This window comes from Orussus abietinus, unplaced genomic scaffold (genome assembly GCF_000612105.2).
Source record: "Orussus abietinus isolate OABI.00-Male unplaced genomic scaffold, Oabi_2.0 scaffold19, whole genome shotgun sequence".
NCBI classification, from domain to species: Eukaryota; Metazoa; Arthropoda; class Insecta; order Hymenoptera; family Orussidae; genus Orussus; species Orussus abietinus.
This window is the reverse complement of record NW_019395981.1, coordinates 330,664-400,034: the sequence shown is the minus strand read 5'-3', so window position 1 is coordinate 400,034 and position 69,371 is coordinate 330,664. Positions and strand designations below refer to the sequence as shown.

Below are 69,371 nucleotides of genomic sequence, written 5' to 3'. Positions count from 1 at the left end.
AGAGCACGCGAAGCGATTGATTTGTTTCGATGCATTTTGATCATTCTTTCGATTCGCGGGCCCCCAGTGCGGAACGAAAAATCCACCTCCGCAAAATTCCGCACAAGCGTTTGATGCGTAAGATATGGTGGAATTTCACGTTTAAGCGGATTAGGAGAGAACTTCTGGGGAAAGTTCTAAGGCAAAGTGGGGGAGTTGCAGAGCTTGACGGAATTATTTCGCAAATGAACAAAACCCTTCTACGCCGCGCGAGAAGGGCGCGAAATCATATTTCGCGCGCGCGCGCACGCCCAGAATCCCTTGGTAGCCCGAAAAGGGTGAGCTAACGCGATTGCAACTTGATTAGCCTACATGTCACATTGCACTCTAGCTGTTAAAAGCTGTTATCACTTGTCAAATGAGCCGCTCGATTGAATTACGCGTCGCGGTAAGCATACCTCGAAAAGTCCCGGCTTTTAGCGGGCATTAATTAAGCCTACGCTAGACGGAAAGCCAACTGGGCCAAAAGCTGAAATCATCCGCTGACCCGCCATTTTAATTGCACTTCGAGCCCGAAATAGTGACCGCTGACTGAGGTTCCGTAATTGAAATTATCCCCTAATAACCAGCCACCACATACAACACCTAGGTGTCTCCTAAAATAAAATCACTTTCCCTTTCTAATATTAACCGACCATTAATTAACGCGAAAGCTTATAAAATTCACAATCTGAATCTCCTCCATGATTGCGATGCTCGTTCACCTGAAAGGGTTGAAGGGGCAAAACGAATAAGGGAAGGTTGGCACCCCAGGAGGAGGTCTTGAGGGGGATTAGACTAATTGGGCGGGTGACTAAATTCGGTAATTGATCAGAGATGAATCTCTGAGAGGATCCGATATTCGCGACATAATTCGGGAAGTCAATACACATTCAGAAAATAAAATTCATTCAATCAAATCCCTTCGAATGGTACCAAAAATATACACTTTTAATTCGAAAAATAATTATTTGGCTCAAATAAGTTGTCGATTTTATTTGAGTCATATAATTATTCTTGGAATTAACAATATATTTCTTAGGCACTATTCAAAGAAATATTTTTCCCGTTCAATTAACTGTTTTTTTTTTTTAACATCGATCATCGTCCTATTCCACGCACGTTGCTGAGTTTTCCTCGGGGATGAGCTGTGTCTTCAAGTTGCTGACTTTACGTCCTCGTCCCCCACTTCCACGTCGCGACTACGTCCTATCGCTTAGCAAGCGCTTCCAGGTTTTTCTCTTATTTTCCGCTGACATCGGCAATTGGTGTCAACCGATCGGCTGTCTATAGTCTGCGCGAATATTTATGCGTCGGCGTCTAATTGTTTTCGCGAGCGCGAGTCGTGAACTCGCGACACGAGCGCGCAACAGATTGCCTCGGATTCGGGTCGACAATGCGCGAATCGAATCGTCCTTCGTTAAAGATTACATGGGTGTATGTGCCGAGGAATACCCCGAGTCATGCACTCCACGACCAACGCGTCGTAAAAGACATAATTCCGATAAACCATCAACCCTCGAGCTCCGCTTTGCATCCTGACGCTTCCTGCGACCCACTACGGTGCCCTACTTAATAAACCACCACGGCACTCTGCGAATGCCACCAGGATAATTTAATTGCACTCCTGTGCAATTAAATCCCTAAACTAGACGATTACCTAAGAAAAATTAATAATTAGTAAATAACCCGTCAACGAAAAAAAAACAAAAAGAAATCGGTACATGGCCAAGCGCGTTGAAAGTGGAACTTCTAAGTGACAGAGGATCTTGGGATATCGTTCATTATTTCACGGTGAAAGGTGTATACATACCTCCTACGTTTGGTCGAGAATCGCCTGCCCGTGCTCGGGAACTTCGCCCTTACGGGTGAGCCTTAAGTCGGGAACCGCAACCAGCGTATCGAGTTTCTATCAGGCCGCGAAAATGGACGAACCGTCACCGATGGAGTTACAAGTAATCCGCACCTGATACGGGATTATCAAATCCGCGTGGGGTCGCCCGCCCGCCTAGTCTAATTCTCGTAATTAAAGCCGTGATGTAGGTCAGGACGTCTAGTGGCGCAAAGGAGATGTGTGCGGATAGAGCTCCAATACAGGGCAGAGTCTCGCTCGTGTACAGGCATCGGCCTACACGCGGAAACCGTCGAGATGGCTCTCGAGAGTTCATTACATGCGCCAACTAACCAACTACCTCTTAGCCCTCCTGCTCACTTGAGTTGCTACCGGTCCTCCGTACTCGCGAAAAATTATACGATTTGCATTACAGGGGAAGAAAATACGGAAAGACTCCGGCTCGACGATTAACTCGTTAGCTGGAAACAGTCGATCGGCGAGGAAACTACCTCGGAGTGCTCGTTTAGCGAGTTCGAGCTCGACTTCTTTATCGGAGACCCGGTAATTGATCCTTACGTTAGTCATCCTCATTGGGATGATTTAATTAAGGGCCGAGTCGGGATTCAGCGGACTAAGAGCACCGAGGTGTATTTGGCGCGAGACGCTGCCGAGGTCCCCGTTAATTCGTTCAATTGGATTTAAAGGCGCTAAGTGTTTGAAAGTATCCAGCTCGTCGGGGGTTTTTGTGGAACAGTTTCCGATATTAAAGGTCCCGTCGCGCTTGCCGTTTCCAATTCGAATTCGAGCCCTGATAACTGCCGAATATATTCATGCGCCCGTTAATAATAAATCCTTAGTAACGGCTGGACGCATTAGGGTACATTACCTACGAATGAATATTTATGCAACAACGAGCGCTCTAGCGCGTTTCGCGATGTGTACGTACCCTCGTTCGAGTTGATGAGGCGGAATGGTCCTGGCAGCATCCGCGATAGGTCGTCGTTCCTCGTTACCGCAATGAGTTATGACCGCGCAAGATGTTCGAATCTACATTGTCGGGGTGCATATATCGAGGGCCGCGATTCGCGGTACCAGTAATCAAAATTCTCCTTAATTTAACTCCTTAAATAAGTCGAGGGAGATTCGCGGGTCAAAATCCGAGCCGAAGATGAAAATCTCGAACCAGACCCACAATACCACTCAATTTCCCATTTTTCGACTCGACGGATTATTTCTGACATTTTTTTACCTGTTTACCTTTATCCTCTTACATGTACCGCGAGTCCAACTCTTGCCAGTAATTTTTTTCTCTCACCTGGGCCGGTGCTAAAATATGAAATTCATACGGCAAGGGGTTAATATCCCAGGACTCGTGCGCGAGTGTTACATAATAATCTTCGCCCGACTAACAAATCCTCCCGAAGTCCCGTTAAGGTAAATACAGAGATAACGAGAATAAACATGACGGGTCTTGACGGAAGCTCCTTGGCGGTAAACCGAAAGTGAAATACCGCCGGCGGTTTTTCAGAAAGCGGCGTTACTGCCGAGGGGGTTTACGAGGGAACTACCCCGTATGTGCTGGGGTATATAGGCGGCCGAAGTAAAGAGCTTTTACTGCTGTTACTGCGAAATACGGCATCCGCGGTGTTACGCGTCAGCCGTCTCCGGTGCGGCCAACAATGGGTCTTATTGTTGGGATCGAGTTCACAGGACGTCCGTAATGAGTCCCTCCGGAGGCTCGAGCGAGTGTCCCGTCGGTCCTGAATGCCCTCCCGTTTCCCTGTTTTTCGACGATCGTCGTAAACGCATTAAACCGCGGCTAATGTCCTGGATGTCGGGCCCGCGAGAAAATTGAATAATCCGCGCCGAGGATTTCGCCCGTCTCGACTGACGAAGCCTCAATTATTCACCGAAGTGGAGTTTCACTTTGCGGGGGCTCCGCAAAACGCGGCGACGTTTTGTCGAGAGGCGTCGACTGCGTTAACCGGGAAAAAAATTCGGCAGGCGGTTCGTCCCGACGGCGCCTTAATTATTCCTCGAAGTGAAACGGCACTTCGGTACTTTATATGACTCGGTATCGGGTCCAGAAATGCCGGCGCAAAAAGTCTAACGCTCCACCGACTCGTTCCCCGAACAGACGCCGCACCTCGGCGAGAGCCAGTTGATCAATCCCAGAAATTCGAGGAAAGGGGGACTTTTTTCATTTTATCTCCCGCGATTAAAACCCGCCCCGAGGATAAATATAGCTGGCGAAGTGCAACAATGGCCCGTTGATTCCGCCGAAGGATTCAATTTATCGATCTCGGATTCTCTCGGCCGAAACCTCTCGGTCCGTCATGGCGGACGCTTATCTATTGTTTTTGGGTATAATGGACCCGGACCGAGCGAATCGCCGCGCCGGAGGGACAAACGTCGATCCGTCAATGAGCTAAGTCTGCGGATCGATTGCGAGGACTGATTGGGAGGGATCGGGTTATCGGAACTTTCCACTTTTGCCCGAATCGAGAGCCGGCTCCCCCGCGAATCCTCCCGGGATAGATTGATCGTGTCTCGCCACAAAAGTGGACATATTTCCGATATTTCGAAAGTAAGTGAAGTCCCGGGGAGACAAGACGAGCAAGTTCCGAAGTGGTACCGAAAGTGCTGCGCCGCTCGCGAGAGATTTATGCGAAATCGATAGCGAGCCCCGCGCGACACCTAGATAACCATTGTCGCTCTCTGCGGATTTTTCCGGGGCCCCTTAATCCGCGATTACGTCGAAATGGAAATATTTCTCTTTCAAATTGAAAAACTTGAAGATTCCGAGGGGCTGGCCGAACTTTCGGGCACTCGAGATCCGCGAGACTCGAGGAAGTCATTTTTCTTCGGCAGCGTTAATACTTTAAGAATCTTATAAAAAGATATTCTAGATAGGGAAATGCTCCCACGAGCTGTCTGAAAATTCAAGTTTGTCGACGAACAATCGACAGGCATGTAGTCGGTTATGTTGTACCGAAGTAGAAGAAGTGCACGGCTCAAAGCCGACATCGATGTCCAAGGAACTCGAGACATCGGGTACTTCAAGATGGACCGAACGAGATGCTGCTAACCACTCGAAGTTCAACTGGTTAATTTCCAAGGGGAAGCAAATCGGCTGCGCTTAATTGTATAATTGGGTGATTACGTGAACGAGCCGTATAATGGCCCTTTGTCTCGGCGCGTACACACGGAGGATAAATTTCAAGTACTCCATTGCTCTTCGATATTAAAGGACGATCTTTTTCCTGTCCAGGACGACACGCAATTTTTCCTCTCGATTTTCAGGGGTTTAATGTTTTCCTCCTCTTTCCATCGAGTTTAAAATGTCGGTCGCGAGGTCCGGCTCGCCTCTACCCCATCTCGCGAATGATTACCTCCGGAATTTCATGAGAGAAATATAATGAATTTCGAGCATTCCATCCCCATTCGACATCAAAGGACAATTTTTGTCACTTTCAGGATGATACCTTTCCGCCCGATTTTCTGGGCTTGAATTTTTTCCTCCTTCCCCTATCTAGTCTAATGTCGGTCGCGAGGTCCGACTCTCCCCGACCTCATCTCGCGGATTATTACCCTTGGAATTTTTCGGGGGAGGTTTACGATTCAATTTTTCGGGATTTCAGGTTTTCACGGAAATCCGGCGATTTCGGGCCGTTATATAGAATGGCTCGCTATTTCCTCCGGGACGTGAGGGTCCCCGTTGAATGCCAACAATGGGGTCGTTCCTCCAAGTTTCCGCGACGTTTTCGAAGCGGGGACGACACTCGAAAATTTCGACCGGCGGCATAATCTTTTATCAAGGGTCACGAATTCTTCCCTACGAGGAGGAATCGCGGGCCGGATCCTCTTAGAAGCCTTAATCCCAAAAGCCCCTCCGAGTGCGGCACTTCGCCTTTGCCTGGAGTTTTGTACAGGGGGTGGATTTGCGAAATCGAATCGACCTCGCGCCTGCAATTAGTCCTCGGAGTAAATTGAGCAGCTGGCCAAATTTTACGCCAGCTGGGCCGCTGCTCGCTCTCCGGGGCGGATTATAATAAATTTACTTCCTTTAATCGAGTCTCACGGGCGCCGTTAGGTATATCGCGCCGGGACGATTTACGTGCCGCTCTTCAATCCCGGGATATGGATCCCAGAAGTGGGATTTAGGCCAAACCGGGGACAATTTCGGCTGAGCATTTATCTTTTGACCCTCTGCCGAAAAATATTCCAGTAAAAAAATTTCCTACCGCAATCAATCCCAGCAATAGGATTTAATCGCTTATATGCAGTTACCTTCGTTACAGGTTGTAAGAAAAAAATTATCCAACTCGTCGTCTACATCAAGTAAAACTCTACCTACTCTAGTAGATGTAAAATTCCCAAATTGTGATCGTGATAAATATCGAGTCTTTGCAATAAAACTCCCAATAAATGTGAAAACTATCTTTCACCTAAACCGTCTCGAATCGACCTTTTGGTCCATCGCGCACTTTTGTCGTCGACGGTTCCTGACTCGATAAACGAATAAATCGGACTGGCCCCTCTCAGACGATTCTTAGATTACCCGCGTGCCTTACGATCGTTTAAGTCGATCCTGACCGTGGAGCGTAATGGGCAAAACGTCGGTTGTTGAACGCTTAAGAGACGCTTAACGGTTGTTACCGTCAATTTGCGTTACGCGGAGAGGAATGAAAGTAACCTCGCGTCCGCTCCAGCGAAAAGTAACGGCGACCCGTTAATGCCTCCTCCGAGGGGAATAAAGAGGGACGAGAGCGCGCGAATGGAAAAGGGTACGCGGAAAACGGCGATTCGTGAAAATCGAGAGTCGGAGTGGAGAGCGACGCATTTCGGGGCTCGACGCTCCTTCGAGGGGCTGGGGCAGAAATGGCCCTTTACCGAATGCACGCATCTGTCGAGGGGCGCGGGTTCCGTGGGGTGCCTCGGCAATTACCCCACGCCTGAATTGACCGGGAAAAGTTTCGTGTAAACCTCAAACGCTCATTCCGCTCCTATTGAGCGTGCAAGCGCAACTCGCGGCCGCGCAACGCGTCGACAGTTTTCCAACCCCCCGCGAGGGGTGCAGCCCCCTGCATCCCCAGTGCACCCCGAGCGCATTCTGAAGCGCACGCTGCACTCTATTCCCGGATACTTCCGCACTTCTGTTGCACGACCACTTTCGACGAAACAGTCGATGGATGATCGCAAGTGTGCCGGTGGCTTCGCGGACGCACCCCTTTGGCGGGGTCGGATAAAAAATGTCTCCGACAGCTGGCGAGGGATGGGGCAGCCCCTCTAGGGACGTTTTATCGGCTCCCAATTCGGATCGATCGGCGCGAAACGAGATGATCGTAGGTTAATAGGAATTCGGGCAGCCATTCGACGAAGTCGGAAGTACAACGCAGACCGGAACTGTGGATGAGCCGCAAAGACTGCTCAATAATTCCGGCGTTGCGCCCGCGGCGGGCTAATCCCTCGTCGGCGGGTAATTAGCAATTGCGCCGGTCGTTGGGCGATGAAAATGGAAACACTCGTCGGCGCCGATTACCCCCTTTAATCCCCGGTATCCGTTTAATCCGTCCGGTCACCTCGCCGGGGCGTAAAAAGTCCCGGCGATGGCGGGAAAATTTCGCGGAGAAATGGCGGCGCGCCCGACGTTTTCCCCCTTCTCTTCCTCGGTGCTTCTCGCGGCTAACCCGTTCAGCTTCGTAATTATCCGACTTGCGGCTGCGTTAATGAAAATGGCGCCAGATACCCCTCTCGATTAGTCGTCGCGGAGTAATTTCTGCGTATTTAATCCACCCGAAGCGTCGCGCAATTGCGCCGTACAGTAATAAATATTCATGTCGGGGCCGGCGAGAGAGAGGGCGCGAGGGCGCCGGCCGGCTGGACGAGCGAGAGGTCCGAAGCGGCGCCGCGTCGCGTTACACCTCGGTTGTTTGCGGCCACAATTCCCCGCGAAATCGGGAAACGTAAGTCCGATAATATTCGCGATCGGATTATTAGCCGTGAGGATTATTCCCGGCGCGTCCGGAGATGCGAACGAGCCCCACGTCGAAGCCCTTGATAATAATTAATTTCACGTCGCTGACATACGGCGGTCGCGATGACGCCATTTTGAATTACCATACGTAAGCTCCATTGTGGCCGCGCGGGGAGCCTGTAACCTGTCCGGACCATACACGCGCCGTACTTAATTGATCGGACAAATAGTCCGTAAACACTGATTATAGCCGCGGACTATGGCTATTAATTAGCCTAACGCGATTAATCGCTTCTCCAGGATTTATCTAAGTTCGGCTAATTTCCTCGGAATTAACGGCCAAATTTCTCCGCCGACTTCGACTCGCAATTATACCTGGAAATTCAGGACGCAGGTCTAACTAAATCGTCCTTGATAAGTTTGTCACAATTGTTAAATATCTCCGGAAGAACTATGGAAGGAAATGATGTCCGATGTTTGCTGGTGTTTTTTTTTCTTTTTAGTTTTAAGGATTCGAAATACGCCGTCGTTTCGCCAATAACCAAGGACGAACTCGGTTTCGGACGGAGCTGGAAACTCCGTAACTACGTAATCCATCCCATCTACCTGTTCCCCGTAATTGACCGTACGAAGTCGATAGACACCGATTATCCAGTGACTCTGGCTATTTGCCTAATACGATTAATCACCGAGAGGAATTCACCTAAATTATACTAATTCCCTGGGAACTAACTTCGGACCCTTGAACAGAACCTCCCTTGACCCGGAATAATTTGTGGAACTGCGAACTCCACGAGAAATCGTGGAACTATGTCAAATGTAAAATTACCGCGAACGAGTCTTTCCCGTTCCCGAAATTTCAATCCGAGATTGGGGTCTTGGTGGAAGCCGATCGTTATTGTCGAGCTTTGCGCATCTTAGTACATGGCGACGCATTTCAGTGTATGGTGACCCGTCTCCCTTTGTTTCGGATTAATTCCCAGGCTGATGTATGGCAACGGGACGCAAAACATATCGGTAAATGTCGCCTCGGATGAGCGGCTCGGATCCAAAAACGTTGGGAAGACCTGATTACACCGATCCATTACTTAGGGGTGGATTTCTGAAGAACAACGCACTCGGTCGAGACGTGATCGAGCGGCTCATGAGAAACGAACGCTTTCTCATTTGTTGTACCTCACGGGAATGTTATTCCCGTGGGAAAGGACCATCTGCGGAACACGCGTCAATTTGGGAATAAATCATTCCACGCAGCTCCCCTAATCCCGAAAATACGACATTCGTGGCGGAGCTTAAGCTGAGCTTAATTCTTCGTTCGGGAGGTCGTATGTTAAGTAACCGACGTTGATTAAATCTTGTCGGCGAAGGCTTGAAAATAAGTCTCCCTTTCTGGCATTATCAAGGGAAAAAGTATGCGAAAGTTGTAGGAAATTCGATTTATTCTAACCGGGTCTCTCGAGATCGACGTAAAGTCTCATTTAATTCCCCAGCGATTATTTATGGCCGGGGTGAGAGCTGAAAGGGCGTCTCGCCACGTGCTTTGATTTTTATTTCCGTCCTTCCAGTCGACGAGACAGCGAAATCTATGGAGAGACGTGGAAAAACGGAAAGCATGGGTAGGTACGTGCACCCGTGTCTGGTATCTTTCTTTGAAAACTCGAAATTCTATGCGGACAAAAACGGAGCTCTGCAACGCCAGACGGAACGTTGTTCTCGGTCGCCATTGTTAATCGAACGTACGGGATCGACCACGTGCGATATTTTTTCCCGACGCGAATTTCCACCCCCGAGACCTCGGGGGAATGAATGCCGATAGATTGTTGAATCAGCTGCAAACTAATGGAATTTATCGACAAATCAGAATGCGCATTGAGTATGCATTATGTACGCGTACGTGGGTACGCTCAGCGGCGAGATAAATAAATAAAAAAAAAAGAAGGATAAAATTGACAACCGATAATATATTCCATTTCGTATAATCAACGACTTAATTCGCTCTTAATTAATATACAACCTGAATTCCTAATGCGTTACGTGACAATTTCAGCTTTTGTCAACGTGGCGATATATCACGAGAGGTTTATTAGAGTTTAGTGGCATTGTATTAGAGGCGAATGAAATCCGGCCTGGATATTAGATTGGACGAGTGTGTGAATTGTGCCCAGTTTCCGGAAGTCGCAAAACCAATTTCCGTTTCGCAAATGTACCCAGAGTAGGTGCCTCGAAATTTCGGTTGAAGAACACAGTTCACATTGCCACGTCAACAGTAGACTGTTGTAATTTGATATTTTCATTACGTGCAATATATTAATATATAAAATAATCAAATATAAATATTTACACCGCTTGAATGTTGGTTTTATTCACGGGTCATGTCATCGTTCTTTGTAGTTGGGATAAATAAAAGTGCACGACAATGCCAGAGCTTGCTCGAAAAAGCTCGAGCGAAATTCAGAACGAGCGGCTCGCATTTCGGAAACAATCTGTCGACTCGGAATAGGGAATTCCAAATTAAAATATCTTTTAGACATGAAAGAATAAAGGGGGAAGTGGAATAAAGCAACGAAAAAATAAGAATCATGGGGGTCTGTTCGAGGAATGTGGACATTCCGAGAATTCCATTCTACGCTTGGAAAGGATGGGGCTTTTTCTCGTTCATCGGGGTTCTCTTTCTGGCCGGAATGTATGGTTATACGTACTACAATGTAAGTATCCAGTGTTTATTAAAAAAAAAAAAATGTTCCCAATAGTCTTACCTATCCACTTTCATTTAGAGTGAACATTCTTGCCCTGCGATACATAATCATAAGGACGCGTTTTTCACTCTCTTTATTTTCCATAGAAAAACCCCTAACTTTATAAATCCTTGGGAGTAACGACGACCCTTGGAAGAGATAAGCACTTATGCAGATTATAAGAGAACCTCGAAGCTGCCCACGAAAAGCACATCAACCCCCGTTAGGCACTTAAATTAATTTTACTTCCCCCGCATGATTTTTGACGGACCCCGAAATTACGTAATTCATGGCACAATGTACTCACCTAATCACATAAAATTATAATACATTTCTTTACAATCTACGAAACCGGTAAAAAAAATTTTTCGTTTGCGACTTTTCCCTGAATTTCTGCTTAGGAAGATAAAGAACTTCCTTCGACTTAAGAATGCAGCCTTCCTCCTGGCAGCTCTAATACATGCATGTCCGCAAATAGATGTATGCACTCCGACTTGCAGTGGGATGTAGGAGCAACGTAGGAAAATCTAGTCCATGTGGGAAGTTTCTCAGCGGGCGACATGCAGACGGCGTTATTATCACGCGTCAGAGCTTTCGTATTCGTACGATTTACTGTTCCATGTCCTGTGTGGACGGAAACAAACACCTACGCTGTAAGCTAGCTGCACAGTACAGAGAGAAGATGCGCTACATCCGCCGAAAGTTAATTATTCCACGTCGCTATCGTCACCGGCCGAAGGAAACGGAGACGGATAAGGGAGGAAATATGGAGAGAGCAGAAAAGGGGAAAAGACGGATAAATTTAGGATAGAGTGAAAAACTGGTGAAGGTAAAAAATTATCATTACTTTTATTTAACCTCACTTACGGTGTTATCAAAGTACAGGAATTAGGTTTACATCGGATTCCGACTTAGTCGACGACGAGATAATCACTTCGATGGACGAGTACGGAGATATCTCCTGCGCTCGTTTAAAATCAGGCTTAACTTTGCGAAACTGCAGAACTCGGCCAGTAAAAATAGATCGTAGCCTTTTATGAAACGGCCCTTTTAATATGGCGTTGGTAGAAAGTTACTGGCTCAATTTCATTAACGCTTCTTCCCGGGATCGCACCTCGCGTTTTATCACAAATGGAAAGGACGCGCTTATGTGGTCTGCACTTCTGAGAAAAAGATAAATAAATATAGTACGGATTTGTAGGTGTCCAATACTTAACCCAGGCAGTGAATTATCACTATCACTTTTATTGCTGACATTGTGGTTTGATACGGCCTATCGCAAGGTGCGTTAAATCGAGATATAAATGGCGCGAAGTAACAATCGCTTTATACTTGGAATATTGGTCGGAAGTATTTCGTTACTTGGGTCGCCTTTCTTGGAAAGCCAGGTAATAAGAGGTCCTACCGTCTAGGTCATTTATGATAATGGGACGAAAGAGTCTTAAGCAGAAATAATAGGTTCCAGCGGAAGTCGAGCGTCCATTAAGAAAAACCTCCTTAATACGTCGTTGAGGCGTCCATTTTCCGAATCACTGGCCCGAGCTATTTTGCATTTCAGCCAGGTAGAATGAACGTTATATGTCAAAGGCAAGAGAAATGATATTCGTTATAAACTAGTCGTTGTCTTCGACTTCCGCCTTAACCACCTACCTAGTAATGACTCGGTACATTCACGTTGATTGCACGTTCATTCACCGGAGAGTTCTAGGGGCAATACTTAAATGCTCTTCAATTTTTCATACTTTATAATTATTCCACGATCGAACACCCAACAGCTATAAATGTTCTCGACGAGTAAAAGTAACGGAATACGACTAAGTGAATTTTTCGATAATTCTTATTTGTGTGGAATTTTGTAAACAAAACGTGCGAGATCGTTACCGCATGACGCCGTCTTCCAAACTCCGATTAAGCTAAAAACTGAAATTATAAACGCGCTATTTAAAATTTCAAACGACGCCATGTGCGCGCGCTTTCCAAACTCGAGCGCCGCCATCTGTCGGTGTTACAGTGGACTCTTAAACAGGACATTCCTCTCGGCCGAACGGTTAGCTTCTCTCCGGTGCCGTCGACCAATGAAAAGCCTTCTAGTCTCCTTTCCGACGTGACGTCATACCTGCCACGTTGGCAGGAGTTCGTCTCGATCCCGGGTCCGCCGTCGAGTGCGGTTCAGAGAATTATTCGGCCCGCGGATCCGTGTTATTTCCAAACGACTTTCTCTCTCCGTTCCTGCCGGTGAGCAGAGTCTCCGAGAGAAATGAATAACCCGTCGGCGAGAGAGCTGAAACCAGTAGAAATGGCGGAGCGGTGAGCAAGTCCAGCCGCGGAGGTGCCGTTAGGAGGTTAGGATCCGAGCCAAGCGCGCAGGGGAGGGGCTAAGCTGCCACGGAAGCGAGCCCGGCCGTCACTGAGCAGTCAGTCGCGAGCAGTTCCTTGAGCTTCCTCGTGAGTCCCTTTAAGTCATTCACTGGCGGTCCGATTTATTTATGGTGTGACGCGAGGTGTTATGTACTATTATCGTTAATTATACTAATAGGTACGTTTCGGATCTAGGTGGCCGTATTTGAACGTTGACTTTTCGGAGACTGCGCGGGTGGTTTTCTGAAGCTGTATCTGTGCAGTGTGAAGCAGTGAGGCAGGGTGTCGTCCGAGTGCAGCGACCACGAGTGTCGCGGTTCTCGGCATGTCGACGACGCCGGATATGAGCCTCATGGAACTCCTCTTTGACCGAGAGGATGCTCTCCTCAAGGATGAGGTCAAAGACGAAGCCTTCATGGCCCACAGCTGCAGAGACGATGCGATCGCTGTGAGTTCCTTTCGAGATCTTGCACCGAAATGCTGTGGATGTTACGTTTAGGTTTACATTGATACGTTATGATGGGAGTTGTTTAATGCCTATGATGTTTACTTTGTAATTTAAGATAGGAATTTGTTGGTGCCCTGAGCAGTGTACCGCGAAGAGGGGGGCACGTCGTGTTTATTATTAATTTCTGGATAATTTCTATTATTTACTACAAAATTACTGAACATTATTCTGACTAAGGCAATTAAAGTCTATATACTGATCTCGTTCAAAGTCCGCTCACAGCTCTAAGGATTCTCACAGAAACTTTCTCTTTGATGCCTTTCACTCTGATATGTTTTTGTTTCTCCTGTATTTAAGTGGGTTTATTTTATGGGTTTAATGTTATACCCTGCAGGATGCACTTTCACATATTTTTAATATTTATACATCATTCATCCTTATGTGAATCCAAATTAGGTGAGTTATTGTACACATGGGCACATTTTACAAACAAATATGATTCTTTTAACGATGAAGAATCCACCTTTGTTTTCTGATGTAATCCTCAGTTATGACCAGATCGTATAATGCGAATCGTTTCATAATTGCATCGCAAGCATCAAATATTAAGCAAGGCGCTACACCTTATTTAATAAATTTCAAGCATAGTAGAATTTTTTAAATTGAGGACTTTGCATAACAAAGGTTGAAGCTTGATCACGTGTTAACGTGTAACCAAACATAATCATTAATGTCAGCTAATGTAGATATTTTGAAGATAACATGCGTACATTCATCTCCCTTTTTTTTTTATCTCAACCGGATTTGAACTATCCCAGTCTTGCTAAGTTTTTATTTTAATACAGTGCTATCAGAACTCCAGCCTACGTCAGCATACCAAATTTTTCACGACCCAGTTTTGCAATACTTGGACACCACCCTGACGATAACAAAATTCATATCAATTTGGTGGTCTCAAGATATGTTAACCTCAGAAGAGACGAATATTTAGAAAGTTCAAGGCTGCACCGAAGGAGCTTTCTGCGATTTTTGTTGCCATCCATCTTGGCAATCAGATTTCTGTCCCAGTTATTCCACGTAAATTCTGAATCGGGCACTGCGCGTGTCAGTTATGTTTAATGTAAACAGGGCCTCCATTACACGTTTAAGATACTTATTATCGCGGCAAAACAAGTGATTCATGGAAATACCGCGTTGCCTTCCCATCGGACATTTTCCTGGTGCGCGGATTTAGGATATCCCGAAAACTCGCCGGAAATTTTCTTCTCTTTGTGACCTAATTCAATTAAATGAACTCTTGGCTGGTTACGATTTATTATTAAAAAATTAATTGAAATCATGTCGCGTGTTTGACCACCGTTAAACTTATACTATACGCGATGCGTTCCGGAATCTTTCTTGCCTGGCCTAGAGCGCTTGTAAGAAGGAACCCGTTACTTTACGGGACTTCGAACAGAGTAGTTCGGACATCCCGTGTCTTCATTCCAGTGAGATCAATTTTAACACGCTGATTAAAATCCCACATGCTTTTTCAACCAGCAGGATTGCCGGATAAAAAATACTATCAGGCTGAAAATAAATCGCGTCGTCCTTTTTATCTTATTCTTTTTACTTATTCCTGAAAACGAATGGCTAAGTGTTGGGCTGTATTTCGAATCACGTGTTTTTTCTTCTTTTTTTTTTCCTCCGAAATCGCGGTCACGTAGTAAAGTCGTGTAAGTGCCGGAACATGAAGGCAGCTAATAACTGTAGTTTCTGTCCGAGGGAAATAATAAAAAGCCCGTTGGTTTTGCGATACGAGCCGCGACCTTCGGCGGACCAGCTCGTTGTATAGTTTCGCATTAACATCTGAGTATCCCCGTTTTTCCGACTCCCCGATACGAATCCGAAGATCAAAGACCACAGATAGAAGCAAGAGCACCAAAAGAAGTTAACTCATTGTCCTTTTATTTGCATTTTTATAGCGCGTCGTCGAGAACGTAGCAATTTGTCGTTGATATCTGAACACGTGCAATCAATGGCTGTTTTGCATCGAATCGTGTATCTGAACTGTTGCACCGTTGTAAGGATATATATTTTTTTTTCTTAGGACATTTCGAATGTTTTTATCACGGGTGTTCCGTCAGGTAACTAGACCTCGTTGTCTTCCCTCGAAACGGGGGTACGCCGATATCCTCTTACGTAACGATATCAGGCACTCTCGCTTAACCGCGTAGAGGAGCAGATAAAAGAGCACTCCGGCCGAGAGACAAAATGGATATTTCCATGAAATTTCGTGTTTCTGGCCAGGTTATTAGAATTTAGCTCGCACCTGTGTTCATACACGTCGTAATCAGACGTGCAGATATCTGCACGCGAGGGTCACCACGTGTGTAGACAAGTGATGGGCAAGAGCATTATCGTTTCCCTATCGCTCCCGGCACAGTCGTATCGGTACGACACCGGCTAAGGCACTTAGGAAATCACGTCAACAAATTATTCTTACGAGACTTCTGACATGGACGATGATACCGGTAGTGTGGAAAATAGAGAATAAATAAAGCCATTGGGATTGACTTTTTGTCCGTTTTGTCTCACGACTTCGAGTTATAATTTTCGGAGCCATAGTTGCAGGTCGGTAGAAGGTTCAGTCCAGAAGCCTCGAGGACTGGAACTTCTGGTCCTTCCTTAATTGGCCGTAATATGAATTATCGGTATTATTCTTCTCCAGGGACTGGGGAACTCATTCGAGTCCACCTGCCGGGAACCGATTAAGAAGTTTTTCCCGACCCTCCGAACTATTAGCATCCATTGACAAAGAAGCGGTCCAAGCGAATCGCGGAGTCGCGCGATCTTGTACCTGGCAAAAGGAAAAGCTAAAAAGTACCATGGAATTTCTCTTCCCAGACGGAGGAGTGGCCGACGAATCCGGACGACTTCCTCGACTCGATCTTCAAGCTGGACAACCAGTTCAACCTGATCGAGCAGGACCTGGAGGCGACGCCTTCCTCGTCCTCGGACAGCGGACTCTCCAGCGCCCTCAGCCTCTCCTGCGAGCAACAATTGAGCCCATTGTTGCCCATCGAGGAGGACCAGATGGAGCTAAGCAATTCGGAGCTGAGTAGTCCTCAGGATTTCGTGGACTTTGATTCCTTGAGCAGTCCTCACCAGTCCCTGGCCAGCGTGGATAGTCCGGTCAGGTCGGTCATGAGTTCGAACCTTGGATCGCCGGCCACGGATCTTACAGAAGAGGTCGACTTGGAACACGCGGTGGTCACCGTGGTAGACCCCAATGTTATCGAGGAGACCATGGAGACCATGGAGACGATGGAGACGATGGAGACGATGGAGACCATGGAGACCACTACTCTGGAGCAACCCGTTGTTCAGCCTGGTAGGTTTCCTTCTCGAGCCACTATTTTTGGATCCGATGATTGGTCGTCACTTGCACGGCTTCGAGCCCAGGCGAATATCTCGGTCCTTAACTCGAGTCGAATCGCGAAACTATTTTTTTTAACCTTTTCTTCCGTTACACCGATGTTTCTCACCTAGATCCCATTCCCAAACAACAAACCCGGATAACGCCTCAGGAGGCTTCCTTGAACCTGGTGAACCTCGCGTGCAACGGCAAGCGCAACATCCGACAATTGATCAGAGTGACGCCAGTGGGCTCCGGAAATCCGAGGTCGATCCTACTTCCCGTCAGTCTGAAAGATATGAAGGAAGTCCGCACGATAAAGATCATCAATGCCACCCAGGCGAGGAGCCTCAAAGGGTTCAAGATCAATCAAGGGAAAGTCATCAGCAAGCCCGTTTCGGTTAGTTAGTTTTCCATTAATCGGTCTGTCAGGAGAGAAAATGCGCGCACGAATTTTTTCAGGCTAAGTTGAGCTGGGTTTATACTCGTAATGATCTTGAAATAAATTTCGCATTCGCAGATCAGTATCAAGCAGGAGGAATCGGGCAGCGAGAGGGGCGGCAACTCCAGCGACGAGGTCTCGGAGACCGACTCGGCTTATCCGAAGCTGAAGCTGAACGCCGAGGAGAAGCGGCTTCTGCAGAAGGAGGGCATCACCTTACCCACCCACTACCCCCTCACCAAACACGAGGAACGAGAGCTCAAGAGGATCAGGCGCAAGATCCGCAACAAGATCTCCGCCCAGGACTCGCGCAAGAGGAAAAAGGAGTACGTTGACGGGCTCGAGGACCGGGTTAAACAGTGCACGGAGGAGAACATGACCCTGCTGAAGCGAATCAAGGCTCTGCAGTCCCAGAACCAGAGCCTCGCCAGCCAGCTCAAGAGGCTGCAGGCTCTCATACAGAAGGGTAACAAGAGCGCGCAACCCGCGACCTGTCTGATGGTGTTGCTGCTCTCCCTGGCGCTGGTCGCCGTGCCCAATCTGCGGCCACCTTCAAACTCGGCCAGCAACGAGCTCTCCCAGGAACAGGAGCAACCCGAGAAGATGCCGCCACTGGCCGGTGAGTCGATCCTTCCAGGCCCCAGGAATCTGCGACTTTCCGGCTACATGGAGAAGTCGAACGCTCGATACCGCCGAGGTACCTCGAAAGTACCTTCGAGATATCTCGCAGCCTCTTTACGGGCGGTTTCTCCTTCGCCGATCTGGCCGACTTTTCCTCCCGTTACAATCGGCCATCCACTGTCGCCCCTCCGGGCCGATTGTAGCCGAACCGCACACGTGTGATCGATTTCTCATAACTGTAACCGCACTAGCACGCGTGGCCGATCCGATATTACGGGTCGCCGCGGGCCGTTGAACCCCTCCCTGGGCTTGTGAAAGGGGCCCGACTTTACATTTTGGCTCCGTTTCGTTTTTTTTTTTTTCTTTCCCTCGTTTCATACCGGCTTTCTGGCTCCGCGGGCTCCTGGGCCTCCTTTCGGGCCAGGCAAATTTCTTCCTCGATCCTTACCGAAGAGTCTCTACGTGTACCCGAGGTCGAAATAAACGCCTCATCGTCGAAACGCTTGGTAAATTCTTAAGTCGAGAATTTCGCACGCTGACGCGTACAAATTCCACCGCTCAAGTGAACCTCGTTACCTCGGAACGGTAACGATGTTCAGTCGACGATTAGTCGCTGCTGCTTAATCTCTCCTCGTCCGATTATGGGGGATTCTTGGATGTGCAAAACTGAGTATCCTTGAAATAGGTCAAGGAAGGCGTTCGAATCGATGACGCGTTGATACGACTCTATGGGAATTTTAAATTATACTCCTTATTTAGGCGGGGCGGAATGCAGCGAAAGATGTGTTACGCTCGGATTGGCGGAGTCGCGTTTTCGGTTCGTCTACTTTCTAAATGCCTCGGAAACAATCGCATCCAGTGCAGTCGGTACCTTCCATCGGCAGAACGGTTTCAGTCCGCCGACATTCGGCCGGGGCAAAAAAGGGTAATAAAAAAAAAAAAAGAGAAGAAAAAAAAGGCCGGCCACTTTCCCGCGGTGTCATCGACCGGAAACACCGAGTGCCCATTAAACGGGAAATAACGGTGTGCCGGTTTTTTGGCCCGCTTTTTCCAAATTAATCGCGATGTGTATCGCCCTATCGCTGGGCTGGTTTACACGGCTGCCAATTATCGGCCGTTCAAATGTACCGCCAGCCAAACCTATAACCAATCTCGCTGCCTCGATATGACGAATAGCTCCTCTTTCATAGTAAGATAATTCCAGAAGTGACGAATCACCCATTTGAATAGACTCTTATCTTTACAGGACGCATCCCCTAATTAACAAACGCAGCTAGTTTTAATTATAGCTTAAAAGAAAATCCCGTACAGAATTTCCAGAAGGGAGGACATATCTCGGCCTAAGTGTACTTGTGAAAAATATCAAGTAACGTATAAAATCTCGGATACAAATCGCAAGTAACTATGGGTACGCAATTGTCACTGTACCGAGAAAAGGGACTAGTAGACTGAAAAAATGATACATTGTTCACACACATATATATATATATATCGTTGCCCGAATAACATATAGTTGCAAGAAACAATGATTTTGTTGGGAAGAAAAATAGATGTAGTTGACTAAATCGAATTTTATTTATTTCGGCATTTCCTTGGACGTATTTGATCGCAGGATTTTCTTGTCGCAATGCATAATTATTCGAGTCAGCCAGCTTTTCTTCTTTTTTTAGGGATTTTTTTTTTCCCCTTAGTGCACTGCCGCCAGTGATTATCGTCGTATTAAAATTATCTGAGGGTCGCCCGTTCCTCTCTCGGAATGCCCTGTAACAATCGTTCGGTGGGAAAGATCGGCCAGGTCTCCTTCGACAGTTCGACCACATCCTGCTGGATTCTTCGAGGGGGAGAGAGAGGTTGTCGAACGAGTTCTACGCCTTCTAACGTGGCCAGGGACCGTGTGTCGGTAACGCCGGGACTCGGTGGTCGTGGACTGTAAACGAAAGGTACTCGGGCACCGTATCGGTACCCTCGAATACAGAAACGGGTCTCGCTAGTAAGTCACGTAGGCACCTCGTATTATCATTCCCTCGGCGATGACGACGGTAGGCCCTCAGGAAGGAATGCCGCTCGAAAAGACAGCGCGTACAAACCCGTGCCAATGAACTCACGAATTACTCGGGGCCCCGGAGCGGCTCATTAAATCGGCTTCCAAATCTAAGCTTCGAGGAACCCTCCCTTTACCGTTACACCCTGGAACGAAAGGAAATGTGATGAACCAACGCGATGGGCTAGGCGATGTCGACCCTTTTAGAACCCGCTCGGACCAATATTCAAGTTAAAATACCTAATCAAGGACGATTTAATGCGTGGAGTTAATAGCAGGATTTTTTATGGTTACCGGATTTTAATCGCCGGTTAAACTGAATTTTTTTTTTTTTACAACACGAATTTCACTGGCCCGAGATTGACTAATCGAAGGAAAAGTGGCGTACGTTAATTTATGGGAATGTATTTCTACTCTTCGGAGTGGTCGAATTTCTCGACTGGGAATCCCGATAACTGGCCTCGCCCATCGATACCCTCGTCGCCGATAAAGGTCTGGTCCTCGGACGTTATCGGATTCTCCGACCCTACTCGAGCCAGCCTTATCACGGCCGTTGAACGGCGCCGTTCCTAAAGTTACTCGGATCTTTTCCTTTACATTAGTCCCCGAATTCTTTCAGGGCGCTCGCGGAGTCTGCTGTTCACGAAGCAGCTAATGGACGAGGAGCTGCACCAATACGGAGAGGAACTGCTGCAAGAGGTGGAGGGCCTCCTGGACCACGATTACAGCCCCGTGGTACAGCTTCCGCTGTACAAGCGGCCGCGATTGGACGCAGACGCGGCCCCGAAGTACAGGTCGCTCCTGGAACACGTCGGGGGGACCCTTGGGTCAAAACCAGACTTCGCCGAGGCGAAGTCTCCTCGGAAACACGTGGAGCCACCTTTGGACGACGTCTGGCCGCCCCCGAAGCCTGGTGGGCAACCGGAACCAAGGGTCGTCGACAAGCTCGAGGCCTTGACCAACGAGCTGAAGATCAACATCTCGGACATGGAAGGCACCAAGACCATCCTTCTCAAAGTACCCAGGGAACAGTAGAGCGCGACGGTAGAACGGAAATGGGTGAGCTCTCGATTCCTCGACACGAGTTACTCGTGCGCTTTTCAACTATCCCAGATACCGAATGTACTGCGGATTGTACGAATAGAGGGTCGCCGATGGTAGGTGGCACAAGAGGGTAGGCACCATCGGCGGTCGGGACCGTAGGACCATTTTAGACACTGGGAAGGAGATTCGATCGACGTCTCAGATTGTCCAATTGGACATGGCGAATCATGGTCTTCGTAGGGTTTATCGCGACTGCTGACTAGTTTTACGGCTAGGAATACTTGATATGTAAGCAGTATTTATTTCGCCCTGTCGGCCAGGACGGTCCTTTACGTGGGTCGAATCGCTCTCACAGGATGGATTTATATACTATCTAAGACTGGTTTCATAAGATCTATGTCGAATATAAAAGTTTCACGTTGGCGTGGCTGAAATTGTAGAGGGCTGGGAATAAATCTCGTTCCTGTTTTTCTCATTTTTTTTTCTTGATAGCGGTGAAACTAAAATAATGATTCTTCTTCGGGAGTTGTCGATGGAAGAGTCTTGACAAAGGCGTTATTTAACGTCCCGTGATGTGATTATTGTTTTCCGACTTTCTCAGCCGAGAGCTGCGTAATAACTGAAACGACAATGGCGAGGAGATCGATTCGCGGCTCTCTTGAGAGATCATCCATGTTAAATCCGTCATTTAAGAAGGAAATTGCAGGCATCGAGCATTACAAGATACAATGGAAGTCATTTTCTACCGGGTATTTTCAAGGAGTATCGGTACTGGATTGGGTCTGTAAAAATATTCAAGATTTGTAGCACGTGTTGCATGGATTCATCGAGTAACCGCTTAATCATTTATTATCTGAACGGCATTTCGGGTGATAAAAGCAAGACGATTGGTTACGTCGTCTCTTGAGGTTCCCTATTAATGAGTATGAGCTCTTAAAGCATGTCTATTCACCAAGTCTCATTATTCTTCCTTTCATGATACGTTCACGTTGCCTCAGGTCAAGGCAAGCTATGACATCGTAAAATGCAAATCAAAGAAATCATGTTACTCTAACCACCTTCTGTACATATGGGTTGTGCGTTTCAAATGGCTTTTTTTAAATGTTTTTATGCGCTAGTTTATAGTATATATAGTACAGTGTTATCTATTGATATCGAGGATTTTTAACGGATATACAAACGGATCATTGCTGTTGTCGTGGGAGAGAGAATTTTGTGAATACTTTATCATACGAATGGATCGCCGCGGAACTAATGTTAGTACTTATAAGAGAACATTTATTTAGTCGCGATATAGATTGATTTTCGAATTAAGTCTTGTAGTCCTACCAGCAATTGTCGAGGTCGGAACGGCTTGAAATACTGCCGGGTGAATCTAACGTTTGCTCGGCCATTATCGAAGAAGGATCTTAGTTAAAGATGAATTTATCAAGATCGTTTATTTTCTTGTAGATACAGAGAGTATTTATGCGCGGATGTGCGAGCATTTTAAGCGAGATGTAATATGTAATTAATATACATATATGTACGATATACCAAAATATGTCACGTTATATTTTATCGAATGATCGAGCGACAACGTGCGTCCGGGTCCTGTGAAAGTGTGAAAAAAAAAAAAGGAAAGATTCGTACGTCCCTACGATGGGACCGTTTGATGGACTCGGGCGATGCTAATTACTCTCTCTCAATTAATTCATGATTATTCGTCGGCGAATGGATTTTTATCGTGGCTTTCCTGCGGAGTAGCTGGATGTGCGAATAGTCCTGCTTACTCGAAATAACCACGGATTATTATTATTTTTTTTTTTACAACTGTGGAATTTCCGTCGAGCGATTGATCCACGTTCAATTAACGTGATTTATTTTTTTTTTCACCGGTCATGGAATGCCGATGTACGCGAATACAGTCGAACACTCCTCGTGGACTCCTGTGGTGCTCCAAGTTTTGCACCGGTTTTAACGATGCTTAATTTCATATGATTCTCGGCGTGCCCCTCGGGTGTTAAGATAAGCTTACTTTGCCACTGTAGATGCACGGTGATAGTGATATATTCACGAAAGCTTTGGGTGCTTGAATTGTACATGCGAAGACTGTTAACGCGACGAGAAAGTACGTCGAATTTCTGTCATATCGTGTTAACGTCTTCAGGATATTTCGTCCCCCTTTTCGTGGTCGTGACTAATTCGGCTGACGTTTCTACTCGCCTAGGAATATCGAGTACACACAATTGTAAATAAAAATAGGATATACACATAGGCATATGAAGATACATATATCAATATATGTCGAGCGAATATTTCTTATGGATCGTTGATGATACTTCTTGAGAATATGAGTTCCGAGCTGAACCGATAACGCGGCTTAACGCGATATCCTTAGATCGTGTGAAAGCGACCTGTAACGCGACTCGTATGGAAGTAACGATATTTCAAGAGCAGCCGAAAGATATTCGAACAGCATGCCCGTTTCAATTGCTGTTATCGGGGGAGCGTATAAGTTAATATCGTGCCACACATTCCTATTAGTGTTGGTTTATCGAACACGGAGCAAAGTTCTATTTTTGCACATAATAAGGAGTGGTTGGAGATACGTCTTAAGTTGATGGATCGATGTGCGTGTAAAGTATATAATTGCATAATAAAGGTTACTAAGGATTTAACGTGACTATTATTTCGAGCTTCTTGTATTATCTTATATATCTCGCGGTATTTCGCGTTGTTACCTCGCGAGGGAAAATATCGTTCCTTTGGTATCGTGGAAATAGTTTTATTCCTTTTTTTCTTTTCACTCTGATTATGCACCCCAGTGACGGTTTTGTAATATCTAGTTAAGTATCGAGAAGTATAGTTTAAATCTGGAGCAGAATCGCTACCCCGGCGAGGGTCCATTTTGTCGGCTTGTCTTTACTTTTTAGATTAAACGTCCAGACGTATGTTGGCCCTCTCGATCTTGTCTTGTAAACTGGACAGGCGTACATGTTCTTTAAATCCTGTTTGTCTTGCGTGATCGCTTTTATGTAGACTACCGGCATCTGTGGGAACAGTTCCTTCAGCCGCGAATCCACAATTGCACCGACTTGTATGTCCCATCTGGCTCCTTCCATGTACAAACTATTGACGTAAGCACCTTCTCTCGGCGGAGCACTGTAAAAGAAATTCCTTAATTTACGGCACTCCGGACGATTGCTCTATAAATAGTTTATCGTAAATTAGGGAATTATTTGGTTACTCATTGACCTGAATTCTTCCTTTTGTTTTTTTGTCACGTCGCAATGGAGGCACATCTTGTCCAGTGGCCACTCATTTTTTCGAGCACTTTGCTGCATGATGGCGGTCAAGAACGACTGGGGATTAAAAAAGCCCGCAAGCCACACAGAAGACGGGAGCTGGCGGAATGTTGTTAAAAATTGCGTTATTATAGGGACGCTGAGTTAATGTTTCCTACGAGGCTCACATTAAAATCCGTGGTCCATGAGTTTAATTCTGCAACTCTGTTCATCATGTCGACGAACCAGTTTGTCAGTCCAAGACTCGAGGGGTATGCCAATCGAGTCCAGGATGGAGGAACGGAGTCCATAAATAAAAAGTTTTGCAAGTCCTCCATGTCTGCATTGATTGTCAGCTCGCCCTGAAACGGAGATGCTTAGGGAAAATGTCGAATATTAGCGTAGCATTTATGAACCGATGGGAATTCACTTTCAAGCCGAGATCCAGTTCTCGAAGAGATCTTCTGAGCTCGCCGCATAGCATGTTCATTCTTTCACATTCCTGGAAGGCTACGATAATGAAAGGCGTCCGATCTTCGACCTGAATGGCATGCTCGGACGTTATTAGAATTTATTAAATACGCGGTGAAATTAAATATAAATTGTGTATTCACTTTGCTCATGAGCTCGGCAATGTTGAACTCCTCGGGAAGTTTGTCAAGAATATCTTCAATAATGGCTTTAACTTTGTCTTCCCTGGATAGGCCAACTCCTGTAGATTCACCCACGTCTCTGGGCTGCATTTCAAGGACGGTTCGGAACAAAGTTTCCGCGGTCATCGTTAAAAATCCTGGGAACAATTAACATTGCGAGGAATTTTTTCCTTCCGATTTTATTTAGTCCTGCGCCGCGCAAGATTTCGACCACTCGGCAGTGAATCTCTTTGTTTCTTCTTTCTTTTTTTGAAGTTAGATCCACGGTTGGTTACGCGTCCATTTATTAAATTTATTAAAATGTCCAGAAGGGCGGATAAAGATTCTACGATTTATTTGCGAAAGGTCGAGGTTTTGGAAACCAGATTTTCGTTTGGTTGGCTAACCGATTTCGGCATTTGGATGAAGCCCGTAAAGAAGGGGACTCTCTGGAGGTAAATAGTCATCGATGTACCGATGATAGGCCACGTAATCACTATTTGGCGGTCCCAAAAACCCTGGAGCCAGGTACAGGTCGCCATCCAGGAGCTCGGGTTGCAAGTACTCCAGTAAATACGTTTGACATAATCTTCTGTCCCAATCGTCGGTGATATGTCCACCGTACATAATTTCCCCGAACAGATACCTCAGATCCTCCCAAGGCACCTTATTGTTATTCTCCAGATAGTTCAACAAGACGGATACGCTTATCGTCAAATCGCCGAAGTTAAAGGGATACGTCTGTAAAACACGGCCGCAGTTAAATTAATTTTTTCGTCGTGAATGGAATGATTGGAGCAGACTAAGAAATATGAAATAACTCTGTTCCATCCCTGCGGGCCGAATTTCCGGCGTTCAGCAACGACTGCGTGATAGTAGCAGAGAGCAAATAAAATGGATTTAAATTCGGTCTCTTTGGTGCAGGCATCCAGGGTTTCTTGACTAAAATTGTCCAGAGCTTTGTGTATGTTAGCGTGCATCCCCGTAGGCGGCTCGTTAGTGATCTTTATTGCGGATTCCAAAATCCCCTGAAATATATTTCTCGAGTTAAGGAGACATTTGATTTAATTTGACTCTCAAGAAGTTACCTGCGGAATTATCGACGTGTGAGGGTTGGCACTGGGCTCGGCACTGATGTACAAACGGTAAGCCGGATGAGGGTCCTCTTCCAAAAGTTGCTCCATTTTCTTCTCCAAACTGGGTAGCCAATTTTGAACCAGATGCACATTTTGCAAGATTACCCAGTGACCGTTGGCCGCTGCAATGTCCATTGCTTGTTCAGCTACCGGTTCTTGACCTTGGCCAAGAGATACGTTGTGGAAGTTAAGACCATCGAATGTAAAGCCCAAACGCTTTCCCAATTTTTCCACGTCCTGTAGATTTTTAAAAACATGGTAAAGATGAGGCTGGTCTCCCGAATAAAATGGAATTTGGTATTTAGTCGATACCTTTAAGGGGTCAACACCAGGTGACAAGATGAAGAATACCGGAGTAATTGCACTTGTTTCCTCGTATGACTTCTCGAATGGCGGAGTCCTGGACTCGGTGAACCTCGGTCCCAATTTCTCCTCAACGAAACACCTACGATGGGATTTATGACACACTTTTCGAGAAATATTTGACTCGGCGTCGATTTTACCGAACTGCATATGTCATCCTGTCCAATCTTAGGCATCTCATCATGCACAATCTCTGCAGTGCACTTTTGTTCTTCCAATCTTGGGGGAACTTCTCTCTCTCCGGTGTTTCCGACTCGACGAATTTCTTCCACCTCTTCGCAGCCCCCTCGATATCCCGGTCTAGATTCTTAAATTCGTCCAGCCGAGTCGACAAAAATTTTATCCCACCCCAGCTGGTATTGTTAAGGAAATCTACGGGACTAATGAGATTTGGCACGTAGGGGCACCTCAGAAGAAAATCCAGCTCCTCTTGGGCTATTTCCTTCAATTGCAGTAATATCTGGAAACCCATTCTGGATGTTAGAAAAAAAATACAGAGGTACTGTTAATTCGGTTACTTGATTATTTTCTTTTTAAATTCACCTGAATGATCATTTGACAGAGGAAAATTAGTTTGTCGCTTTCGAACAGACCTCTGCTCGTGTATACGAAGACCATGTATGTAATGCTGTCTATCAGGTTCGTGACTCGTTTCGAAAGATTATCGGACTGCTTGGCGAATTTGATGGCATTTTGGAAAACGACGCTAAACGCCTTTAGGGAAAACTGGTACAGCATGTTAATTTTATTCAGGTCGTTGAGGATGAAGTAGAGAAGACTCGCTCTCGATGCGGCAGGTCTGTAGAATTCCCTTGCTTCGTCGATCTTCACCGCCGTCACTTTGGCCTCTGCTACCTTGATCTCAATTTCTGCCGCCGTCTTCTTCGTAGTTTCCAAATTAACCACGAGTGCCACGTCACTTAACACATTAGGACCAGCCGAGGAGAGTCTAGAAACGGAAAAGAAATGTTGAAAATCCGACCGGAATAACGAGATCACAAAAAGTTGATTGTTCTAATGCATGAGATGATTTCTTTCTCTTTACTTAATGATTAAAATAATACCTGTGCAAAAGATCATCTTCCAGGGTTTTCAGAGTAATTTTGAAGGTGTTCTGTTGGGTGGTCAGTTTCGCTTTTGTGGCCTCCAAATCTGGACGTTCTGCTTTCACAACCTCGCCTAACAATTGTTCCTCCAGACCATCTTTTGTGACTGTAAAATTGATGAGCGTTGTCTGCGCTTGCATTTCGGGCTTGTAGTGAGGATTGGCAAGTTTCGTTTGCAGAATTAGGCGGAACAGGGGGTTGTAATCGATTTCTTTGTCGCCCACTTTGATCGCTCTAAAATGTGAGGATGAATTAAGTGCCTATGGAAAAATCTCTGAATATTTTTAGTCACTATGGGAGGCGCATTTTCGCACCGTCCTTTCTTCACGAGAACTCGGCCTAGTATCGGGTCTAACACTGCATCGACAGTTTCCATGATATTCTCCAGCAAAACAACTTCGCCATTTACTACGGCGTATTCCAGTCGATCCAAATAACTTCTTTGCGTTAATCTTAGAATTTTAAGTTCCTCTCCGTATTTAGTTTTGATCCATTTTATTCCCTGTAATTGTGGGTCTATCATCAGGGGCCAGCGAGATGAATTCGTCAGAATCGTCGCATTTTCAGTTGACATTCGATCCATTGGCAAACCTGGAAAAAAACATAATTAAATTACTTACATACTCTATAATCGTTAGACTTTGTAATAAATTACAATTTGTTAGGAAATACCTTCGTTATTCCACTGGGCAATTTGGGCATCGTCCGTTAACAATGTTAACGGGTCGAGATCCGGTGTTCGAGGTATCTCGACATCCAGGGTGCTCATATATGGCAACCAATAAACATTCATTAAATCGTTTCTGTATTTCCGCGTAAAACATCCGACATAAGAGATAAACGCCGTCACTATGAGTACATCTCCTGGTATTGTGATACCGGATGTGTTCAATCTGAAAATAAATAAATAATTATTATAATTATTTCAGTGTTGCACAGTCTTTAAGCCAATGAAAATAATACCACTGCGAGCCAAAGAATTATTTAACATTGGAAGTTAGTAATTTTGAAAAATAAAATGCATACACTTCTACCGTCTTGGTCCAACGAATTTTCTCCGATGCCAGTCCATTGACCAATCTGTTGGCTAAGTCTATTGTCAATGCAGTCTTGTCAGCCTCCTCTTGACATTTTTGCTTCTCTGCCAAGGCGATGTCCATTTTTTCCCCCAAAACGTCCAATACTTTTTGCAACTCCTGCACGAAAGAAGAATCTAATTTTTATCCTAGTCACTAGGTTGCGGTTTAAATATCATTTCTCTAAGTCGAAGAGAAATATAAAAATTATGGAGAAATGTACGTACATCCAATCGAGATTGCAAAGCACCCAGCTTATCCATGGCTGCTTTAAGCTCGGCGTTAGCTTGAGCAAGGGCAACTCTGAGCGGTTTAACATTTTCGTTAATGTAGTGAAATACCATGACATTCTTCACCCAGCTGCACAAGCCTGCAGCCGCTTGAGATTTTGAGTAAATAAATTCTGGATCGAAATCTGTACGAAGAAGGAAATTAATTAAACCCATTAAGAACCCTGGAAATGACGTCCGCCATCTTGTACCTTTGTCGTTTATGTAGGGTTGGATAGCCTTAACGACTTCTGGATGAATATTTTCCTTATCATAGTTTCTTAACTGCGAGAGAAAAGTGTCCACAGCACCCATCATCACTTTGCAAGCCTTCCAGCTTCTGTCTTTAGGCACTTTTCCTTTCGGAGAAAACAGAACTAGCACTGCTTGAGCAACATTTGCCACTGCATCAGGCGGTGTTCCGAATGACTTCAATTCTGTCAGGTTATTCTAAAGCACGGAAATGTGCGTCTAAGTAATCTGGACATTCTTTATCAAATAGGCTGATCATAATTTTCATATATAATTTACTTTGTTCAAAGTATCCAAAGCAGCTTCGGCTTGACGAACAGCCGGCTCTGCTTTCGCCAAGTCCTCGTCACAACGTTTCTGCCTTTCGGATACTCGCTCCTTTATTTCCGCGACTTTGGCTTCCTCCTCGGTTACTAAAAAAATATATTTATTTACATTTCTCGCAAAAGGTGTTTTATAATTTATTAAACCCGTTTTGCTTTTATATTTTACGGTAAAAACGTGGGACTCTGATTTTTAGTGAAAAGGGTCTTGGCGGATTTACTTCCAGTGGTTTTTGAAATTCAGCGAAATTTCTAAGTTAAAAATAAATATACCGATTTCCTTTTCTCCCTCTGCTTTCATATTTTCAGCGCGTACTTCTGCTAAAATCTTATCCGCCACTTCGTTCTTCTTTTTCAGCTCCACCTCTTGAACCGCGAGGACTGCTTTCAATTCATCCACCTGATTAAATCAGAAATCGTTCTTTGGAGACTCGAGATTCGCAAAAATCTGTCTGTACATCGAAGAAGCCTTTCATGTTGGATTTTATATTTTATTGCCCTCGTGAGTTACCTGCCCTGCACAAGATGCTAATTTTGTCAAGCCATTTTCCAGTCGAAGGATCATGGCTTTCAAGTCGTACGTTTTCTCGGCTAGGAGTTTCGAATACAGAACAATCTGCTCCAAAAACGACTTCGGAGTTGTATAGTTGTACCGTTTCTCATTTTGCAAGTACACCTTGGAGGTTTCGTTTACGACAGTGTGCACATAGGACATGAACAAAGAGACTGAAGTTCGATAATCAACTGGCAATTCCTCTAATTCCTAAAAAATAATTATTTTAAGTAAGCAGGGCATATGTTTAAATAGTGAGTTATCACGGGGAAACAAATACCTCTAAAAATCGCGCAGATACGGATTCCAAAGCTGCTTGCGGCCAGTCTTGGAACCAGTTAATCGACGTGCAATTAACGATAGCGGGAAACTGTCTTGCCCTTTTCCGCAAAGTCGCACCCACCGGGGAAAAACAAAGTACGCACTTTAATTGCCTTCTTACGCGGTCTATGAAGAATTTCCAACAATTTTCTTTCGTGTCCATGATTCCACTCTGTTTTACCTGTACATTACGCGAATAAACCGGAACGATTTAAATGTCTCAGTGGACTCGTTAGAAATATTTCCAGATATTAACTTACCTCGCCTCGTACTCCATTTATAACGTTGTCGAGCTCGTCATCGGCGAACAAGTCGGCTATTTCTCCGGATGCCAACATATCGTTAACGACCACCAAAAATTTCTCTTGTGCTACCTGAGAATCCGTCATCAGGAACATGATTCCAATATTTTTCAACCCAGCTTTAATGTATTGTACCGCCAAGTCTGCTCTCAAATCAGTCATAGAATAGCCTTTCCTCAGTTGGATTTGGAAGACCTTAAATAATTGAAATCAATTTAAATCTCGAAGGTACAGTGGGGTTCAATCAATGGCTGATTAAATTCATCTATTTAGCAAAAGAATACCTCGAGTGAGGAGATGAATGCCGATAAACGGGATAAGGATTGTTTGCCACTTCCACCAACTCCCACTAATAAGGCGTTTCCTCTCGGCGATTCTAAAATTCGGTTAATTCGGCATACATGATACATGGCGTCATCGAACATGACCAGGCTCATTGCCGCCACCAGTTCGTTGTAATTCGTTAAAGCATCGTCTAAGAGTTTAATGAGATGTGGCCAATCCTTGATGGGCATGTACTTCGGGTCTCCAATGCCCTCGGCGAAATGGCAAAAGACCAAGGGAGGTGCGAATACGGCGTTCTCGTCGAGTTCCTAATTAATTAAGTACTCGCGATTTAATGAAACGACTTCACATCAGTAATGAATGATTAACCCGAGGAATATTCGATGATATATGAAATCGGTTAATTACGGGCACGTTCTTCCTGAGGGCTTCCATTATGAGTGCTTCAAAAAGCTTCTGATCCTCGGAATTAATTAATTTATCACTGTACACGCGGTTTGCCTCGTGGATGTACAATCGCAGGGCGGAACTCGGAGTCGGTATCGTGTCGCCATTTGCAAAAAGAACTCCCTGGAAAATCATGGATTGTAGATAGTACTTCAAGATGAGAGAGACAACCGTGTAGAAGTGTTGATAACAACCTGGAATATGTTCGACAAGTCGCGTAAGTTGAATATGTAGTGGAACTTGATGGCAGTCGGTAGGAAGGTGGACGAGATCTTCTGGTGAAGGTATATGGCAGCATCTATGATGCATCCTATCATTTTCTGGACCATTAGGTTGATTTTTGTCGACGGATTGCCGAAATGTTGCTGCAATATTTGACTGTAGATTGTCACTAAAGCATCCTGAGCAGGAAAGCTGGAGGAAAGAATTATTAGAATTTGTGTGGTTTCTTTAAAAAAAAAAAAAGGAATATTTGGAAAAGAACTGTACCTGACAGCAAACACTGCAAAATGTCTCTGAAGACGAGGATCGATGGTAAAGCTACCAGCAGTTGGATTCATACAAGATACGTATTGGGTGTTATGGATATCTTTCAGGGTCAATTTTGCCCGATCGTACCTAGAACAATTACTTGATCTCGAAATTCCATTTTCTGATAAGTGAACCTATTAGATAAGGATAACAGGAAAAAAGATGCGATCTTACCAATGACCGTAATCCATATGTTGGCGAATAAGAGTGTGAGGCTGGACGGTTCCATAAGTGTCTACTTCTGGCATGTTCATATCATCGACAAAGTATATCAAAACTTTATTTCCAGGTGGGCCGTAATTGCGACCAGCTTTTTTTTCAAGATGTTTCTCTAGTACTCTCTGCAGCATTTCTACACCGGCGTTGAATGTTAGTGATTTATTAAAACCCTTCGCTTGAATGTTAAGTAACTCATATCGTCAAGAATTAACACGCATACCTGATGTTGTGTAATAGTTGAAGGGTACATTTGCAATGTTATAGCTATCTGGCAGGCTTGATAGCTTTTCTGCAACGATCACGCTTTTTCCAGACCCAGCACTTCCGACTAGCATGACGGGCACCCTGATTTTCATTAACAAATCCATGAAAAAGCGTAATCGTGCGGTCTCTCCGGTGGAAACAAGCGTCGACTGAAATAATATTATTTAACGTCAATTTAAAATACTAATGCGTTCGTGTCAATCGTGGTTTAAATTAACCTGGAGATTATTGCAAAGTTACGTGGCACCTGTAATGGGATGTCCATGTCTAATTCAAATTTACTGATTTTCTCGCTCCACGGTAGCATCCTCTTCGTTTCTGTTTCTATAAAGTAGCTAAAGACGTTGCCAGTCGAGGGGAATTTTACAGCCTTGAACTCGTTCACCCACCACTTGGAGAATTCATTGCGCCAGTCGATGAGTTGGTCTTGAAACATTGCAGATCCGAACGCCCATATGCAGGCGAATGCAAAATATATTTCGTACCTGGGGCACCAGGTGCATTATCGAGATGAATAAGTGCTCCCGAACCGTGCAATGAATTGCCCCGGAAGAAAATAATGATTTTACTCGCAATGTGCATTTTGGGGCCGATTTTACGTACCACTCCTTAGGACATTCTGGAGGAACGTTTTCCTTGATTAAAAAACAATCCAACAAATTGCAGAGCATCTCTAGGTGGCAGATCTCCGGCAAGGGAGTTATCTTCTTGAATTTCGTTTTTGTTACTTCCAACAAGGGTGGAATGTACTTGTCGAAAAGTATTACCAGGTTTGCCTTTTCGGCGTTGTCTCGGGTGTCTATCCAACTTGCTACGAATCTGTTATTAAATGTACGAAAGTATAATCGAGTTTCTCTCGACAGGATGGTAAATTGTTAATTATTAGTGCATGTACTGACGGATTCCAGCCCAGATCCTGAGGGTTAATATATAATATTCCAGCCCGAGATACAGTGGCAGGTGTCGCAGTTCTGTAATTTGGCATAGATCAATTAATATTAATCTCTACTATTTCTCATCAAGATGTAACATAAACCATGTGAATATACTTCTAAGTACGCGGTACCTTAAATTTGAGATTTCGAAAAGAAGTCTCATGTGTTTGGTCAGTGCGATCCTCTCGTTACTAGCCAAAGTAAGAACTTTATTGTCATCCATTACAGTATTCAGGGATTCGATCCACATGGGATCTATATCACCATCGAAAACAATCCATTTGGGTCCATCTCCCGGCATGTTAGCTTGGTCCCTCATCAGCGTAGAAAATAATCTGCAAAAATGTATTCAGATTTTTACAACGTCAACTGGTTGTAAAGTAATTACTTTATTAGTTTAAATTACGATGATGATATAACGGATATGTTAAAAAATTATTTAAACCCGTCTTTCCATTCCCTCGTGGCCGGATTAATAACTCCGAACAATTCATCGTTAGTAACAGCTTTTGGGTCCAGGTCATTGTAATAAGGCTTGCGTTTTTGGTTAAAATATGTCCTGTTTAAGGTTTTCCATACTTGAGTCTTCCCCGTTCCTGCAAGACCAACGATGAACACCGAATGTCGCACGTTAAACAATTCCTCCAATTGAACCACCTAGCAACACATAATAATACGTATATAGTCAATATCAGCATGTGGTTTCCTGATATCGTGCTAAAACATACTTTCAAAATGAAACCGTCCTCTGGTTGCATTTTCAAATCTATAGCAGCTGTTCTAACCATCATCTCAAAATCCATGTCCCTCTTTCGAGGAACGTCCAGTGCTGGAAACAGATCCCCTGAAATCCATTATACATAAATTAGTTATACTACGTTAGCTTTGTTATGGTTTCTTATTATATTCTTACCGATTAGGCCCATAAATACGGGGACATCATCCGTTACTATTTTTGGAGTATTAAAGTCTCGCAGTGCTCTCATGAGCACTTGATCTTCGGGACGTAATCGATCTCCACGTTTCAATTTCCCAGCAACGACCAAGACGGATTTGATCGCCCTTAATCCCCAGTCGTAATGGTCTTGCTTCGACAATAATTCTCGACAGAGGGTGTACAGAGTGATGAATTTCCTGGCCAGCAATCGAGCTTCCTGGAAGCCTTCAGCAACCAGCATGATTTCGCAAATCAATTCAAAATCGGGGACCACCATCGCGCAGGGCCTATTTTGTTTTAATGCAATGTTAGGCTGACAGAGGTCTCTTAAATTAATCATTTTCAAAGATGACCCTATACCTGAATAAAGTCTTCAAATTTTCCGGGAGCTCCGTCCTGCCTGCATAACCAGGATTCATGGTAATAAACATCCCGACCGTGTCTATAATGTTTAACTCTTCTCCAAAGAAGAGGAATTTTTTCTTCCTATTTTTGATCCCATCGAGGACGGATTTCACTTGTACCGCGACCACGGAAAGGACTTCCACAGAAATTCTATTGAATTCATCAAAACATCCCCACGCACCGGTCTGCGCCAATCCCTTGTAAATATTTCCACAAGACTGTAAAATAATTCCGGTTAAAGTGATGGATAAAATATGATTGTCATTTGTAGATTTCTGGGTACAGTCCCCACTTTGTAGTCCATTTGCTCCGAGCAATTGAAGACATACACCATTTGACCTAGGGCTCGACCCAGATCCTTGGTGGTCTCAGTTTTCCCGGTACCAGCTGGGCCAGCTGGAGCTCCTCCCATAACCAAATGCAAAGACTGCGTCAGTGTGATGTAACACCTGTCTGTCAAAGGTGTTATAACGAGTCTCGGTACGTTGCCTAAATACTCGTAGCCGTAGGAGAAGCACGCGTCACAAATGTTAGCGAAGCAATCGCCCAGTTTGTCGTCCCATCTAATTTAAAATCAAGGTAAGTTGTTACAAATTAAAATAATGGAAAATCGTATTACTGCCGCTTTTCTTTGAACCTGTGTCGCAATTGAGACTGCCATTGGAAACTGGACGAACTCTCGGCCTTCATGGTGATCATTTTAGCGACAACGTCCCTCGCGTGCACATCGATCGTGCAAATCGTCATGATTTTTTGCCGATCGTTTTCGTTCAACTCCCCGCAAAGAATCGTGATTAAGACGTTCAGCTGCTGGATCTGCTTCTTTTGGTAGTCCTTCAGGGCGTTTTCGAAGCCCTCTTCAACCCGGGCGAAGGCCATGTTCACCTCTGTGGTCCACCAAATCTGAGTCCCACAGAGGGCTGGCTGGGCCTCGTAATCAAAAATCCATTGTTCTCGCGGTTTTTCGTCGTAAGAACCCACAGCTTGGCTAAAATGGAACCTGACAGATCTGCGCATCGCGTCCGTCACTCGGTTTAACCAGACCTCCACCTGACTCATCGATATCAGGAAAATAGGGAAATATTACCTGAACGCTTTTACGAATTTTCTGGCAAAACAGTAGATAGTGACGCTGACAAACAATGTATTTTTCGCACCTTACCACTGCAGTCGCAGGTTCCGTGCATTGTCATGACTTCTCCATCCTTGGCTATCAGGGCGTTCGCGATTTTTGAATTTTTTCCTCCCTCCTGCTTCCACTTTAATTGCGCTATCGAGTCGTACAATTTCGTCAAGTGGCGACACACCAACTCTGGATTATTTCCTGCGGATAAGTTTCAACATTGCGGATATTAATTTTTTAAATACAATAAATATGGATTAGTCCGCCTGACTTGCCATTGCTGAGGATGTCTAGAAGATCGGCGGGAGACACGAAGTAGAACCTCGGATATGCCAACCTTTTCGTCTCTAAATAATCGGCGAGCGCTTTTTCGCATAGGTTCAACTGCTTCTGCAATTCTTCGAGACGTTCCAGCAATTTTGGCTTGTTAGTGGCCTTCACTATGTTCAGAGTGGCTAGCATATCTCTCAATAATTCCTAGGAAATATTCGGGAAAGTTCGCTCGTTATCATCGGTCGATTAAAATTTCAGGAGAAATTAGTACTACCTTAAAGTCCCTGTCTATCTTTTCGAAGCGCTTAGAATCTTCGGGTAATTGACTGCGAATGTCTTCGGACCCGATAAAGATACTTTCCAGATGCATCCAGGCTCGCTGCACTTCGAACCAAACGTTTATAACAGCGTCGGCATTACTTAATTTAGTCTGCCAGTCAGTCACTTCGTCAAGGAAGTACCCTACGTATTTCGAGCCCAACATGTTTTGCAATTGCACCTAAATTAATTAAAAAAATAAAAGTTCACGTTTAATCGATATTCAGACTTTGTAGAAGTGGCACCGCAAGGATGACCGAATTCTTCGGCTCACTTGATTTTCTTCCAACGTTTCTATCGTTTCTTCGCTAATTTTCAGTACGAATAACTTCGTACGGTCATGAAGCTCTTTATCGAATTCTAAATTAGCCCAAGTATTGTTCAGTTCCTTCAAGGTTTTCTCCATGGCCATTTCCTTTACGGCCTTGTCTACCGTATTCTTTACTTCCTCCTCGAACTTGTGAAGTTTCAACTTCAAGAGGTCCTCTAGGGTCGTCTTATCATCCATTGTGAATCTCACCTAGGACGTGATAATAAAAGAGGAATAAAATTATATCAAGAGTTATCAGAAATGGCACAAAATTGTCCACGTTTAATTATGTAATTAATACTTGGGTCTCTGCCATAAGTTGCTGCCAATGTCTATCTCTGATCGCCGGATTTTGAAGTTCCGACACAGCTCTCAGTGACGACATCATGTTCTTGACTTCTCCTTCGATAAACTGATATAGCTCCCAAACTTTTGCTTCCTTATCCAGCACTGGTGGCGGAAAATTATTTTCTTCATTCATTCTGTTAATTGTATTTAAGTAGAAATTATAATTCGTATCTGCACGTACGCCTCAATTCTTTGGTGAGCTTTTTGCACTCTTGGTCCATTCCCTCCACGTCGATTTTCTTCCAGACAGTTATCTTCCACTCGTCCAAGCTGGTCTGAATAATGTTCACGTAGTCCCACAAGCATTTCAGTACCTTCAGTTCCCTTCGAACCTGTTTTACGTGCTTGTACTCCGGAAGTTGTTGCTCGAATATATTTGCTGTTTCAGCGACCGTTTCCAATTCCTTCTCGAAAGCTTCGGTCTTCGCGTTCAGTTGGTCCAGTTTTTCATACACATTTTCACATCCGAATCTGAAATTCATCGAAAAGAGAAATAAGAAGAGTTTCATTTCGTTTCTATTTTTACTTTACCTGAATACCGGGCTGGCATGGAAGTCTGCCAGGAACTTTTGTTGCCGGAAATCGAAGAAGTTCAATCGTTTCTTCAGAAGGTCTATCTGATGAGCCAGAAGGGGCTGAACGACTTGCTTCACCTGAGCCGCTAATTTCTTTACAATGGCCCAAATCTCTGGCAACTTCACCAAAGAATTAAACGTTTCTTCCGGGAACTCGACATCGTATTCTTTCAGTAGCTCTATAGTCTCCTGAGAGAATGAAAAATCAATCGATTTTTATTCCAAATTACAAAATGAAGAATCATTTATTAATTAATATCTGGACGCACCTTCAAGGGCTCAAACATGTCATCAATCTCGAATTGTCTGTCCCTGACTTCCTTCAGATAATAAATCGTTTGCAGCAACCCGTCGTAGTCATCCTCTTGTACAGGTTTCATAAACCTATCCTTGGCTTCATCTAAAAATGCCGAAAGACCTTCCAGGCTGTAAAAAAATGCATTAACTTAAGAAATAATTTCCAGGATTATTTGAAACAGGATTTAAAAAAATATTTCGATTACCTACCTTGAATTGACCCGGTCTATCAGATGCGTTTTCAACAAATTAGCCCATTTGCAAATCGTATTGAGAAGAGCTTGCTTAAATGGCTTGACGTTTACTCGGAACCAACGGCAAAAGATTTTCTCAGACTCTATGCCATTGCACTTCTTGTACAAGTCCACGAAGTAATCGATTTCTCTCTTGAAATCCGACAATTCTGGCTTTTTCTCCTTGAGAAACTGGGCTACACTTTCGGGCGATTGAACTGCCATTTCTTTCTCTTCCTCGGTTAACATTCTTGCAAAACGCAGAAATAAATCCAAGTACTGCTGCCGGTTGTCCAGCCATAACCAGGAATACGGCTCATAAATCTGCATTACATGCAATGACAATTACAGTACGACGCACCTTACGAAAGTACAGTATTTGAAATGTTTCTTTCGATGTCTTTATAGAGTATCTCACCAGCGCATATTCTTGGGCCTGAACAAGCACGTGCTTAACGCGATTGCACGTCTCCTCTAACATGAATATGATTCCTTCATCTTCTGCCAGATCCACCTGGAAATATCATAAAACCTCGGGTTCTTTTCAACGTGATTATTCAAATTTTCTTTCTACCATGAAAATGATTTTTATTACCCCGTAATGGTCCTCCGAGATTTCGGTGTTTACTCGTGGCACCAGAGCGCCCATTTTCATGATGTTAAACATTAACTCTTCGTAAAATGCATAAAATCCACTCGGATCATCTATATAAACCGATGGACGATAAATGACGTCTGGAACATCTAGACGAAGATCCACCTCAAAGAGAGGATGCATTTTTCCCTCGGGATCCGTTTCGTCAAGAATGTAACAGAGACTGGCAAAATGTAGGAGGATAAATAATTCAATAATTCCCGGTTTTTTCTCAGGAATAATGTTAATAGATGAAACTGAAAAATATATTCATACCTAGTAGACACAGCTTGTATTAATCCCTTCGATATGAGTTCGTCAATATACGCTAAATACGGTTTCCATTTAAGCTGTCTCTCAGCTTCAAGTTCGGCTTCGAGTTTCGCTTCCTCTTCTCGCCGTAAAATTTCAGAAGGAGACAATTGTACTTCCGGTACTTTTTCTCCGACCTCTGCCTCCTCTTCTGCGGCCTCTTCTCTAAAGCAATAATTAGACATCAGTTAGTTAAAAAATTATTAGAAAAATTATTCTACGTCATGGAAATATTGGAAATATATTTACTTTGCTTCTTTCTCCTCTTTGTCTTCGTCCTCAGCATCGTCTTCATTGATAATCTGCGCAGGTTCTTCTACTTCATTCACTGAATAATTTGCGCATATTGATTATTTTTTTTAAAATAGTGTTCCATATCGAATTTTCAAGAGAGAAATTTTGGTGATTCGTGATAATAGGACGAACCTTCCTCCTCGGACACGTCGATGTACTCGGATTCGGGAATGAGACCAAAGAATAATTTGTAATTTTCATCTAGTACTCGTTCGATCTCATTAACGGCGATTTCGATTTCGCCGTATCTTTTTGCAAATCGCTCGTCGCGCTCGTTGATCGCTAGAAGATTTTCATCCTTTAGATCTTTGCGATCTAAAACGGGCAACATTGCCCAGGAATAGATCATCTTGAGAAGATTTTCAACGTTTTCTTGAGCCTTGAATATGCGAGAATGCAATTTCTTGACCAAGTTCAATAAACTTTCAACGTACTCAGGAACCTCTACAATTTATGACCATAAGACAATTATTCCGTTTTAACAGAGAATTAAAGTTAACCATTTCATAGTTAAAATAATGCATCAATAGTACCCGAAGAGTTCCAGTCATAGTTTTCTTGACCTTGTGCAATTAGTTGATCGATGCTGTTGATTTCGTCGCGAATTAAATCGAACTCCACGGGTGAACTGTGCGACCTTATTCTGTTGTACCTGGATTCATATTAATTCGCGTGAAAATGATCTCAATTAATTTAATTTCTGAGGGAATTATGAGTCTGGAAAATTCCTGGAACGTTAAGAAACGAACCAGTTAACGATAAGAGTGAGATTGTAATTGCAGTCGAAGAAAAACTGAGTTCTGTTGTAGAGATCCACGGCTTCCTGTGGCAGATTCTCTTTTTGCATAATGATCATGTATCGAGTTTCTCTCAGTACTGCAGTCAATTCCACGTCGAAATTGACTTGGAGCGAATTGTCGTCGAGGACGGAGAGAAGGGTTTTGGCCAAATTTGTCGAGCAAATCTCCGGCACCGTTTCCACCCACGTTTCGAATATCTCTTCCTCGGAGGTCTGCAATATATCCTTTGCGCAAGGAATAATACTGTTATTTCACTATTTCACAATCATGTATGCAAAACTGCAGCACTGCATACTGGGAAATTTAATTACATGCAGTTCATCGAATTTGTCGTGTAGGTCTTGCCCCGTTTGGGTAAGCAATAAAGGATGATCCACGAATTTCATGCATTCCATGGGATATTCAATGCGGTGTTTCATTTTCATTAAACACCACAGTGCACCTGCCACGGGTGGAAAGAATTGGTCCACGATCATCTCGCCTTTTCGTTTGCTCCCGAAATTTTCGTCATATAAACCCTGAAAAAAAAGCAGATTAAAGTATAATTTTTGTTTAATTTTTATCCAGACTAAGGATAGAGTTTTAAAATTAAACGCTTGTCTACTTTGACAGTGTCCAACTGCTCGTTCAACATTGTTAACAGACGTTCATAATGGTGCCATAGTTGCTGCATAATAATCGGTCTAAGTGCGATCGCTCCCATTATCCAAATTAACTTGAACATACTTTCGATGTTGTGGCACTCAGCAAATGCCTTTTCAAAAATTGAGCCCAATCTTCTGTCGAATTCTTCTACCTAAAATCCAACCTCCATTATTCGAGAGTTTATATTTCTTTGTTTAGCAACACTTGAGCTTTCAACCTTTTTCAGGAACTTGGACAAGTCATTCGAGAATTCGACGTTCTCCGGCATCAGGATGTCATATTGTACCGAAGAGAATTCATTGTAAAGTTTCGTGAACTCTTCATAAATATCGAAAGTCATCGAGCATAGTACTTTCCCTTTCAATCCAGCCAGTTCTGTTTTCTCTAACTTCAAGTACTCTTGAGCGATCTCGAACAAGGACTAAAATTGTTCAACAGAAAAGGTCGATATTATTAAACGGGGTAATATAAATTCTGTATTAATGTTTTCTGAGTAAAGGACGTAGTATTGAACCTGGATCTCTTCGAGTCGTTTTTTGAATTTAATCAACCTTCCAAATATTAATTTTTGATGAAAGGTCCACAATAGTGGCTCCGCTGGAGGCTTGAAGTATGTGTCAACCTTTTCCCGAAAGGTTTCAAATAATTCTTCAAAATATTCCACAGTTTCTCCCGTTTTAATCAGGCGCTTCAGGTTGTCTTCAATATCCCCTTGAAACAAGGATCCTGGATCTAGGGATTTACTGGCCTGGAAGAATGCTGCAATTTATGCAAATGGATCAAGAGAATTCACTCGGGTTGATTTTGTACCTCTGAGATGAGGAGGTTCGCAACTTCAGAAAGTAATGTTATAATGCGAGAAGTAGTGCAGTAGTATTTGGAATTAGCCCAGGTTAAGCAAATACAGTGCAACATTGGTTTCAGCTTTGGTTGAATGTCATTGAAGTCCGAACTTTCAATCTCCTCAAAATAAGGTTTCAAAGGTTTCAAGTATAGACATATGTCACGAGCCTCTATAACAGCTGTAAGCAAAAGACATGTAAATGTCACAACATATTTTCAATTACACAAGCTTTAAAAATGAGCTAACCAGCGACGACATTTTTAAAGATTTCCTGCAAGCACGGGAAATGAGGGCTTCCTGTAAGCTCCAAAATAGTAGCCATCTTCTTCACTCGAGGATCTCTCATTTGCTCATAAATTGATTCAATATTTTTTAATCTATCTTGCCAGAACAATATCTCGACACTGGGCACAGGATGATTGCCTTCGTTGAAAGTACTGGTGCTCTCTTCATTAAGGATGTCATTAATTTGACTCGACCATTTAATGATAATGCCTTCGATGTTGCTTTTTAGTTGAATATCAACCTGGTCACCGGAAGTCTGTTTAATCAATGTTTCAGCATCGAAAATCCTTTCGATCCCCATTGGCATTGGCAGTAACATTTGACCTGTCATTTTTCCTCGTACCTATGTGATTAAAGAAATGTTCTCTAAATATTATTCGCATCAAATTTTTATCACAAAGAAAATTCATACCTGGCATAGTAGACTCCGAAAGTCATACACGTGTTTTTTTACATCCTCCACTACTACAGCTGGCCATCCCGTATGATTTTTTGGATTCGAGAGAATCGGGACGAAGACCTATTATTACATTTCCTTTTAATTATTATGTGAAAGAAATTTTTATTTCAGGGAGGAAGAATTTCTCTTGATGAAATTAATTATAGAATAAAATGCATACCTCTTCAACGAGGACAGCAAGCTCATCGACCGGTCTAGGAGCCATATCACCCATTATTAAAACATCTCGATAATTGTCTTCGGTGACCATAACTTTGCTTCGTTTAATAAAATAAGACGATTTTACTTTACTTCCTGGTTGAATGCTTAAAAATGGGGTCAACGCACCGGTTGTACTGACTTGCATGATTAAAATTTTATTAGCCGGTACGTTGAAGAACTTCATTAGTATATCCTGAAAGGGGGGAATTTGGAATGAAATTCAAAGTAAATAGGAAAGAGGAAAAGAGGAGGTTATTAAAATTATTTCTACCTTTGATTCATCGTGTCCTAACATTTTTGCCCACTTATCTGCTTTTAACTTACTCGAACGAACTAAATACTGGTAAATGAACTCAAGACGCTTGTCTTCGTCCTTTTTTTCTTCTTTTTTATCTCCCATTTTTGTCGAGTTTTAGATACTCTTCGTTCGGGGAATTATAAAAATTGGTTAAACTAAAAATGAAGAGTATGACTTATGTCAAGGAATAAGTTTTTCGTAAAACAGAAAACAAGCGAGTCCCGAATCGAAGGTGATCAAGGCTATCACATTTGCTACCAGCGCCACATGTGTGTGATACCGCGATTCTCTATGGAGATTGGCGTTACATTTTTGTGACCGTTTTGACTGCTTTTTAACAATTTCTACTGTGGTGATTTCCTAATGAGATCGAGCTATAGAACATGCTACATTTAATTTCATGAGGGGTACCCAGTTTATTTTTATTGTAAATTTTATTACAAACGCACAAGCATATTAACTAGATATTTTTATTTTGAATTCAAATGAAATTAGAACACGAATATTCTTCCGGTAAGTGCTGTTACCTTTTCTTCTTCCCCTAGAAATGATGCAGAGTAATGTATACAGAAATAGTGAACTGGATATGTGAAAAATTTAAGACGTAAAATAAAATCTGCAGAAACCTTCTGTTTCTTTTTCTTCTTTTTAGAAGCTTTTAGACGTGCATAAATCTCACGCCACCAACGTTGGATAATCTTCGCAGCTCGGAGTCTCATGAACTTCTCCAGCTTTTCCGTAAAAATTTGAAGAATTGCCTCTTCTCGCTCCTTGACGAACGAGTTGTATATTTTTAGCTGTTTGTCCATCTCTATCTGCATCAAGATTGGTTTAAAATTACCTAAAATTATTCGACATGAGATTACGATGCATCTTGGTGAACGCACTTCCAGTTCCATTTTTTCTTGTCTATCCTTTTCATATTCCTCATTCAGCTCCTCTAGAATATTTTGCCTCTCCTTAATTTCAACGTCAAATTTGTTGATTAAGGCCAGAAGTTGAGATTCAGTCTTAAATCTGGACACATAATTTTCTCAAATAACATTATTCAAGTACAAGTAAAGCATTCGGCTAGTCGATATTTTCACTCACCTTTTAGCACGTATCTCTTTTTCTATTTGTAAATTTGTCAATCGAAGCAACTGAAGATTATTTTTGGCATTTTCCACAGATTGTTGTAACTCGGTTTGCTTCATTGCCGAGGCATTGAGTGCCCAAATTTGCCTCCTTTCAGATCGAATTCTATTTAGGAAAAAATTCGTTTGTGCTGGTGTAATATCGTAATTTTGTCCATTTAAGGATAGAAAATCTTAAGGGAGAATTACATGCCGGATTTGATGCCTTCTTCGCATTGTTTATTAACTCGATCTACTAACATTGCGTCCTTTTTGTATTGAGAAACTACAGACTTTGTGTTGGCATAATGAAGAGATCTCTGCAGCTCCAATAATCCGGCAAGCTCTTAATTAATTAATCGTTATAATCAGGATTCACGGACCTTGAGAGATTACAGGATTTTAATTGAATTCGTACCAGACAAGTCTCGCTGAGCATTCTTATTTTCTCTCCAAAGCTTTCTGAAATATAATTCCTTGGTTCTTTCTTCTTCGGGAGAGAGACGTAATTTCGAGATCACATGCTCTACAAAGAACTTCATATACCGAAGAAATAATGACGATTGCAAGGAATTGTCTTTTTGTAAAGACTGGACCATTTTCCGGATTTCGGGATAACTGTTCAAGATCTAAAATAAATTCAGAATACCTTAATTACTTAAATTAAAATGATGATAAGTTTAAACAAAGAAGGCAATTCAAATAGTAAGACGTCAGGAATTATTTATGACATTTTGTATGATGAAAGATAACTAAGTTTAATAATAATTAAGTAAAAGTGGGTATACCGTAATAGCTTCATAAATATCTGCACGATGGTCTAGTAAGGTACACCATGACGAGGACTGACTCTCTCGTTTATTTATTTTATTGTCAAAATGGGTTTCACCTTCATTCTTAACTGAAACGTAACGTTAATAGTAAACCATTTAAATTCCAATTGTAGAAACATTATAGTTATTGCAAAATTGATTGAACTAATCGCAATAGCAATGTACCAATCTCGCCCCTTCGAATTTCAGTCATTAATAAAAAAGTGGCTTTTATTTTATTTGCTTCTTTTTTCGTCAGAATTTCAGGTAATTTCAGATGCTCAATTAATGACGGCAAACAGGCCTGTAATTATACATTAAATGTACTTTCTTTCACTGTAGATTCGCGAGAGGTGTATATGGATCATTCTTTAATTAAAATTGCAATTATCGTCACTTACGACGAGTTCTAATTTCTGAATAAGTTGATTAAATAGACGCTGTATACGCTCCAAAAAAATAGAAGTTTCAATTTCAGCTACTTCTGGCTTGTCAGATATTTTCATCGAATCACTGTCGATTAAATTTCTGGATCTGTCATCTTCGCTTTCTTCGTCAAGAGAACGAGATCCTTCTTTGGGTGGGCATCTATTTCATTAAATTTTTTAAATAACGTATGTAATGTACTCAAGCGCATCATGAAACACAATTAATGATTGAGGTTATTTTTACTTGATATTAAGAATACTTACAAACATACATTTTTTGGCTTAATAAAAATCCCGCATGGTAATAATTCTGAGGAAATTATATCTGAAAGTGAGTGATTTTCTGCCATTTTATACTAATAAAGTTTATGCCATCTATATTTTGAATCTGTAAGGTGTTAGTGGTAATATCCATTGGTTTTCACTGTTGCTTTTATTTTGTTTCGTCACAGTACACGAGTGAAATTATAATTCACATATTTCAATTTTCATTAATTATATTTAATAAATCATTTGGTTATTTTCGTCGTAACGTAATTGAATCTTTTCTTAAAGATTGCCTAATTAATTACAAAGTTGCATCGAGTGCTATTAACAGTCTCTATTTTTCTTCAATATCAATTACGATATCGTATACATATATACAACTGTCTAACGATCACAATTTTCAAGGGCAATTTAATATCTAATAAAGAGATATAGCTTAAATACTAACAATGTTAATGTAATCATTTCTTAAATATGTCGTTTTGTAAATCATTCAATTGCATACAAAAAAAGAGATACTGCCAAAGCATTAAGAATGTATTAAGGTGATATACACGAAATTATCAACAAATACTGATTTTCTAATTGCTCAAATTTCAATTCAATAGAGATCCAATATGGAATGTACAGAGATATTTAAATAAAAGTGAATGAGTCGCAATTGTCAAGTATAACGGATTATATACTAAAACTAATCGTTTCCATTTTGTATGAAATTGAGACAATCTTTTATGTTGAGTCCACAATATGATTACAAGTGTACGGGTACAATAAATTAAAAAAATAATAGAAACTTTTTTAATATTAAACAGTTCAAAAAGCAAAGAGTATTCGTTATGTATGAACATATAATTATAAATGCCGATGTACAATTAAGCCATGTTCAGTCACATCTACACAGAATGAAGAGGCGAATTTTTTCGAAGAATAGTTTTCAAACGTCTTACAAATATTACTTATAATTGTTCATCGGAGCGAAACTGCATCGCTATTGAACCAACGCTCCGTGCAATGCGTTATGAATATTCAAACTAACGTGGTTATGCGTATTTCTAAATTATATACTTCTCCCGTGAATTAATAAAGATCTGCAACAAGTGAAGTCGTATATATTTAATAGTAAATATATAATTCTCATTATATCTTAATTTAGAATGCATTTATTCTTAATATGTGAAAGTCTTCTTTCCCTAGAGTAAAATAAAATTTGGTATGTTTCTTGTCATGTGATTATTTAACATTTTACAAAGAACGAAGATTTCAATGTGAATTTTTCATCGCCGTCTTGAATGCAAAGCGTATTTTTTGGAGGAAATTCTATTCATTTTTTTAATTTTAAATGCAAAACGATTCGCGGAATGTTTCTGGAGATTCGGGTCTTTTCTGTCCAGCCAATAATCCGAAAATTCTCTGCTATCTGTGTCTTCATCAAGCGAGGGGTCACATATTTTCGAATTGCAAACTGGCTCCGTATTTTCGTCGTGTTTAATATTTTCTCGAATATTTTGCCTAGCATTGGCACGATTGAAATACCATTCCGAAGCACGATCACGTTCACGGAACTTTTCTCGAGAACGAGACCTAAAGGATTAAATATAAATTAGTCGTGAAATAAATGGAATAGATTATGGTTAATTTGCGTTATATGCTGTATATTCTGTGTGTACATACCTCTGGATTTGCCAGTTATAGTTGAGTAAGTTTTCCAAATTATTCTGACTTTTTTCTCTTTTATATTTAATTTCATTCTTCTGTTCAGGATATTTTTTACTCTTTTCATGATTTTTCCTTTTCAAAGAATTCTTATTCAAGTCCTTAGAATTATTGGCTGCGTCTTTCACCGAATCAAAGAATTCAGATTTTTCATATTCTTGTTTTTTTGTAGACATTTTTGAATTATTGCCAAGTACCATTGGACATTCTTTCTCGTGTTCTTTCTCATGTTCCGGTAATGCATTTCTCGTTTGTGTATCTTTTTTATGTTGAGTGTTATCATTTTTGAGTGTAATTTCTGAATGTTCATTACTGCCGGTAATTACGGATTTTACATTGTTTATGGCATGAACATTCACATCACTGTCAGATGGAGAAACGTTATGCTTCGTTTCAACTAAAATATTGTGAACATGTTCCTGCGAATGAAACATAAAGCATATTAAAAAGTAAAAGAAAAAGACATCGAAACAAAAATTATGATTACAATTAGTAAACAATATTAGTAATTCTTAAATAAATTGAGAATTACCTCCTTTCCTGTTTTTACTTTTCCACTACATAGTTTATCCTCTTTACTGCAAATGTCTTTTTCTGCATTCTCCTTTGCAGTATATTTTTTTGTCTGTATTTCTGTATCGCAAGTTTCTTCTTTTATCCCATCTAATTTCTTTGGATATGATGTTTTAGATTTTGTATACAAATCCACTTTATTTGACAATAAATTTTGATCAAATGGCAACACATTAACTGCTCCGGTTTTTACATCGTCTTTACCATTTATATTGTAACGAAATTTATTGGACGGTATGTCATCATTAGACTTTTCATTTCTATTTTTTTTAGTTCGGTACTTCTTTTTAGAAATATTCTCATTTGAGGGATATGTTATATCTGGGATAGAATTATCACTTATAGAATGTGCATTTCCACTTGGAGTTAATACTGCACATGAATGTTTCATACTTTTATCTTTGGGTGTCCTCTTTGTTTTCTGATTCTGTTGTTTCTCTAAATCTTTAACACTTTTTAAGTGGTCAATGTTTGTATAAGTTTTTTTAAGAATTAAATCGCAACTCATCAGAAAGGAGTTATTTCCCGATAATGACACGAGTAAGTTATTATTTGACATTGTATCTCTTAGAAGGCACAATCTTTTATTTAATTTACGCCTGACATTATTTAGTTTTTGTTGGACTCTCATTGTTAATTTGTTGAATGTCTCTGACAAATCTGCTAGAAGCAGACGGCATATATTCCTGACTTTATCTTCAGCATCTCGTAAAAACCTGAAATTAAATATTTTATGTGTCAATTCTAATAAAATTATTGTATTTTCATTGTGAATGGCTACTTGTTAGTCCCACACGAACCTGAGTTCTGCAGGATTTTCATTATCACTAAATTTTGCAGTCACTTCATTTAAGGTCCTTTTGAATGCCATCAAGTCTAGAAGTACGCTAGGAGGTTTGCAATTTACAGCCTCAGAATTGGAACTACCTTCGATCCCTTTAATAACCGAGCACACTGTGTCCAAACATATCTGAAGCTGTTCTAAAATTATAATATCTGGATCGATAGTTAAGTCACTTGACCTTTTTTGGTGTTTCTCAGCATTTTTAAATATCTTTATTATATCTTCAATTTTTTCTTCATGCAAATGCTTTTCAGAGAGCGAGGTAACTTGAAGAATACTTTCTTTAATTTCATTCAGTACACCTTTCACTGTTTGAAAAATAAAGTATATTCTTTAAAAAATAAATGAAATTTGTTCACACTCAAGATCTTTCATACAATGGAATTTTCCTAATTCACAATATTATCAGTTTATGAAATTATAAGATAAATTGACGTCTACCTTCACTCAATTCTTTCACTTGATCAATAAGGGCATTACTTTCAACTTTAAGGCTTTCAAGATCAACTGCACTTGAAACAGTACATTTACTATCCATATTTAAGATATGCCCAGCACCTAGACCTACAATGGCAGCCAGAGAACATGCAGCTAGAAAACTTATAACTGCTCTGACCTGGATAAAGCAAACAATACAAGTTATACATTTATACTAAAACAAAGAGAAACAATTACAAAATTCATCTGATCAAAATGTACAGCACCACGCAGTTTTAAAAATATTTTCATTTTCATCATACCTGCAGAGGAGTTTTTTCATACGTGTTTATTAATTTCCTTAATGCGTTACATGGTTTACTTTTGCGATCAGTTTTATCCTTAACTCTTTTAGTCACAATGACATTTTCTGTATCACTTTCTGTAATAACGGATACACCATCAGAATCTTCAGCATGCGCCTCACTTAATGCTCCGTTTTCTTTATCACATGGAGTTTCTATGTCACTTCCAAGAATTTCAATTCCCTAGAATATACAGGTCAATTAATCACTGTATTCATATTACCGTGTTAATGTGAACGAGTTATTAACTTAATCATATCATAGTTTTCAAAACGTGTTATTACTTCCAGAGCTTCTACAGCTTCACTACTAAGATCTGTGTTATCACTCTTATCGCCACCGATGGTCTCCAGACAATGTTTATCATTTTCTTCTGATATATTACCATCGGGTATAGAATTTCCATTTTCTCCAATTAGCGTCCACTCAGTGTAAGACACGCTGTCCTCGTTTTTATCAAATTTTATATCAGTGTTATTAAATACTGGTTGGGCCATTATTTGCTTTGGTTTGTTTTCAAATAGTGCAAGTCATAACATCTACGATAATAAAAAGATAATTAACCATATGGGAGATTTTTTAATCAATGTAACAAATTACTGTAAATACAAACTAAAAAGGCAAGTCATTCTTATATTCATGGTTTACAGAGGAATTCTCCCGATAAAGAATATAATACAAGACGTTAAATACAGTTTATGTATGTAAATAAGAAAATATTGTCTAACATAAATGTGCTTACTTGCCTTTTTCTGCTATAATATACAATGAAAATACTGTTTTACATAAATTCTCGTCTAATTTGGTTATTCAAATAAACCCTTCAAGCCTGTAGTAAATTAACTCGTGTTAAAACATTAATTAAGGCACGCGCGCATTAGAGGTAATTAAATATTTAGCACAAGGTAAACAAATCCACTCACAATCTTGCATCGACATTTGTGTTGATTTAGACTTGAAAGTTGTCCTTAAAGTTACAAATACTCTTTAATTTCGTCGAGTCTTTTGAAGTGATAGCATCTTCGACGTTGATTTCTAGTTGCTAAATTTTTTCGTCGTTCTTTGTTAGCTTTCACTTTTCTTGGTGACGTATTTGCTCCACTATATTTGCTCTCTACAAATGCGATAAAAACAGTGACAAAAAGATGATCACTGGAAGTGTTCTTTAATATTTACAGTCGGTAATATAGGAAGTGAATTTCACTTTGAGAAATCCCTCATATACAGAGTCGCTTTTATATCGTTCCCATTACCGACCATGACTGTGCTGCCCCCGGTGAAGAATGTGCACGACTACGCACTTGGCATCTGTTACCTTAGACCATATATATCTAGACCTTGCATTGGACCTCCCACTTCAAGATTTTCAGTAAGCAGAATGGCTTTAAATGTGTAAGTGAGTTGTCAGGACACGTATTTGCATACGTCGTTACCCCTTCTATTGTAAGACGGCTACATAAATAAGAGATGAGCAGAGATGAGTTGGGAAATTGCTCACGGGCAGGATCGTACGATCACATCCTGTGCTGCCCTCTGGTTTCGTATGTTAGCTTACGGGCACACTACGGGACTATACAGGACTATACGGTACTATACGGGACTATACGGGGCTATGCGGGACTATACGGGACTATACGGGACTATACGGGACTATACGGGACTATACGGGCACACTACGGGACTATACGGGACTATACGGGACTCGATAACGCTCAAAAACACTCGAAAAATGGTCGATAACGGTCGAAAACGCTCGATAACGCTAGTAGATAAATGTTAAAATCATACGCGAAGTCACTCGGCTCATATCCGCTGCTAGGGAGGATTTTTCGCTGCATTCGCGATCCCCTACCAGAAATTCGTTGCGCCGCCCTTGGGGGCAAAAAACAGTGAAAGCTGGCGTACGAAACCAGAGGGCAGCACAGGATGCGATCGCACGATCCTGCCCGTGAGCAATCTCCCAACTCATCTCTGATTTATGGTCTAAGCCCATACTGTTTTTCAGCAGGTGTATGTGCAATGAAGGGACAGATTTGTTTATAAATGTATTTACATTGATTACATTTGTGGTTTCATTGGACTCATTGTTAAGTCAGCACTGGCCAAAGATATAATTTTTCTGGAAATTCTATTGAAAAACCTAACTTTGGCGCTGAATTGCCAAATAAATATATAATTTAGCAGATACAAGGACTCTTTTTTTACAAAATCCATGAAGGTACCACCAGAAATATTAGCAAAATGGAACATGTCATTTCGCAACTTGAACGGGGAACTGTGGTTATTAAATTCTTCGCAAGGAAACGACCGGAGCGGAAAACCTTGATCGTGAAAAGGAGTACTCGGCAAATTATCTGGTCTAAAAGTGCTACAAGTCCTGTTGATGGGTTAAGTAAGTGTATTTATTATCCAAATTAATTTCCATGCTTCATAATACATTTGTTAATGTTATCGTTTACTAACATATTTCAGTTGAAATATCGGAGATCCGAGAGATAAGAATTGGAAAAGCCTCAAAAAATTTTGAGAAATGGTCAGCAGATGCAAACAAATTAGACGACTTAAGATGCTTTGTCATATATTATGGTTCTGAATTCCGTTTAAATTCTATTTCAGTATGTGGTAAGATTTCCTGTACATTTCTGAAGTACTTTTAAATGAATTTGGATCATTAATTTATTTGGATTTTTGTACAATAATTCTCTTTTCTAGCTTTTAGTGAAAGAGAATGCGACATGTGGGTGAATGGGTTACGATATTTGATTCGTGATACAATTGAGGCTCCTTATCATGTTCATGTCCAATGGTGGCTCAGAAAGGAATTTGACAATATGAAAAATGACGATGGGATGTGAGTGTTTATTGAATTCATAATTAATTTTTGTTTTCAAACAATCATTTTTAGGGTGTCATTGAAAGATATCAAGGCATTCTTGTCAAGGGTCAATTGTAAAATCTCTACCAATAAACTAAGACATATCTTTGAAGATGTAGATGTGAATGGTAAAAATGAATTGGAATTCAGTGACTTCATCATTCTCCACCGGGAGTTAATGTTGCAAAAAGATGTACGTTTTTGTTATCAGCATTTGCTACGTGTTGTGATTCAAATTAGAAATAATTTATTATTTCTTTTTAATCTAATTCGTATTTTCTAGATTGGTGTCGACTGGAGTGAATTCACTGAATATTTTGATTCACATAATACAATTACTCTTCAGAAATTTCAAAAATTTTTAGTAAATGAACAGGGAGACTCCTTAGCAAGTAACGAATTACATGTATTTCGTTATATTGGAGAATGTTTGTATGATTATCAAAAGGATACTCAGTATTATAACTTAACTTTATCCGAGTTTATCGATTTTTTATTTTCTAAGCAAAACGATATATGGGATAGTAAACACGATCAGGTGATTCAGGATATGACCAGGCCATTGTCACATTACTGGATTGCTTCATCACATAATACGTGAGTATTGTAGTTCATACAATACTTACAATTACAAATTGTTATTAATGAAAGATTTTACTTTTTAGATACTTGATGGGCGATCAAATTAGCAGTGAAAGTAATTGTCAAGCTTATGTTAGAGCATTACGATCTGGTTGCAGATGTATAGAACTTGATTGTTGGGATGGTCCTGATGGAACACCATTAATTTTTCATGGCCATACGTTGACAACTAAAATAAGATTTCTTGATGTAATCAAGACTATTAAAGAACACGCTTTTGCAACTTCTGAGTAAGTATGTTTAACATTGATCAGTTTTATTATTTTTATTTCCATCATCGGTTATTATACAGTTATTATAATGTTTAGCTATCCCGTGATACTGTCAATAGAAGATAATTGTACAGTATCTCAACAACGTAAGATGGCTGAAATGATGTTGGAAGTATTTGGTGAAATGTTATTAATTCAACCCATTGACAAACACGAGACCTGTTTACCCTCTCCATATGCATTGCGTAAGAGAATTATTTTAAAGCATAAAAAGTTACCGGAAGGCCTGGATGAGACATCCTTAATCGCACTACAAACTGATGATAGTAACTCGGTAAAGAATTCGAAACATACTATTAAAAATGGTACACTGTATCTAAAAGACCCTATTGAAGATGACTGGATTCCACATTTCTTTATATTAACTGAGGAAAATTTGTTGTATTCGGACACATTCGCAAGATTACGTGGAACGGATTCAGAGGATGACGATGAAGAAGTCAATCAAAAAATTTTTGATGTATGTATTTTTTTACCCTTCGCAATAATACAGGTGCTGGAATTTTATTAACTACTTCAAATTTGAATTCTAAGACCACACTCATGTCAGTATCTAGGATATTATGCCAATTTGGAATAAATAACAATGCTGAAAACTCTGAGAAAATTCAATTGAATCACATCACTGCAATTACTGATGGATAAGAAGTAATTCAAACGTGTACATGATTGTAAGAATTGTTCACTTTCCTTTATGTGCCTGTGCTTGCTGCAGCTACAAAACCACAAATGCATTTTACAGTTGTGTTAATTTTGCATCATTCTATATGAATGTCTTTTTGATCATGCATCTTTTTGAATGCAGTTTTCTGATTGGTAATTCTTGCTTATTATAGTGTATGCCTGTAACTAGAACATAATATCTGAAACTGTGATTTGTATAATTTCATACGAATTTTGGAATTGTCGTTTCTGTGTGTTTTTAAACACAATTGTTTTTTAATTATTTTGATTCTATTGTAATGAATATAATGAATATCATAGGATACTTCACTCAGTGATCTACATGTTGGGGAAAGTTGGTTCCATGGAAAACTCAAGGGCGGAAGAGAAGAAGCTGAGGAATTATTACAGAGATATTCGTACCTCGGTGATGGAATCTTTTTAGTACGAGAAAGTTGTACCTTCGTTGGAGATTATTGTCTTTCTTTCTTATGCAAAGGCAAAATAAATCATTGTCGTATTAAATTGAAACAGCAAATGGGAACTTTTAAATATCATATTATCGATAAAGTTCACTTCGACAGTTTGTATAGCCTTATATCCCATTATCGATGTCATCCGATTAGAACTCAGGTGTGTTCTCTTAATTGATTTCATATTTTCTTAATCTTTATAATATAACGATATGTAAATGAACGAATGTCTATCAATTAGGGGTTTTTAATTACATTACAAGCTCCTGTACCGCAACCACATGAACATGAGAAAAAGGAATGGTGGCACCCTGAGTGTAATCGATTATGTGCCGAAAATATGTTGAGAAATATTTCATCAGATGGAGCATTTTTAGTGAGACCCAGCGAAAAAAACGTTAATTCGTATGTCATCTCATTTAGGTAAGTCGTGAGAATATTTATTTTTAACCTAGCTGTTTTGTTTTTAACCTATAAATCTGTCACTTTTTACAGATCGGGTAAGAGTATTAAACACTGCAAAATTCAGTTCGAAGGGCGTTTGTACACTGTTGGATCTAGGGCATTTGAGAGCCTGGTTGAATTAATAGATTATTATAAACGAAATCCTTTTTACAAGCGAACGAAGCTGAGTCATCCGGTGTACCGTGATCAGTCTGGGAATGCTGATACAGTATGTATTTTCTTTCATTGATATTAGTAATTAATTGGCAAATAATCCACCATACCTGTTCATAATCCTGAACAGGTAACAGTGAAAGCTATATATGATTATAAAGCCAAAAGGGATGATGAATTAATTTTAGTAAAACACGCTATAGTAACAAATGTGAATCGTCACGATGGGGGATGGTGGAGAGGCGACTATGGAGGTAAAAAGCAATGCTGGTTTCCTGCTAATTACGTCGAGATTGTTGAACCTATCAGAAATCACGATTTCGTAAGTAATTGTTTATAGTTTTTACTTTGTCGATTACATAGACAGTGACGGTTAATTTTTAGTCTAATGTTTAAACAAATATTTCTGTCCTTAGCTTTCAAATTCCGCGATCCATGAAAATGCACGCGAGAAGGGCTCGTTAGATGTAGTCGGAATGACTGCTAAATTACTGACAGGAGAGAAAAACAATTTAGAATGGATTTTACGAATAGAAAATTCAATCGTAGGAGGTGCTTTAGACGCAGCTGCCTCTTCGAAGGATGTCGCTGTTGACTGGATGAATACCATCAACGAAACTGCGCAGAATGCTATTGCTAAGGTATGGCAATTTTTAGCAGATTGTTTTAAGTGTTCTGATATTATTTTGTTTGATTTGCAATGTAACGATTTTCATTTAATTTTTTAGGAGCACCAGAATAAGGAAAATGAACGAGTGTGGAAGGTAGCAAAGGAGATGTCTAATCTAGTTGTGTACTGTCGGACTGTCGTATTCAACGCGGAGAGGATTAAAGCCAAAGGTTTCATTTTTACCGAAATGAGCAGCTTCCCAGAGAATAAAGCAGAGAAAATAATGTGTCATCAGGAAAATAAATTATTTCTAAGGTATCATCAGGTAAAATCGTAAGCATAAATAAAAATAAAGTATACGTCGGAATGGTGTCTAAAAATAATTATTCTTAAATATTCTATATTTATAGATTCAAGTCAGCAGAGTCTATCCTAAAGGTCAGCGGATAGATTCCTCCAATTATAACCCAATGCCTATGTGGAATTCTGGTTGCCAAATGGTTGCATTGAATTACCAAACTGGTGATAAGCCAATGCAACTCAACCATGCCAAGTTCAGAGACAATGGCAATTGTGGATACATCTTAAAACCAGAGTTCATGTTCGATGACAATTTCTGCCCATATGATAAGAGTACATTGCGTGCTGTCGAGAAATATACGGTTAATTTACGTGTAATCGCAGCAAGATATTTAAGCAGACCGGGAAGGTGTATTTCTAATGCATTTGTCCAGGTTGAAGTTGTTGGAGCAGATTTTGATGCTGGATTAAAATTGACAACGAGACCTATTGGTAAATGCTTTTGGTATTCATTCACTTAAGTATTAAATACGTTCGAAAAGGTAATGGATCTTTTCATTTAATTTCACAGTTGATAATGGTCTGCACCCAACTTGGAACGAATCGTGTGAATTTTTGGTAGAAAATCCACACTTTGCCCTGCTTCGATTCGTTGTAGAAGACGAAGATATGTTTGGAGATACTAATTTCATTGGGCAAGCTACTTATCCAGTGTGTACTAATTCTTGCAATTTTTTCCCTGAAATTTTAATTGACTTGCTAATGTTACATCACAGATTTATTTCAGTTCCTCTGTTTACGAACTGGTTACAGGAGCGTTCATTTAAGAAACAGTTACAGCGAAGACATAGAACTCGCTTCACTTTTAGTACATATCAAAATGAAAAAAGCATCGGTAAGAAAAAATATTAGATGTATAAATTTGTTAAAAGCTAGAGACAAAAGGTCGCGTTAAATTGAAGTTGATATATTAACGTCTCATTAATATTTAATCTTTATATTTCTTTTCTTAAAGGAACCGAAACGAGGAAATGCATATGAGATCTGTGGAGAAGAAGAAGTAACTTAATAGGTTAAAATTAATAATTTATTATGTACTTACTCAAAACCAGTTTTGTCGAATGATTCCTGTATATCTGTTAAGCAACTTGTATCGTAGATTTGTATCCTTTTATACTTTACGTTTTATTGACAAATAATTTAAAGAAACGACGGTTCAATAAATATTGTATACAAATGATCAGGAGCGATCTCAGTGATATTTTATCTTTATTATAACCGCGTTTCCATGGTCGTGCGTTGGGACAAAGGAATAATTCCATACTTAGTCGAAACACGAACTCGGTTCCCTGGCATTACACTACTTTACCTTTTGATTTGAGTGCTGAATGTAAAAGAACAGTAGAAAGTATCAACGTTTCTTAACTGCGCTGAGACACGAATCCGGTCCTGGTTTTTGAAAAGAAAGCCTCTTCTACCTTATATTTCATCAGACATCTGAAACGAGCCCATCGGTCAAAGTTACTTCATAATTGTAGCATCGGCTACAAGAATTTACATTCTCCAATTCTTTTTTGCCAGAACATTACAACTCGCGTGTCGTATCTCGTTATATAGTACCTCCTACTCTCAGCCCCCCTCCTTTTTTTTTAACGATCATATTACTTTAAACAAGTCGTAATAAGGGAATAAATAATCTTTACGATCCTCGTAGGAACTGTTGAAATCTCCTTAACGTGACTTTTACGATATTCGAGAAACCGACGAGCTTAAGAAGGAAAACTAAATCATCCCCATTATTAGCCATTAGACATTAAAAACGAATCCCATTTATCAAGACGTATATTGGAGGAGGAGTATTAGTCCGAGAAGAGTAGTAAAAAAGCGGAGACTTGTACACCACTCGAATACCGGTTTTTAGGGGGTTTCAAAAAGAACATTCAGTCGCATAAATCATTAAACGTCCCAGACGATCCCAGTGGTTAAAGTTACCTCATTATGCAAGTATGATTGTTTTAAATAAAGGGTCTGTGCCTGTAATCGAGGGCCGGTAATTAGGAATTCCACGAAGGAGAATGTATCCTGGAAACGTGTTGGGCAGCCTGACAGAATTTACAACCGAATCGTTCAATCGGATGGAATTATAAATTGTTTCAAGAATGTAGAGAGGAATGTAAATTAAAATCATATACTGAATAATTAATTTTCAGCAGTTCTGTCTGGTCGAAAGGCGGCTTAGTTAATTCCTCCGAGAGTCGAAGAACTTGATGGAGCAATTTCGGAGGTTTTGCGTCATGGCGAGGAAAAGAGCTGGGTGGGCCATGTTGGGAGAAAAAAACAAGGCCGGCTCTCCTTGAACGGGAAACAGGTGCTCGAGACTAAACGGAAGTCGTGTTTCGCGTCATGATTTTAAGAGGAAGTTCACTCGTTATCCACGGGGTGACATCCGGTTCCGATTCTCCGACACCTCTGGCTTCCGAGAAAGGGGAAAAGCCGACATGCACAATTGCACAATGGACCACCTAAGGAGGGTCTACTTCAGGCAGGGTCTTTTTATGATATCGTATGACACTTAGAATAGGTACATTTGCATCGATCCGGTTTAAAATGTTTCCTAGAAGGTTTCGAGCTCGTATAAAAATTTTTTAACTCAACTTTTACCCGGCCCATAAAAGAGGCGGCGTCGCGGCTAAATAATGCAGACATTTTTAAGCGCAATACTTCTTAATATGCATCATCTGTAAGTGATGAAATTTCCGTTTATTTAAAACTTAGAGGGTAGGGTAACTCATAGCTTTTAGTATGAAAGTTTTATTATTTTGTCCTTTACGGCAGGATGTGCCTGCTTCGGTTAGAGTTACACGTCGAACTTTCGGACGAAGTTTCAGCGTTCAATTTTGGTTGACGTTACAGCGGAGATTACTCTATCCGCAGAGTTAAAAGACTATAAAGGTGCCCTACGGATATCAGTAGTTCATCCTATTCTTGCATAATTCTCGTTAAAGGGCGCGGAAAGTTCCGAAATTACCGAATGCTTCCCGAGGGACCGGAGGAGGCTTACTTCCGGAAAACTGATTGCATGGCAAATCATCCCTTGATCGGATTATTAAATATGATATTTCATTTTCAACGAGCGCCCGGTAAATTTCCATTGAAAATAGATATGCCAGGTCCTGAAAAGTGACGAATGCACTTTACATGCATTACATGCGGTACGTTACATACAGCCAGCCGCACTACGGAAGCCTCGTTGTAATGGATCGGACCTTCGTAATTGAAGGAAACTGATATAGGGTCGAGAGGGGTCGCTGCATGAATACGAATGGAATTGTAAGCCCCCGAAATAATCGATCGGGTCGCATTACATATGAAATTACAAGGGATTCGTTGATCGGCCCGCGAAAATGGGAAGTTGACCGACGAATCGAATATTTCCATTTTGAAATTCCACCGACCGCCCGCGAAGCCCTTTACTCGGGTTTCCACTTTTTAATTAAAAAACACGTTATTATTTGCCGGTCTTCGTAACTTTGTTCCTTTTTCGGAGTTCCAATTGACGGATCGCGGGGGAACAATTTTTTAATCTGCTACGTCACTGGGGCTTTCCAAGGTATACGTAAAGTCATCCGCGCAGAGCGCGGTGCAAATGAAATTCTACCCGATATGGGGTTACCAATCTATAACCTGTATACTTCCAGCCGAGTGGACTTGCAACGTTTCGGCAAGCTCTTTCGAAAGCGAAATTCGCTCGTTCTCGATCTCAGAAACTCTGGCCCCAAAATGGTCTTTATAAGTACTCTCAATCAACCTACAACCTACTAAGCGGCGTTCTCCAAAATGGCGGCCGAGGTCAATACACCGAGATAACTGAATAAAGTCAGCGAGGAGACTTCCGGCCCTAATTATGTAGATTGCAGATAAACGATCGATCGGATCGAAGCATAGGAAGATTCCATGAGCGCGGGCCGAAAAAGCGTCGAAGGATAGCAAACGGTATCAGGATTTCCAGAAATTAAACAGTTTTCGCTATTCAAAATCTGACGGTTAATTTTCTTACAACGTCGTCCTTCCTTCATGTCCACGTTATACATCATTTTGAGCCCCAGACTTCACTACATTTTCCGAACAACAATTACTACAAATATTATTTTTTATTTCCATTCTTATAGGTCGTCCAGGACATTCTCGAGTTTCAAGACTCTCGTCTCCGCCGTGGAAATGCATCGCGAATTTGCTTCCCTTTCATTTTCAACGAAACAGCCTAAGTAAACCAGCAATTAATATTTAAAAAACTGTTTAAATTGTTATCAAAATCTAGTGTCTGCGCTTTAAAATGGTGGGTGTACCCGGATGTAAGCAAAAGAGAAATACATTTGGGGACCAAAAGTCAAATTTTCAAGTGCAAAAACCGCAATACCTTCCTGGGGAGCCTCGTATCCTCGGAGTCCTCGTATCCAGGTGAACAGGCGATTCTTGGGGAATCGGGCCGGAATGGCCGCGTCTGGTTCGGTTTTCGTGAAAGCCTTGCGGTCGGTCCGCGACTCCTGTCACTCGAGCAGGCATCCACCCAGGGCTTCCGCGGCGTGCTCGTGGCGTCGCAACCCGAGGTGGCTACGGCCGTGGAATAAATTGAGAACCTGGAAAGGAGGGGCGCACACCTGTCTGAATCTCGGGTAACGAGCCAACAAAAACGTAAGGCCGCGCCGTCGACCCGAGGCGGCCGGGAACGGCAACCGGTTCGAGCCGATCCGAACCGTGCCGAATGGATCCGAAACGGCCGAGTCGCGCTCGGGTTGAGGGCGTCTTTTAGTCCACAACAGTCCACAAACTTGAAATAATCGATTTTTCAAGTAAAATTTCTCATAACATGATAATAGGTGTAACCTTAAAATATCATTCACGTGTTACGAAACAGAGTCGGTTTCGAAAATGCTCTTTTATTAAAAATGTTAAGGGCGTCTTCTAGTCCATAAACCTACAAAAATTCATTATCATGTGAAACCTCTCATAACATGGTAATAGGTGTAACGTTTGCATGTTACGAAATAGAGCCGACTCCAAAATTAAAAATATTAAGGGCGTCTTTTTGTGAATTTTTCATTTTTCCTCGAAATATCTCCGATCATTGTCCAGGGTAAATTTAGTAGAATCTAGAAACACGTGAGAACAAAGTCGACGGGAAGAGAGCGTGTAGTTTCATAGTAATTAATCCCCGAAGAGGAGCGGAAAAACGGACCCCTAGACTAGAAAAGCCCCTTAAGGCAAAGGGAGGGATTAAGCGGAAAGTAAAGCCAAAAGTAGCTCACGCGTCTAGCCGTGTCGAGACGACTTAATTTTACTTTTACCATTAACTTTGCCTTTAACTTTAGCCCATATTTAGCGCGGCCTACCCTTTGCCGGTTTTGACTGAACATCCTCCTGGCGTATCCTGACTGAAGATCCTCCAGAGCCGCGACCGTCGATGCTCCTGCAAATGCCGCATGGATCGGTTTATCGATTTACCTGCCGAATTTGACGCGTTTACGTAAAACCGTTGATACGTCCCGCCGATCACTTTTCGACCAATGCAATTAAGGGCTGCTAACCGAACGGTAATACACGAGAGTTCTCTAATCGCCCTGAGCGTAAACGCGGACGCAGACAGCTACGACTGGACCGGGTGTACCGATAATTGACCACCCATCAGCAAATGGCCATTGCCGGGCATTTCAAGTAGAGGACGGTCTCCAGTGGTTGATCGTCGAGCTCTCCTCTGCTAGACCAAGACGTTTCCAACTCGGCTCTGGGAAGCATTTTGTCAAGGATTAATTTTTATCTCCTACCCTTCCGAGTCGTTAAACCTGGCCTCGAGCGTCCACCGGGGATATCGGGCTAGTGAAGCATGCTCCGTTGATTTTAGTTAGCTTCCGATCGTAATCTCGACGTCACCCACGTTGGGGGGAACAACTCGCGTACAGGTGCTCGCATATCACCGTGCACGTACGCGCCGTAACTCCCAGGACGTGTGTAGTGGCTGTGAATATGGGCACTCGTTGCTGACCAGATCCCGGGATAAGGTGAGAGACGGTCCACGACGCCTACTCGGTCTGCTTCCTAAAAAATAAACGAAATGCAAGCGGAGTTGACATTTTAGGGCCGAAATGGAGCGACCGACTGGACGATCAGCTGATCTCTATGGCCATAAACGTGGATGGAGTCCGTTCCAAGATCCGGCTGCCGCCGTGTACCTAAATAAAAATAAAAGCCCCGGAATTTTTAATTTATTTCTACCTACACCTAAGTGGATTTTAAACACGTGGCTCGGTGGCCTGGAATTTTTGGAAATGCGCACGGAGATATGGATTTCCATCGAGTCCCTGCGAGCAACGGGGGTAATGGAAAAATATAAAGCCGGATAGGCGTTGGACATCGAATAAACCCGGCAGTATCATCGAGTGGAGTAAAATAAAAAATCGTAATAAAAGGAATTACACTCCGGAGCAGTCGTAAAATTTCATCGCTCAGGAGCCGTTTAATTTCCTTGAGAGCTTCGATCTCCCACCTTAGGGGAGCGTTAGGTGGCCGATTATTTAATAGAACCGATTGGCAAATATTTTCCTTTGTTCGAATACGAGGGAGACATTATTTCCTCGGTACTGTGACTTTCGAAAGAGGATCCCCTCGCACGTCGGTTGACTTATGCCGTGTTTTCTGTGGCCTCTTTTACATCGAACAGGACCCCAGCGTGTTACAGGAGACCGTCTGATATTACGTAATCGGACCCAAGAATGTCCTCTCTTCTCATTTTTCGCCTGCTGCGGTCATAAAAACGAAATGCCTACGGGTAATGTCGGCAACTCGACTTTCAGACTCGGCCATTGGAGCGTCTCTGGTCCGAAAACATTTCGAATTAACTTCGAAGGAACATATTCCCCGGGAAAAGTCGAAACGATTAACATGCGTCTCTTGAAACACGCTCGGACCCTCGGTTGTAATTTTAATGGCTTAAAACCTGTGAGTTTTAACTTCCAAGCCGGCCCAATAACACGCCAAGTAATCCATTTACAGGATAAAGATAATAGTTGATTTTACCAAATGCCCCGTCGCGGGCAAACAATTAAACATTCGGTCGAATTTACTTAATTTTATTGCCGAGGCTGCGATTCGCGAAAGTTAGGTCGAGCCTCGGGGGCGAACTCTAAGGGGAAACGCTCTTCCCCGACAGAAGTCGAGCGAAACGATTTTTCTACCCAGAATAACACCCGATCGAGCGAAACGGCACTTTTCAACAATTTTAATTACACGCTCATTCTCAATCCGCCTCGCTTCCATCGAGCCCCCGAACGCCCTGGAACTTACAATTAGTTGTTTCATGAACTGATACTTTTGCCGTAGAAGTTAACGCCGCCCAATAATTAAAGGGACTTTACATGCTTTGTTTCGACCGATCGCGCAATAAAATCCATTTAAACGATCTGCGCGGGATGCAGGACATTATTTATGCCCGGACTGTGTACGCGGGTACCGTTTATGCGAATTACAAAATTTATATAAAGTTATTTAAGACCGCTCGGGGTTTACCGCGGGATCTACCGAGGCGCTCTTACCCTAACCTCGCACAATGTACCGGCCAACTTTTCAAGTAGCTCACTTAGGGCGCAGTTTTAATTGAAACTTGCGTCAAGCTCGACTCAAGAGAATTTCCAATTAAAACCGAGGAAGTGATCGTCTCGTTGCTAACAGAAGCAGAGGCCCGTAATTATTCAAGGGCGCGGTTTAGCGGCATTAGCAAGATCGCTTCGATAATCCTCGGTCGGAGGCGAAGAGCATATAAGAGGGAGTAGTGCCAATCAAGGAAACGAACTCTGGGGAAAGATTTTATAGGAACGAAAGGACACCATAAATAATGACCGGAATTCTATGAGTTTCTTACGTTAGAGTCCTGTAGGGATTTATGCCCGGTCGTTTCTCGTTTTTGGTTTCAATCCCTGCCGTTTCATTAGATCATTTATGATTCCTTCGGTGGCGTTTCGATACCGAGGCTCGCATAAGGAAACGCCGATTACGAACGATTTCCTTAGGCAGGAATTACGTGTTGGCTCTTTCTCTCCCTTTTTGTCCCTCCGCAGTATTCAGGGGAGCGGAAAAAAGTTGGTTGCATGTTCGCTTTAACTGCTGCAATTCGTATTTTATGGCAACGGGGTGGAAACCGTGCACATTTCGCAGAGCGTGCGCAGCGCACTTGCACTCCGGATGATACTGCTTATTACTGGAGGTTTATTGCGATATAATAAAAGCAGATCCTGCGGACGGTGGTTTCCTTCAAAGGACTCGCTACGACGATTGTTTACCGCTGTATGACTTCGCGTTAAGTAGATCGTTACGAACAATTAGTGTTGCACGGATTTGGTTCCATCGTTTGATCCGACGCCATATTGAAGGGCTCTTAGTCGTTAACGTAATTCCCCGAGTTTCTTGCTAATCGTTCTTGCTTGCGAATTTATGGGGCAAAAGTAACCGAAATATGGGGAAGGGTTCAACTAATGTTTACAGAAAATCGGAGATTTAAAGGGCTGCTCTGGAGGGTGCACAACTTTGGGCGCCATTATTCGCCGAATTTGGGGCTAATCGGGGATCGAGCGATTATAATTTTAGCCCTAAGCTGTTGGTCCAAGGATTTCGAAACTACAGGCTGAGAGGCGCGTCTGCATCTTCCCGAGGATCAACCCAGGATCGGGTAGTAATTATTTACGCGTCGACTCGTGGCTACCTGCTTAAGGTGCACTCTGGAACAATAGCGTGGGAAGCCGATCGGATAGCGACTCGTATTTATTGAAATTCTCGAAAGCACCTGCCTCCTCCATATGCAAGGCGCAGTCCTTCGGGCAGTCCTGAGGGGAAAAAAAATCCCGGCGCCCCTCCGGGAGCCTCTTCTCCTGCAAAATATCTTCCATACGATTTAAACCGCTCGAAGCTCGCCAGGGGAATTACCGGACCCCGCGAAATTTAATATATCCACAACTTTTTTAATATTAAAAACCCAATATCAGCTGCCGGTTCCCTTGCGAAGAGATCGGGGAAGGAGGTGAGATCGCCTCGAAAGTGGGCGTCCCATTCTTGCGTCCGTCCCTAGGAAACAAAAAACTATAGATGTCTCGACTTTGAATTTCATCCCACAAAGAAAAAAGAAAAAAAAAAGATGGTCGCCGCCAGCAGGTTTCGTTCCCTCGCCCACCGGACAACATCTGCGGTTTCGCATCGAGCAGAGAGACGGTCACTCGAGTCCTCGGCACGAAGAAAAATGGAACACCCCCGAGAATGATCGATCCAAGCGTGTACTCGCGAAAATTCGAGCGAGCGCGTTTTCGCGCGAAAATGAACGAGTGGTCGGAACGAATCGACGTCCTCGACCGGAAGGGGTAGCGTTTACGACGTCCTAGAGAGCCAACTCCGCGGTAACTTTTCCCGGGGATTATTTTCCGGAATGCAATAATAGCGGCCCCATGTAAGTTTTATAGTCCGCCAGAGTGAACTCCGAGGCAGGGGAAGAAAATTCATTTCGAGGAGTTCCGGTGGGCCCGGGCGATATTGCGGATCGACGAGCGGAACTTTCCAGAAGGCCCCGGATGATTTAGGGCCCGTTCACCCATCGCGTTTTCGAACGTTAGTTCACGTGGTGGTACCGCCATATTTTTTACGAGCAAAGCGCGCGTCTGCTTCCGAATGCGACACACAATCTAACAAAACACCAGGCCCGATTAACACAGCAGTGTCCTTTCAAAATCGGAGTCGAAAAGTCTAATCCGATCTCCTTCTACAGTGCATAGTTTACTTGCAACAATTAATTGAAAAACCGCGAATCAGGCGCGTCGACTTACCGAACGCGTAGAGGCTGCAAGAACTTCCGGTCCGCGTCCTACTGACGCTTCTACTAATCAGTTTTTCAATTAATTATCACAGGTAATCCTTACATCGTAGAAAAAAATTCTTCAGGACTTTTCGACTCCATCTTCATCGAGGATGCCGCAAAAAATTTGATATCATCCTATGTAGCACTCCCATTGCAAGGGCGGACCTTTTTCGAGCGCGCGTTAGTTAATCCAGTGGCACAGCTGTAGGATCTGTTTACCGTCGCGTTTCCGCGCTTGAATTTAAAAACCCTCGGTGCAAACGCAATATAGCTATAATCCCTAGCTGTGTTATTGGATGAGCGAAGGCACGTTCGGAAACGATAATGGGGTCGTAGCCGAATCGCGCCCCCCCGCGAATCCGAGACATCACCCCAGGATTCCATCGGCGGGCCGTAAGGGCTTGGCCGAGGTTGCGCTTACCGGGTCGATACGAGTCTCCGGCAATTTACGCAATTTACGGTCCGCGTTGAATAAACTACGACGTCGTTGGACGTTGCCGGTGGCCCCACCGGCGCAACGCAACAAGTACCGTGTCCTCGCAATTTCTGGCCCCGGGGCCGGAGTAGCAGCGACGTACTCCCAGCTACTCCGGCTTGAATACCATGAATAGCTAATCCCCCCCGCACGGCCGATATTTCCGTATCCGTATCTGCGAATTCAGCCGTCTGATATACATCCACGTGGAAGAACCAGCCCGGGTCTTGGGATCCCTGCCGAACGGCGGCGTTCGGCTAATCTCCTTCGAGAAGACAAACAAGACCGAAGGAACGTTGCGAATCAAGGAGCAAGATCCCTCGTAGAATTTCCCCGAATTTCCCCGAATCTCGCGGTATTTCTTCGACGCCTCCAGCCTCCACCCCGGGAAAGCGTTCGACAGGGGCCGGTTGTTTCCCCAATTCGCGCGGTTTTCTACAAACCGGAAGGTCTAGGTATTTTGAATGTCGGACGCGTCTCTCGAATCGAGCAACAAGTGCTGTACCAGCTCGCATAAAACCGGGCCTCATGGCGAGGGCTCGATCGCACCTCATCGACTGCCCCCGAAATCATCTTTGAATATCAATCGAGGGGCTGTTTCCCTCGGAAATCAGGGAAATCGACTTCCTTCTTTGAGAACGAATTGCCTCTCATTTCATACGGCGATTTGGTAACAAGGGACGATCGGTGATTCCCCATCAATCGATCTCTGCTTGTAATTTCCATCCGGTTTTCAAATAATTTCTGGGATTAAAATCCAAAATTTTCTAAATGAATATCCCTTGATGTTAATAATTTCTTTTTTCCCCTGGAAATCACTGTCGCGATGGGTCCTTAGGATAAATCTCTAATTATTTAGGGATAAAGTGAAATCCCGGATGGGCACCTTCGGACTAAGTCCGCCATAAATCGACGGTCGTTCCGATTTCCGATCGGCTACTCGACGTTTGCGTAAGACTCGTCTCATCGTAAGTAACGTTCATTGCCGGGATGTATGTACACATGGAAGCGGGTTAGTACATATCGGCATGTACACCGCGAGTGTATGCATGGGCGTGGCTATACGACGCCTTCAAATATGCGTAGAGCGTACGCGCAAACGTCCTTCAGTTCGATGATCAAAACCCGCTAAGTTTCAAAGCGTAATGACGTGCACTAGTGTCTCCCGGGGATAATTCTCTATTCTGAAAGCGATACGTGCGAGCGACGCGGCCGGAATGGCGCATGCGCGCGCGGAGACACCCCTCCACGTAAACGCGATGTCCATGGAAATTAGCATCGGGAGGGGGAGGGGGGGGGAGGGGAAACTAGCTGGTGGATTTTTGCCGCTGAAATATATTCCGGGGCGGACGTTGATAGCGTTCCAAAGAAAAATTGGCACCGCCGTATCGAGGTGGAAATCAATTTAAACGATTTATCGCGCCCGCCTTCAATGGGCGGTGAAGAAGTGCCCGGTAATTGGGGTGAATAATTTCACCCCGCGTCGAAAGGGCCGTTCGGCATTGATGGCTTCGACATCGATGAACCCTTCTACGCATCCCTATCGGAATCGCGCTTTTATCCGGTCCCGATAGATTTTGTCCACATTTTGCGAGGTGCTCCTCTTCGAGCTCTATCCAAGATGGTTTTCCATTGACGACAATGCATTCCGAATTCGAGAGGGAGAGCTCGCGATCCGGATCTGTCGGCACGTGGAACGCTCCTGCATCTTTCAGCATCCTCCAGGATGCGAATCCTGGACGGGCGATAAAACTCTCATTCGCCGTAAGAGTCCGTTTAAGAATTACACCTCTTCGTGGTCTGACGGTTCTCCAAAGGCGCGTCACGCCCAGGGTGTGAAGCACCTGCAAGGGTGGAGTAAAGGGGATGTATTACGACTCCGTGCAGGTTTCCTAGACTCTGGTAGTGGAAAGAGAGGGAAGCAATTAAATGTAAACATAAAATGCACGATTTCGGGATAGGAGGTTGCCTCGAGGCGACGAGGACAATTTGGGAATGGATTCGCGCGGTCCGCCGTCTCCGAGGGGTGGAAACAAGTCGAGAGGTACATCTTAATGCCGACATCCATTCCAACCGGGGAGGAGTTTAAAAAACGCCGTCACATCGGTGGCGATAAATTTCCTTAAGTGGCCGAGAAGCAAAAAGAGCGGCGATATCGCCTTTATTCGCGCCGGCCGAGAAAAGCGTGGGAGACGCGCATTCGCGCCGGGCCGTTCCGCGTCACTTTTAAATTGCCAATTAAAATAATGCGATGTTTTGTTTTATGAGTAGGAGCGCCGTTAAGCGTGACCATTAAGCGGTAAGAGGAGAAACGAAGAAGGAGATAAAACCAGGCCGCACTTGCGGGGCGAGATCGCCCACCTCGGGGAAAAGGGGAGGATTCGACGAGCTGGACCACCAAAGGATGCGGATCCGCGGATCGATCGACCGTCCTTCTATCTTCACGCCTACCTTGCCGATACTCGAAGAGAAGCCGCGAAACGCGACTTCAATTGGATCAACTTGGGTGTTCAAGAGGTAGCATCGAGGAGAGCGCCTCACAAAAGAATCGGATCGAGTGCATCGAATTACCCTCCCGTGGTTATAAATATGCGCGTCAATTCGACAGGTCGATTCCGCATTTCGAGGCAGCATTGTATCTCGTTTGGAGGGCATCAGAAGGTCGGCAAAAAGTGGAGGTCGACGTGCATACTAGGAACACCTACAAGACCAACTCGACCCCTCGATGACCTCGACCTATTGTGCCAAAAGGGATCTGCCCGGAAATTGCGTCCAACCCTATAACCATGGCGAGCTTAATTCCAGCTTAATTCGATCTTAGTTCGAGTTAGGCCTCGTTTTCGGCAAATACAACGTCCACTATGTAAATAAGCAGCATGGTTCCAGCCCTCGACTAATTGCACCCCGCACGCGTGTCAAGCTAGTCGGTCTATTAGGAATTCTTTCCCTAATGATCCGGAGCACGCCATAGATCGCGTACGGGATAAAGCGGTTACCATCGCCCTCGTCATCCTTAGGAATACGGAAACGCGCAAAGTGTGTACGGAGTAATCGAGGGTAACTCGTAATAAGGAGTTCCGGAGGGCATCGGAGAATTCCTTTTCCCGGCAGGTTCTCCTCTCGCCCGGCAAGGAGCCTTCGGATCGCTGAAAAGACCGGGCGTGGATGGATCGGGAATATCGGTGCCGGAAGAACTTCTTTTGTGTCGCGCAACACCCTGCGGCCGCGGCGCA

The 69,371-nt window shown here is 42.6% G+C and overlaps 5 protein-coding genes across 8 annotated transcripts; 2 read left to right on the top strand and 3 right to left on the bottom strand.

Annotated features, from left to right (window-relative positions):
- The first annotated feature begins 12,698 nt into the window (after nt 1–12,698).
- LOC105699783 lies at nt 12,699–23,575 on the top strand. The gene is made up of 6 exons (XM_012425074.1): nt 12,699–13,009; nt 13,118–13,370; nt 16,257–16,743; nt 16,902–17,167; nt 17,288–17,828; nt 20,491–23,575. The coding sequence occupies exons 2-6, from the start codon at nt 13,248–13,250 to the stop codon at nt 20,904–20,906; spliced, it is 1,833 nt and encodes a 610-aa protein (XP_012280497.1). The 5' UTR covers nt 12,699–13,009; nt 13,118–13,247; the 3' UTR covers nt 20,907–23,575.
- A 133-nt stretch (nt 23,576–23,708) lies between these two features.
- Nucleotides 23,709–42,889, bottom strand: LOC105699782 (dynein beta chain, ciliary). Its single transcript, XM_012425073.2, has 62 exons — nt 42,761–42,889; nt 42,449–42,682; nt 42,241–42,348; nt 41,790–42,171; nt 41,510–41,721; nt 41,214–41,447; nt 40,917–41,120; nt 40,659–40,850; nt 40,366–40,572; nt 40,004–40,278; nt 39,788–39,906; nt 39,383–39,698; nt 38,925–39,125; nt 38,610–38,832; nt 38,433–38,528; nt 37,992–38,338; nt 37,754–37,910; nt 37,441–37,673; nt 37,091–37,380; nt 36,863–37,011; nt 36,526–36,771; nt 36,208–36,432; nt 35,936–36,137; nt 35,695–35,861; nt 35,175–35,587; nt 34,830–35,100; nt 34,493–34,755; nt 34,109–34,419; nt 33,924–34,039; nt 33,641–33,852; nt 33,327–33,530; nt 33,160–33,231; nt 32,864–33,079; nt 32,508–32,745; nt 32,217–32,409; nt 31,952–32,129; nt 31,736–31,864; nt 31,441–31,660; nt 31,208–31,369; nt 30,799–31,107; nt 30,473–30,709; nt 30,172–30,393; nt 29,850–30,101; nt 29,612–29,738; nt 29,295–29,428; nt 28,976–29,213; nt 28,722–28,909; nt 28,445–28,614; nt 28,091–28,311; nt 27,733–28,009; nt 27,377–27,652; nt 26,856–27,261; nt 26,453–26,772; nt 26,262–26,394; nt 25,902–26,186; nt 25,635–25,841; nt 25,221–25,554; nt 24,796–24,971; nt 24,612–24,722; nt 24,370–24,543; nt 24,153–24,301; nt 23,709–24,059 (listed from the first exon to the last, which is right to left on the bottom strand). Exons 1-62 carry the CDS (start codon nt 42,887–42,889, stop codon nt 23,765–23,767), a joined length of 13,587 nt encoding a protein of 4,528 aa, XP_012280496.1. The 3' UTR covers nt 23,709–23,764.
- A 351-nt stretch (nt 42,890–43,240) lies between these two features.
- On the bottom strand, nt 43,241–44,827 carry LOC105699781. Its single transcript, XM_012425072.1, has 5 exons — nt 44,321–44,827; nt 44,113–44,248; nt 43,880–44,029; nt 43,414–43,804; nt 43,241–43,328 (listed from the first exon to the last, which is right to left on the bottom strand). Exons 1-5 carry the CDS (start codon nt 44,499–44,501, stop codon nt 43,311–43,313), a joined length of 876 nt encoding a protein of 291 aa, XP_012280495.1. The 5' UTR covers nt 44,502–44,827; the 3' UTR covers nt 43,241–43,310.
- Nucleotides 44,828–45,363: 536 nt separating this feature from the next.
- LOC105699904 (probable DNA repair protein RAD50) lies at nt 45,364–50,504 on the bottom strand. 3 transcript variants are annotated; one of them, XM_012425320.2, is made up of 9 exons: nt 50,245–50,504; nt 50,068–50,150; nt 49,606–49,860; nt 49,280–49,504; nt 48,981–49,155; nt 48,496–48,847; nt 47,655–48,411; nt 47,081–47,541; nt 45,364–46,990 (listed from the first exon to the last, which is right to left on the bottom strand). In XM_012425320.2, exons 3-9 carry the CDS (start codon nt 49,816–49,818, stop codon nt 46,684–46,686), a joined length of 2,490 nt encoding a protein of 829 aa, XP_012280743.1. In that variant the 5' UTR covers nt 49,819–49,860; nt 50,068–50,150; nt 50,245–50,504; the 3' UTR covers nt 45,364–46,683. The 3 variants fall into 3 exon arrangements, with proteins under 3 accessions (XP_012280743.1, XP_012280742.1, XP_023289631.1); XM_012425319.2 differs by lacking the exon at nt 50,068–50,150 and having other exon boundaries at nt 50,245–50,503; XM_023433863.1 differs by lacking the exons at nt 50,068–50,150; nt 50,245–50,504 and having other exon boundaries at nt 49,707–49,853.
- An 819-nt stretch (nt 50,505–51,323) lies between these two features.
- On the top strand, nt 51,324–57,014 carry LOC105699905 (1-phosphatidylinositol 4,5-bisphosphate phosphodiesterase gamma-1). 2 transcript variants are annotated; one of them, XM_012425322.1, is made up of 17 exons: nt 51,324–51,713; nt 51,794–51,943; nt 52,034–52,172; nt 52,227–52,389; nt 52,480–52,793; nt 52,862–53,068; nt 53,147–53,570; nt 54,095–54,406; nt 54,488–54,669; nt 54,742–54,919; nt 54,995–55,186; nt 55,281–55,505; nt 55,593–55,799; nt 55,885–56,266; nt 56,346–56,485; nt 56,562–56,669; nt 56,790–57,014. In XM_012425322.1, the coding sequence occupies exons 1-17, from the start codon at nt 51,563–51,565 to the stop codon at nt 56,841–56,843; spliced, it is 3,528 nt and encodes a 1,175-aa protein (XP_012280745.1). In that variant the 5' UTR covers nt 51,324–51,562; the 3' UTR covers nt 56,844–57,014. The 2 variants fall into 2 exon arrangements, with proteins under 2 accessions (XP_012280745.1, XP_012280746.1); XM_012425323.1 differs by lacking the exons at nt 56,346–56,485; nt 56,562–56,669; nt 56,790–57,014 and having other exon boundaries at nt 55,593–55,789; nt 55,885–56,062.
- Nucleotides 57,015–69,371: the final 12,357 nt, after the last annotated feature.

Excerpts from the sequence above, each read along its gene's own strand:
- LOC105699781 (XM_012425072.1), bottom strand. The coding sequence starts at position 44,501 with ATGGTCCAGTCTTTACAAAAAGACAATTCCTTGCAATCGTCATTATTT. Across the intron at positions 44,030-44,112 it reads GAAGGCATCAAATCCGGCAT|AATTCGATCTGAAAGGAGGC; the intron begins GTAATTCTCCCT and ends TTTCCTAAATAG. Across the intron at positions 43,805-43,879 it reads AAAGAGATACGTGCTAAAAG|ATTTAAGACTGAATCTCAAC; the intron begins GTGAGTGAAAAT and ends TTATGTGTCCAG.
- LOC105699904 (XM_012425320.2), bottom strand. The coding sequence starts at position 49,818 with ATGGCCCAACCAGTATTTAATAACACTGATATAAAATTTGATAAAAAC. Across the intron at positions 49,156-49,279 it reads ATGAAAAAACTCCTCTGCAG|GTCAGAGCAGTTATAAGTTT; the intron begins GTATGATGAAAA and ends TGCTTTATCCAG. Across the intron at positions 46,991-47,080 it reads TATAACTGGCAAATCCAGAG|GTCTCGTTCTCGAGAAAAGT; the intron begins GTATGTACACAC and ends TTAATCCTTTAG.
- LOC105699783 (XM_012425074.1), top strand. The coding sequence starts at position 13,248 with ATGTCGACGACGCCGGATATGAGCCTCATGGAACTCCTCTTTGACCGA. Across the intron at positions 13,371-16,256 it reads GCAGAGACGATGCGATCGCT|ACGGAGGAGTGGCCGACGAA; the intron begins GTGAGTTCCTTT and ends TTCTCTTCCCAG. Across the intron at positions 17,168-17,287 it reads TCATCAGCAAGCCCGTTTCG|ATCAGTATCAAGCAGGAGGA; the intron begins GTTAGTTAGTTT and ends TCGCATTCGCAG.
- LOC105699905 (XM_012425322.1), top strand. The coding sequence starts at position 51,563 with ATGGAACATGTCATTTCGCAACTTGAACGGGGAACTGTGGTTATTAAA. Across the intron at positions 56,267-56,345 it reads ATTGACAACGAGACCTATTG|TTGATAATGGTCTGCACCCA; the intron begins GTAAATGCTTTT and ends TTAATTTCACAG. Across the intron at positions 56,486-56,561 it reads TTGGGCAAGCTACTTATCCA|TTCCTCTGTTTACGAACTGG; the intron begins GTGTGTACTAAT and ends GATTTATTTCAG.
- LOC105699782 (XM_012425073.2), bottom strand. The coding sequence starts at position 42,889 with ATGGGAGATAAAAAAGAAGAAAAAAAGGACGAAGACAAGCGTCTTGAG. Across the intron at positions 30,710-30,798 it reads CATTCATCTCCTCACTCGAG|GTCTTCCAAATCCAACTGAG; the intron begins GTATTCTTTTGC and ends CAATTATTTAAG. Across the intron at positions 25,842-25,901 it reads ACACGTCGATAATTCCGCAG|GGGATTTTGGAATCCGCAAT; the intron begins GTAACTTCTTGA and ends AATATATTTCAG.